Source organism: Alnus glutinosa, chromosome 2, assembly GCF_958979055.1.
Source record: "Alnus glutinosa chromosome 2, dhAlnGlut1.1, whole genome shotgun sequence".
In the NCBI taxonomy this organism is placed as follows: domain Eukaryota; kingdom Viridiplantae; phylum Streptophyta; class Magnoliopsida; order Fagales; family Betulaceae; genus Alnus; species Alnus glutinosa.
In genome coordinates, this window is record NC_084887.1 from 15,614,758 (window position 1) to 15,679,493 (window position 64,736).

Genomic DNA, 64,736 nt, shown 5'->3' on the forward strand with positions numbered 1-64,736 from the left:
TTTGTCAAGGCCTTACTAGAAATAAAGAAAAAGTCACTGGGCTTTATTTCTTTACTTGTTTTTATAAAAAATGAAGAAACAGAGCTTTTATTTCTTTAATATTAATTTTTGTTTAATCATTTTTATATAAAATGTTTTCTAGGCCATGATACAATTAGATGTTGGTCTTGCCTGTCTACTGCACTACTTTTTACCTGTCCATTCAGTACATTCACCCTTTTTTTTTCTTTTTCTTTTTCTTTTTTTTTTTTCTTTTTTTGCGGCGGGGGGTTAAGTAAATATTTCCTTTGCTTTCCTTACTGATGAGCAAAAGAATTAGTCTTGGTTATTTTCTCAATTTTTTTATGGAACTTATACTGTGTATGCAATTTACACTACTGCTTTCACATATTTCTCCTTACAAGTTGCATTAATTTGGTAACTGTATGTATTCTTTTAAGGGTTGAATATGTTTTTAGGACCTGAATTTTGAAAACTTTATTTTTTGGTACTTGATTTTCAATCCGCATCACAGATTCTACTTCCGTTTTGGGAAAAGACCAAATTAGTACCTCAGTCAAGTTTTTCGTTCAAAAATTAATGGTCCGCCACGTCACTACCGCTTAGCACCACTAGGAACACAACACTTGTCCTTGCGACATGTCAGCACCCACATAATTGCCAAATCACCCACATCTTTAAAATAATAATAATAATAATAATAAAATTAAAATATATATATATATATATATATATATATATATATATATATATATATATATATATATATTTGATAAGTAAAATTAAAAAAAAAAAAATTGAAAAAAAGAAAAAAAAAAAGAAAGAAGAAGGGTTGCTCCCTTGTATGGTTTGGGGTGGCCGAACCACCCTCATAGGGTGGCACATGGCAGGAAAAAAAAAATTGAAGGGTTTTGGCCTTTGGGGGTGGCCAAACCACCCCTGTGCCAGACCAGCCGGCCTAAGGATGGCCGAACCACCCCCGTGGTCCATGGGGGTGGTTTGCCCCATGGGCAAACTGGTTTGGCCCTTGGGGAAGGCCAAAACCTTTCAATTTTTTTTTTTTTCTTCTGCCATGGGTGGCTCAGCCACACCCCTCTTCTTTCCTTTTTTTTTTTCAATTTTTTTTTTTTAAAAAAAAATTATTATTTTTAATTAATTTTTAAAGATGTGGTTGATTTGGCAATTTTTTGGGTATTTACATGTCGCAAGGGATAAGTGTCGTGTTTCTAGTGGTGCTAAGCGGCAGTGACATTGCGGGTCATTAGTTTTTGGACGGAAAACTTGATTGAGGTACTAATTTGGTTTTTTCCTGAAACAGAGGCACACCCCTCTTCTTTTTCTTTTTCTTTTTCAATTTTTTTTTTAATTTTAAAAAATTATTATTTTTAATTAATTTTTAAAGATGTGGTTGATTTGGCAATTTTGTGGGTGCTGACATGTCGCAAGGGATAAGTGTCGTGTTTCTAGCGGTGCTAAGCGGCAGTGACATTGCAGGCCATTAGTTTTTGGACGGAAAACTTGACTGAGGTACTAATTTGGTTTTTTCCTGCAACGGAGGTACTATATGTGATGCGAATTGAAACTTAGGTAGCAAGAAATAAAGTTTTCAAAACTCAGGTACTAAAAACGTATTTAACCCTTCTTTTAATCAACCTTACGCATTTTCAATGAAAGAACAATGCACTGTGTCATGACCTCTTGAGGAAAATTAATAATGATTCAAATGTGAGTTGAGTGTTGAATGCACCTGTGTTGTTCATGTAGACACTCTTACAGTAGCATGTTGTTTTATACAAAATAGTCTTTCATCTATCATAGTATTATATTTCCAAGTAAATTATTACTGCAACAAATTTTAGGTTTTTTAAGATTTTCTATTGATGTCGTCAGGTCAAGGGCGAAGCAAATATATCGTATATATGCTCTCGTTACTATCGTGCTCCTGAACTGATATTTGGTGCAACAGAATACACAACATCAATTGATATTTGGTCGGCTGGTTGTGTCCTTGCTGAGCTTCTTCTGGGCCAGGTAGTCACTTCTCTGGAAAATTCTACACTGAAATCACAAATAATTTTCTCAATGGTACTTAAAGCCATATTTTCTATAATATTTTGTTTGCTTCTAATAATTTCAAATGTTATGATAGCCATTGTTTCCTGGAGAAAATGCAGTGGACCAACTTGTAGAAATTATCAAGGTGAAGGCTCTATATCTATATGAATGCTACTTTGGAATATGCAACTATAGTAGGTATGTGATGATGTATCAACTGTCTTGCAGGTTCTAGGTACTCCAACTCGAGAAGAAATTCGTTGCATGAATCCTAATTATACAGACTTCAGGTTCCCTCAAATTAAAGCTCATCCTTGGCACAAGGTGTGCTTTTGACTACCTTCTTTCATTTCGTGGCAGTTGCTAAATGGTTTACTGGAATGGACTAATAATAGAAAGAGTAGATAAGCAAATAAGGGCCCATTTGTTATGCGAAATAGACCCTTACAATGGAATGGTTATTCCATGGGAATAGCTATACTTTTGTTTGGTTGCTCATTATTCCTTGGAATAGTTATTCTGGTTTGGTACGCGGAATAAACCTCTAGAATGGAATGATTATTCCATGGGAGTAGCTATTCTTTTGTTTGGTTGCTCATCATTTCTTGGAATAGCTATTACTTGAGGGATGTAATGGTTTTCCAAAAAACCCTATCATTATTATTATTATTATTTGTTTTTCTGCAAACCTAAAAAACAAAAGACCTGGAAAAGAAATTATTTTTAATTTTTAATACACAGTAAACAAAAATCCTTCGAGAACCAGTTGAATTAATACATTCAAACAAGAACCATTTTAATTATAGGCTAAAACTGGAACTAGGAGACCCCAAATCTATACTAAAACTTATTGCTTTTCAACGTAGAAGAACATCGTCCCTTGTGCCCATTGGCAAAGGCTCCACTAATTAGCCCAATCACATAAGAATACCATGCAATTTTGGTATTCCAAATTAAAGAATAAGAATAGCCATTCCATTTCACATTTTCTCATTCCTAGCAATAGCTATTATTTTTCTTAATGGAATAGTCATTCCGTATATCAAACGAGGCCTAAGGCTGTTGCCTGGATCTTAAATCCTGCATACATTTTACATGCATTAGCAGACAATCACGGGACTTTAGGGAATGATAGGGAGCTATGAAAACTCCTTTTGACATTATGTTCTATTTTGTTGCCAACCAGGGTGGTCTGTTCATATTCTTTCTGCTCTATCAATTATTACCATTAACTATGGGGTTTTCTCTTAAGTAGTTTTGGATTTTTTGCATTTACAAATTGTTCCTTGGTTCAGGTTTTCCACAAACGAATGCCTCCTGAGGGAATTGACCTTGCTTCTCGGCTTCTTCAATATTCACCAAGTCTTCGCTGCACTGCGGTGAGTTGGGACTTACTTTGATCAAATTTTATTGCTGACGTCTCAACGTGAAGCCCATCAAGAGATTATATTATTTCATCTGCTTGTTCTATTAAGATTTAATTAAGCATACCTTGGTATGGTGTATACTGTTGTGGTGTGCGCTGCAACTTTTGCAGTCTACCAAGGTATGCTTAATTAAATCATAATAGAACAAGCAGATGAAATAATATAATGTGCGCTGCAACTTTTGCAGTCTGCCATTGCAATTTGAAGTTCAACTTTGTCCATTCCTTACAAATTTCTTTAGTATAATGTAAGCAAGAAACAGTTACCCTGTATCTCTATATGAGCTTCCAATTTTCCTTGTTTTGTTGGTTTTTGCTATTGCAGTTAGAAGCATGTGCACATCCTTTCTTTGATGCGCTACGGGAGCCCAATGCCCGCCTTCCAAATGGACGCCCGTTGCCCCCTCTTTTCAACTTCAAACAGGAAGTATGTTACCCCCTAAAAAAAAAGTGAATCACACTCTTGGGGTTTGTATGGGAGACATGTCATGAATTTTGGTAACCATGACATGTTGTCATGCTTCTCAGAATAGTGAAATTTCACTGTAACCGACTCTTTTAAAGAAAACCAAGAAAAAAACAGGTTCCATGTAATTAGATTGAAGAAGAGAGTTTTCTAATTTCTACCATAAATTCAGTGATCTGGGGGTTCTCATCTTTCTTTTATCCATCAATATAAGATACTCTTCTCAGTTCCTGCCATTTAAATTATGAATTATCTTGCCTTAGTTGTTTTGCCAAGTAATCAGCATTATAGATTAGTAGAGATCTGAAAACTGTTGTCATATACCGCATTAGCATTGTCTGACAATGTCGTTACTTGTCATTATGCATTATTGTTGACCCTGGATGCTGATCAGCTTTACTATTCTTCTAAGACTGGGGTTCTGTTGCTCTTACTGTATTTATTAAAATATATGACGAGGGCATGCTTTTGGTGTTGCATTTTTTATGCTCAAATGTTCTCATCTGGGTTGCATGACTTGATGGTAAGAGGCATCCAGATTAGTTCGAATGGCTTTGGCAAGTGCATGGGATCCTCCTATAAGGGGCTGTGTCATTGGCATATGAGTCACTTTATTTCTATTTATTTATTTTTAAATCCTGTGGTGTTAGATGAATTAACTCTTCAATTCCAATTTGGTTTCAGTTACAAGGAGCATCGCCAGAGTTGATCAACAGGCTAGTACCGGAGCACGTGAGGCGGCAGACTGGTTTCAGCTGGTACGTAAATGTAAACGTGGAATGAACTGTGTGAAAAAGCAAAGGAGGGCATGTTTTGTGGTCTTATGTAACCGATCTGTCGTCGCCCTGTGAAGAAGATATGTATACTACGTCGTTTTAGCAAAAAAAAGAAAAAAAAGAAAAAGATACTAATGCCCCTATTTTTTTACATTGTTTTGATCGTAAAGATTCCATTCCAGTGGTAGGAGTATAAAAAGTGATGCTATTCATGTCTACCGACAGATAAGAATCATGCTTGGTGTACGTACGTTATCTCTACATATACTTGTTTTCGAACTAATTCTCTCAATTGCCGTTCTTTCACCTTCCCTTTATTCATGGGGATTTGAGATTATACTTTTGGTTAAAAATTTGATGAGATTATTATACATGTTGCCCCAATAATTGGAAATTCTTCCTCTTGAAAGAAATAGTTTACTCGTTTGTTATTTCAGAGAGCTGATGCTGCGATGGATAGTGGTTAGAGCAACGTAACAAATGCGAAAGAGAAAAATCTGTGAATTAATTAATGGAGATAGAATATCATCATATTTACTAGAATTACTTATTAGACGCCCCTTTGCATGTACATCATATTAATTTTTAATTTTAATCCATTGAATACGAAGAGAAAAAATAAATGTTTTGTGGGCCTGACTTATTATTACAACTTGGATTGAATCTTTTTGATCAAAAACCCTCTTCTAATCATATTAAATGAAAATGGAGGAAAAATAAATTAGGAAGAGCACATACATAATGACGTCTCTTTTATTGCATCCTTTCCTTGCTGACCCTCTGCCCATAAAAGCAATTTTTTTTTTTGATGCCTCAGTACACGTCCTGAAGAAGTGGACGTCTCTCTACGCAGACTTTGTGACCTCATGGATGGCATTAGCCAAATATGAAACATTCCCTGTAGTAACACCCGCCATACTGTGTATATATATATATATATATATTAGCAACATTCCATCTCTCAGCAATTATATTAAGAATAATTGCACCGTTGGTCCATGTGGTATACCATAATTATTTTTCACTCCCTATGGTTTAAAAAGTTCATGGGAGGTCCTTCTGATATGCAATAATTACAAATCGATCCCTGGCGTCAAATTCTGTTAAAATTTTTAACATATTCCGTCAAATGTCACGTCAGCGCCACGTGTCGTCATCTTATTGGTGACACGTGGCGCTGACATGTCTAATCTTAATAAAATAATATAAATTTATTAAAAAATAAATAAAAAATACTTATTTTTTTTTTTAAAAAAAAAAAATGAACAAAAAAAAAAGAAAAAAACAAAAATGGGGAAAGGAGGTGGCCTGGCCACCCCCAGCCCATGGGGGTGGCACGCGGCCACCCCAATGCCATTGGGGGTGGCCTTCGGGCCACCCCTAGATCTACTAGGGGTGGCCCGAAGGCCACCCCCTGGGCCTTGGGGGTGGTCGCGCGCCACCCCCTGGGCCTTGGGGGTGGCCGCGCGCCACCCCCTGGGCCTTGGGGGTGGCCGCGCGCCACCCCCAAAGGGGTGGCTGGGCCACCCCTTCAACTTTCTTTTTTTTTTTTGTTTTTTTATTAAATTTTTTTTATAAAAAAAAAAATAAGTATTTTTATTTATTTTTTAATAAATTTATATTTTTTTATTACGGTAGACACGTGTCGCCATCTTATTGGCGACACGTGGTGCTGAAGTGGCATTTGACAAAATCTGTTAAAAATTTTAACAGAATTTGACGCCAGGGATTGATTTGTAATTATTGCATATCACGAGGACCTCTCATGAACTTTTTAAACCATAGGGAGTGAAAAATAATTATGGTATACCACAGAGACCAACGGTGCAATTATCCCATTATATTATGTACAAGAAAATTACCTGATGCGACCATTTCGAGTCATGTAGATATGAAATTCGTTTCTCAAACGATCAACTTGTTCAGGTGTCATCCCACTATAACAGAACATACCAATCTGGACCACAAGAGATTATTAGAAATTAACCAAAAAAAAAAAAACCGTATGGACAGCTTGGTTATATAAATCTGGCAATTTTAAGATACCTGATTAGTTACGTGCTCCCATGATAAGGGTGACCCCAACTTTTCAATATTTTCTCGTAGAGCTGTTCGCATTCCAATAATGCGATCTGCCATGACCTGGACAAATGATGATACTCATAGTCAGTTAGATACATTTAAGGAAGAATACTACTACATGATGCATTTTCTTTTAGGTTTTTTCTTAAATTCAGAAGAAAAAAAAAAATCATTTTATCAGAGGCATTTTTGTCATTTTTTGTGCGTAAAATGGGGAAATTGCAACTCCAATGGTAGTTTGATGGGGACATTGCATAAATTGAAAGTTTGGGAGAAACATTACAAATTGCTTGATAGTAGTTAGAGGGGGTAAATGTACTTTTCTCAATTTATTTCTATGTTTTATTTAATTTTTGAGAGTCAATGATGTTTTTGTAATTCAATAAATTAGATTAAGACTTAGTCTATTTTAGTGCATTTTATAATCCAAAGAAGGCAGACTTTTGATGAAATAAACAATATGTGGAACGGATTCTCATTGTTTCTCTCTGTGTCTACCCCCCCCCCCCCCCCCCCCCCCCCCTTCTTCTTTCTTTTGCCTACTTTCACCCTTTGATTTTTGTGATTATTGTTGATTCTATATCAGTTTGGGAAAAATCAGAATGCCTATATGCCCAATAATGTATAAAGCCTTAAATATTAACCAAACACAAGAGGTTCTTGTAGTATACAGATCTTAATATTTTATTAAATTTTGTTTAAATTGCAATCTGAACCGACCAATTCACTATTAACTTATAAAGGAAATTTGGAGACAAAGGCCCTAAATTCTAAAAAGACATGTTAATTGGGCACTGACTGAAGCATACAATGTCATGCTAGTTGAAAACAAACATTGAACGATTATTCTACAAGGAGATATAAAAATAAGAAATTGTAGTATGGTATTCTACCTTAACTTCTTTGAGCCATATCTTCTTCAGCTCTGGATCACCAAGAATAGTTGAAACTATGAGCGCACCATGAACAGGGGGGTTACTATACATGGGTCTAGCAAGCTGCTGCAACTGACTTTTTACAGCCACGGCTTGTTTTTCATCTTCACAAAGCAGACTGCAAAGCATAGTAAAGGTATGAGCGACTTCTTTCTTTCCCAATTCGCTTGACAAACAAATGATGATCAACTTTGGGAACCAAGATTCACTCATCATAATTAGGCAAGATGTTTCAATTAAAGTTCCCATCTTCATTCAATGTGAACCAAGATTAACTCATTTAGTTTGCATATAACAACTAAAGGAATCAGCAGACTTTTGTGAGAAGTTTCAAAATGGATTTGATCAGTGCACAATAGTTTAATCATAAAATAAAATTTACTGTCCAGCTTACTCCCAAGAAGTCATGCTCAATCACCAATTATCACAATTTAGACACAAAAGACACTATAATCGGCTTAAACATCAATGACTGACCTGCAGGTCATCACACTATATAATTTTATTGATAAATCATGTCCACTCTCAACATTAACCCAGGTAAAAGCAAAGAGATATGCAGTTGATGTTTGCTTATTGAAGACAACTGAAAGAAGAAAAGAAATCTGCATTCAGAAAAATAATGGATGATTACCTAAGGCATCCAACTCTCTGGCCATAGAGTCCCATATTTTTTGCATATGATTGAGCAATTCCAATTAGATGTCCATCATCAAGAAAAATCCTGATGGACTTTGCATCTCTCTCTGGATCACCACTCGCAAAACCTTGATATGCCATGTCAAAGAAGGCAAAATGACCCTTTGCCTAAAACGGTTTGTAATGTTCAGTATATAACAAATGAAGTACTGAAAAAAAAAAATAATTAAAAAAAAAAAAAAAAAAAGAAAAAAGAAAAAAAGAGTAATAATAATATCATGAAATGTGTTTACCTTGAACTGGTATGAGATCTCTCTCCATTGTTCCTCTGAAGGATCAACTCCAGTAGGATTGTGAGCACAAGCATGAAGCAGGAAGAATGACCCATTTGGAGCATTCTATATCCAATTTTAAAGGGCAGGGAAAAGAACTGTCCATCAGTAATGAAGATATGAAAACAACAGTAGTAGGGCTGACAATTTTTAACACAACTTGCGAATCTGACTTGAACTCAATATGAAATTAACAGGTTAGGGTTAAGGAGTTTGACCTATTTAATTAAATAGATCGGTTATGGTTGACCTATATATTGTTTATATCTATGCCTCAATATGACTCGAACCCGACATGCGACACTAATGCTAACAATTTTATAAACGACTCATGAATCCAACCCAACACGAAATTAATGGGTTAGAATTTAGGGTCTAACTCGTTTAATTAAATGGGTCGGTTAAGGTTGACCTATATAGTCTTATACTAATATCTCGTCAGGACCCGAGTGTGACATGCGAATACGAATTGATACTCCTAAGTATCAGCAATGAGGTACAAATAAGTAAATAAAGTAATTGGGAAATAAGATTTGTCTTGCTTACCTTTATGTCATCCATCAGTGCTGCAAAATCTAACCCCCGAGACTCTGGGTGATAGTAATGGAAGGTCCTCTGAGGTACTTCGGCATCTCTCCAGATGTTATGGTGGCTGTGAAATCTCATGTTAGATGCCCAACGGGAAAGCAACCGTAACTTTCTGGCTATATTAACTAGTACTTGGTCATTATCAATGATTCAAAAGAAAAATGGCCGATCATACTCACTTAGCCCAGGTAGGGACTGGTATGTAAATTTGTGAATCAGGACGAAAACGCTTTTGAAAGTCTGCAAAAAGTCGGCATGCACCAGTACCAGAGAGAGATTGTACTGCTGCTATCCGTTTATCATTGATGAACTCAGCATTCTCCCCATATGCCAGTTTTAGTGTCTCTTCCACCATCTTCACGCTCCCTCCCATGGGAAGATACTCCCTGCCCGAAAGAAACAAATGTGCAAAGCATTTACACTGGTTCAAACTTCGAAGGGGAAAAAAATTTATGGGTGCAAATGGATTAAAATATTTTATGCCTCTCCTTTATGCCCATGGATGCAAATGTTTTAAACAATTATAGAACCAGAACAACCTTGCTTCATGGAAACACATCCATGCAAGTATGCATGTACTAGCAGGAGCAATTCCAAGGTAGGTACTGGAAAAAAAATTGGTTTCCATAGACTATAGCAATGTCTCACAAGAAACAGAAAAGTACACGTATATATGTCCCTCTTTCGCAGAGTTGTACTTCTATTTCTTTAATTCATAAATAACGCCATGGTCCTCTACCACTACAGTCAAACACCTGACAGGGTTCATATTATTTACTACAATTTCATAGACTCCAGAAAATTTTCATATTTCAGATTCTGGGCAGAACCCTTTCAGTTATATATAAATTACTAATACATCCAAATGGTACAAACCAAAAGAGCAAATTTCAGGTAGTTTAGATCCCAAACTTTGTAATAACAAGTTTTCCTGATTCCACAAAATTGAAAATTGCACGCATATTAGATGGACTGCACCATGACCAATGCAAGAAACAGAAAAGTAAAATAAAACAAAGGCAGGGAACCCAAACCCACTAGCAAAAAAAGAAAATCAAAGAGAACCAATAGTATCATGATTTCAGAATAGGGACATTGACTTGAACGTGAGAAAAGATGAAAAGAATCAAATTGATTAGTGGAGGATAAAAGGTAAAGCCAATGGGACCACCACAAAAGTTGCAAGTTCTAAGAAGCATATATCTCACAACTCTATCACAAAAATCCACACATATGAACGTAATTAAAAGGTAATGACAATATGGATTATGTAATACAGTGAAAATTTACAGATAAAGCGCTCAATCATGACTGTAATGAACTGTTTTATGTGACAAGAATATAAGAAACTCACATGTTTAAGTTTCCAGCGATCCTCCGCTCTACTTTTCTAACGCACTCAAGAACAACCGGTTTTCCGTTATCATCACGGTAAGCACCCTTTTAATTTGTACGTTAAGAGAGAGAGAGACAGAGAGAGAATTAGAATAGGAATCCACTAAAGGACACAACTTGATCAAATCATCGATGCTCTATTTGGTTGCAGATAAAATATCAGAAATTCAGAGAAACTAAAATTAGTGAATTTGAAATTTATTCTTTGGGGACCATGGAGGCTGTGATCTTCACACAACAGAGAACAATTTTAAAGCTAGTATTGTTAAATTCAGAATTTTATTCCTTGGCTAAGAGTTAAGGTGTTTCCATCATTTAAAAAAATTATGAAAAAGAAGAGCGTTACGAAACATAAGATTTAAATTTATTTTCTTTCTTTGGATTTCCAGCAACCGAACGGAAATAAAAAAATAAAAAAAAAATAAACAAAGAAAAAAGCCCGAAAGAAAAATGGAAAATGTAGGAGCTGATAACAAACAAAAAACTGAAAATTTATTCTTTCTTCTTAATCTTATGCATAGTTTTTCTAGAAAACTCAAAACAGAGGGCATAGAACAACCAACCAACCGCAAGCGAAATTGTATCCCTCAATCTGTTTGCCTGCTAAGAAAAATGAAAGGAAATACAAGAAACAGTCTTTTTCCCAAAGATCTTAGATTCGTCATTATCAAACACCTTGTAACACTTAAACCTGCAATTTCAAGTCACAACTCTTTGGCTTCTGAGCCTAATAAAACAGTTTCGCCTTCCTTTTTAAAAAATAAAAATAAAAATCCGTTTTCCTAGCAACCAAACCGAGAAATAATTTTTTGAAAGTAAAAAAGGAGCTTACAACTCCGACATTGACTTTATTCGGACTAGGATCAGCCAAGAAGGCATCCGTAACGCCGAGAATAGGATCCTTGGGAGCCGGCTCCACGCTCCGCCACCACGTCGACATCCACCTCGCTCCCAAGCCAGAGCTCCGCCTCGCCACCCGCCACGACGCCAATCCCCGAAACGCCATCGTCTCTCTCTCTCTCTCTCTCTCTCTCTCTATCTACGGCGAGAGCTGAAACCTTTTAGTAAACAAGTGTGAAGGAGCGACTCGATATTCTTTGGGTAAGAGCGAAAAATGTCAGATGAGAATTTGTTGCAACAGCCTTGAACTGCGTGACGTTGTTCCAAACTTTAAACCGTTTCTGTGCAATTACCAGGATGCCCCCGTGCCGTGTTTGATTTTGGTTTTGCGACAGCCTTGAAGTGGGTGAAGCTTCAGGTGGCTGACAAATTAAATGCTGCCGCGTCAGCTGAGTCAGTGATGTGATAGATCCAGTTTCCTAACTGAATGTCTGAGATCAGATTTAACCCACCTTCCCTTTCAAATCTTATTATGTTCTTTAAGATGACGTTTATGTTTATTATCTATTGTGTCAAAAGTCTGAAGTTTTGGAAGGTTTAAAGAGTTTCCAGTCGAAGCCGAAAAATAATTTGGTAAATATATTAAAGCCCTTCGATATGATTAAGGTGATGAATATTTCCTCGAGAACTTCATAAACCATTTGTCAGAAGTTGAGATTTTATCCCAGTTAATTACACCAAGAACTCCCTAACAAAATGGTGTAGCATAGAAAATGAATCGAAGCCTGTTAGAAATGGTAAGAGCAATGATGAGTTATGCTACTCTGCCTATGTCTCTTTGGGGATATGCTTTAGATACAGCAACACATACACTGGCTAAATTTTATTCCATCTAAAACTGTTTTTAAGATACCTTCTGAATTGTGGACAGGGCGAAGGCCCAGTATGAGATACATCCACATTTGGAGTTGCCCAGCACATTATCAACAGTAAGAATCTGGTTGTATAATCAGTTTGATATGAAAGACTTGGAAGAATCAAGCTATATTCTAGGGATCAAGCTTTTGCGAGATCGCCGTAATAGAATGATAGGCTTATCTCAAACTGCATACATAAATAAGGTCTTAGCAAGGTTTAGCATGCTAGGCTCCAAGAAACGGTTACTTTCCTTTATACATGGAGTTCCTCTTACTAAGGAGCAGTGTCCAAAGACACCTCAAGAGGAAGAGCAGATGAGGGATGTTCCTTACGCTTCGGTTGTAGGAAGCCTCATGTATACTATGCTATGCACTAGACCTAATATATGTTTTGCAGTTGACATGGTCAGCAGATATCAGTCAAACCCTAGACCAACACATTGGGTAGCTGTAAAGCATATACTTAAGTATCTTCGGAGAATTAGGGATTATATGTGGTCGTTTTCAAACTTCAATAATAATACTACTCGCAATACCACGACTCACTGTATGAATAGTGTCGATATTGAGGGTGTCGATCCTAAGGGATTGGTTGGTTGTATCTATCAAGCCTCAATAAAATCAATTCTAATTTATCCCTAGAAAATGATGTTTTTGTGATTTTTGTTTTTTAAACTAACAACTGAAATTAAGTACTGGAAAATAAATTTAGAGTTGAACTAAATGAAATGGAAAATAGGTAATTGATTGCACCGTTATCCTCGTAACAATGGCTATCATATTAACATGGGACATTCATTCTAGGCATGATATTACTTGTGTGTGGTTGTCAAGCACACAACAAAGTGTTAAGAAAATACCATCATCAACAAATAAATATAATCCATCTTTGTTAAGCATGGACTATCAAATTCTTTAACTTGGTTACACACAAACAATGATTAAGTGTAGTTCATCTTAGGATTAGTACAAATCATCTACCTAAATTACTCTAATCTAAAATGTAACATGACTTGTCTATCCTAGGCATGAACTATCAAAATCACTTGTTGCATGTTCAAATAAGACCATTGCATAACCATTACATTTATCATCTTTTGACCAATAAATATAATTTGAGTACCGATGTGGTCGTTTTGTATACAAAAATATCAATACTAAAATTACTACTCGCAATAGTACAAATCCTTGTAGGATAGGACTATATTGATGGTGTCGAACCTCAAGGATTGCGTAGGTGTTGTTGTCAAGCTTTTTGAGATTAAATATAACTTAATTAAAAGAAATTTGATTTGGTTTTATTTATAACTAAGTTAAATGCATAAACTAAAGACATAAAAATAAAGATTGTAGTGATGAGAAAAAGAATATGGAATTGATTTCACCACTCACCGCATAACAATGGTTAATCATAAACTAACAAGGAAAATTCATACTATGCATGATATATGGTTCATCTCACCTAAGTAATCAAGAAATTACCTCTAAAGAATAAGTATAATCCATCTTCGGTTGGCACGGATCATTGACCTAATCACTAAGATGCGGTACGACCCATATTTCATCGGTATGGATTAGCTACATCTTTAATAGGATACACACAATCAATGGAATAGTATAACTAATCTTCGGATGGTACGAACTGTCTACCTAAATTATACTAAACTAGGGTATAATACAATTTACCTTCCCTAGGCATGGGCTATCTAACCCTATTGATTATATATCAATTAAAACCGTTATATAACAATCATTCACATAATCACAAAAAATATGAAGGATTGAGTTCAATTAATATAAAGACTTTCTAAGACAAGATAAAAAATTCATAATGATTGAATGTATTCTGGTTCATCATTAAGTTGTTTTGAGTGTTAAATGTTTTAGTCGGTTGTGTGTGTGTGTCAGCCATGGGTGGTTTGGCCGAGTGCTTGTGATGTGTTAAAATAGGCTTTTCTGTTGAGCCTCTCTATTGGCTATAGGTTCTGGATTTGGGTTTTTTTTTTTTTTTGATAACCAAATGGGTGGAGATTCGATTGGAGTTGTGAATTTGGGTATTTAGGAATTGATGATTTTTGGTGAAAAATCCCTTGTTTTAATTTGGAGTTCCAGTGTGTGGGTGTTTTGGCTGGTTTATTGTGACGTCTAGATATTGAGTGTTTGGGGTTTTCAATCGGACGATGGTGTAGTGTTTTGATGGGTTGAACTTGGGTAATTTTGAAGTCGATTTCCCTATTTTGGATTCTTGACAGCCGATTGTGTTAACTGTATAAATTTTGGGTTCTACCTGATTGTGTGTGTTTGATTCTAGCCGTGTGACCCTCTGTACCTATGATTGGTGTTGGCCGAATGGTCTCTGTTTCGGGTTGAGGATTACTCTTAATCATTTGTGTATGTAGGGCTGGCTAATTCTGGATATTGTGTATTTTAGGTGTATTTACTATGGTGGGCTGATTTAGGATTGTTATTGATTCTGGGCTGTCTTTCCAGTTCAGTGGTGGTGATCTAGAGTTGGGTTTTCTTGGTGATTATGTGATTTGTTTTATGGTATTCTTCCTTGTTTTAACCAATTGTGGATTTGGGTCTTATATTTGTTGATGATTGTGTGTGTGTTACAGATGCAACTTTTGAAGTTGGTCATAAGGTTGGCCGAATGGATGGTTGAGTGATATGGGTGGTTTTGACTATAGGTATTTGGTTTTGTATAGTGGTTCAACCATTTGAGGGTGTGTGATAGCCGCGCGTGTGTGTGTGTATATATATATATATATATTAAATTATATTGTTGATGGATGTTATATAAACTGATTTTGGGAATCTTAACAATTTATTGAAAATGATTTTTGATCAAGGATTAAAGGATTTTTATTGGTATTTTTAAAGTAATCTTTTGAGAGAAAAAATGTTTGATTAAAATCATGACAAAGGTGTTAAGTCCCTTAAACTTATAATGATAGATATGAACGGTTTTATGATAATTGGATTTATGTGTATATAGTTAGGATTCTTGAGTGATGATATTAATATCCTATACACATAAATGTATTTATTGCAAATGATGAACTGAGACTGAATAAAAGGGCTGTAAGTATAAACTACTTACTGAGGATGCTGTATTTTATAATATCATATTTATAGTTTATTTAATATTGCATAATGTTGAATAATAAACTTATTAATATTGGGATGGACGGATCCCAAAGGTTCAGGGTTAGTGACGGTTGCCTGTGCCGAAAACAAGAATAAATAATATTGAGAGGAACGGCTCTACTAGTACGAAAATATGCTAATAAAAAGTAATGTGGGAGGAACGGCTCCGAGGATAACCGCTAATCGAGTAACAGCTCAAAACAAATGGAGTGAAAGAACCAAACAAAACTAATTAATACTTTACATATAAAACTGTCATCATATCATTGCACTATGTACATTTGAATAAATTAGTAAACATTATATTAATGAGTCAACCAACTCACACAAATTCAGTATGGGATTGTGGGAGCATCCACCATCACATCTTTGTTGTTGCAGGTTCAGAAGATAATGGATGGGATTGTCTGCTAGCTTAAAAGATTTAAAGCTAATGTAGTTAGGTTTTATTATCTTGTAACTATCAATTTTTGTATTCTTTTGTATGTAACATGTTTAGAGAGATGTCTGTATTTGATAGGCTTTCCATGTATGATTTCGTGTCATTTGCGACACAAGTTTCATTGTAATTAGTGAAAAGGAAATTAAGTAACTTATAATGAATGTTTAAAGGTATTTCAGTCAACTCAATGTGTTATGTTATAATTCCCAAGTCTTTAAATTAAAAAGTATATTCTGCTGCTATTTTATAACTCTGATGACGTCATAACGTCATATGCAAAATCGAAATTTTCACTTACACATTTTTGTAAAAAATTGGTCGTTACACTCATTATTATTATTATTTCCTAAAAACCCATTAGTAGTATTTTATTATTCTAATTCCATTATTTTATCTAAAACTCATTTTACTTTGATAACATAAATATTATCACTTAAAATCTAATTATTAGTCCCATCATTTAATTAATATAAGTTATTAATGATAAATTTCCTATTTATTTTTCTTGGTCGTTACACTACTTGTATGATTTGTATTGTCAAATCTCAATGCTTTTAATGAGTTTGCTTTTGGTATCTAGAGAACAAGTACGTGGCACATTTGATCTACCTTAGTCTAGTTGTGGATTGTTAGGCTTGGGTGGGGCTGTAATTGTTGTTAATGTTTCTCCCTGTATTTCTGTTGAGTCTCTATTGTAGTAAGTTTTGTCACTTACCGGACAAATGGGAGATTGGTAGGTTCTAATAATTGGCCTCTTTTGGTGTGCAAAATCTTGTGGGTATTGCTTTTCATTACCTAAGGTTTCGGTATGAAAATGTCAAGGGATTTGAGGTTTTTCAGTTTTACTAGCTTGTCTCGTTCGACCGTTCAAAGCCAGTCATGACGGCCTCAGAGAAGTCTCAACCTTCTCTCTTTCAAAGCCCATGACAAAGGGGTCGTGATGCAGAGCCACAGAGAGGTCTCGGCCTACTTCCGTTCAAAGCTCATCACAATGGGGATGCAACGCATAGTCATAGAGAACTCTTTGTCCAATCACATGAAAAGCCCATTCAAAGCCCGTCGTGATGCGACTTGTGCAAAAGTTGGCAAATGTCAGAGAGTTAGTGATGAAACCCTATCCGGACGTCATGACACGAAAGGACCCTGTCGTGACGCGAAGAAAAATCCTCTGCTAATAAAAATCAGATATTGGCTCATTTTGGCCATCTCCTTCCCATAGCTCCCAAGCAAGCTATAGACATTTTTTGGTGAGGAAGGTAGAGAGATCCTTGCTCTCATAATCCTTATAGATGTGTGCCTTCCTTCACCCTTGTGTACTCAAGTGAAGATTTCTAAAAGTTTGAAGTTGTTTACCATTTAAGAGTTTTTGTTCTTGGGTTGTTCAAATCATACCATACACATCCCTTGTCCATTAAAGAGCCTACTGAAGGAGTCGGTGAGAAAATGCACTTGAAGAAAATTGCTTGTGTTGTGGATGTGTTGTTTATTGTTAAGCATTGCAATTTAATTTCCATATATATTGCATGTCTTTTGTCGTTGGAGGTTGAATCGCTCCTCGGGAGAAATCAATACTTGACCCCTGTTTAGATGTCCTTGTCGTTGTCATTGTATGTTCCTCCTCATTTTCATGGGGAACAACTACACTAACTAAAAAGGTTCACATGAGAGCCTTCTTAACGTCCATAAATGAGGATGTTTGGAAGAATGTTGAGACTGGTTGGAAACGTCCTAAGAAGGACATGACCAAAGAGGAGAAGGTGACATGTAATGCCAACAACAAAGCGTTCAATGTGATCTTTGTTGTTGTCTCTCCTTAAGAGTTTAGGAGGATAGTGAATGTGGATATATCTTATAGGTAACCCATGAAGGTACTAAAGGGGTTAAAACCTCCAATTCAAATGCTCACTACGAGGTTTAAAGAGTTGATGATGGTTGAGGATGAGAGATTCGACAAGGTTGTCAGAAAGATCTTGAGGTCCTTGCCGAAAACGTTTAGGTCTAAGGTTACGGCCATACAGGAGGGCAAGGATATAATAGATACCATGAGAATATAGGATCTTGTTGGGTACACCTATGAGGTGACCTTCCCTCAGCCTAAGAAGAAGAGCTTAGCTGTGAAAGCTTCCAAGGGTAAGGAAAAGAAGGTGGTTGGGTCCTCTGACGAGGATTGCACTGATGTAAAGCCTGTTGTTCTGTTGGTTAGAAGTTTTGGAAGTTTCTAAAAATCAACAAGGTTTCCAAGAACCCTAAGGTTGATGTTACCAAGGGTGATTCCCCAAGTGACACCCAAGGCAACAGAGACAGAAGCCCACAAAGGATAGTAACACTAGTAGCGTTCAATGTTATGAGGATTCGGGCTATAGGCATATTAGAACTGAGTGTCCTCCTAATTTTTTGAATGCAAAGGATAAAGCCCTTAATTCGTGTATGAGTAATGAGTCCGAGTCTGATGACTCAGGACTCAAAAGAGGAGAAGAAGGTTAACTACATGACTTTTCTTGCTTTTATGAGAAGTGCCGTAGGTAGATTTGAGTGATGTTGAACTTCTTGTTTTGGTCGAGACTTGTGATGAAGGATCACTTGGTGATTCTGGTAAGGAGTTTGATCACCAAAAGGCCTACAACCAGTTGTTTAAGCAGTGTAGTAAATTGAGAAAGAGGAATATCTCCTTGCTTAAAACATATGGATGAATTAAAATTTGAAACGAAATATGTGTGAGCAAGTGCATAATTTAACTGACGTTTATGATTCCTTGAGAACTAAACACTCGAAGTTGCCTGTTTTAGGAAAATTCGAATCCTAATTAATAAAGCCAATAAATACCAAAATATTGGCAATGATACCCTATCAATATCTTTTTTTGATAAGTAATGATACCCTATCAGTATCACTATCATATCATACATCCAAATTGTTTTACAAGTGTAGTGGCCCTGCACGCTGTCATGTGCAAATTGATGACCCCAGACACTTCAATCAATGGACAGAAAAGGTTTTTCACATCCTCATCAAAGATCCTTGGTAGCTACCATGCACTGTCATCTTCTATCAGTGGAGGCACGAATCTACAATTTTGAAGAGTCTGCTCAAAGATATGTCCCACTTTCAGCAATTTTTCCTGCAAACATCAAAAGAGTCTTAATATCAGCCATTTATACTGCACTCGGTTATTCCATGTTATGATGATGGAGGGCTACAATAAGCGCAGGTAAGGTATGCAAAGGTTGGCTGTATAATTTGCAAGCAGATGCCTTCAGAATACACCACATTTTCAGAAGTAATCTTCTCACTCTCCTTGTCTTTTGTACGATTGAGTCAAATAAATTACGAACAATTAGCACAAAATATGTACTAATATTTAATTATTTAATTCAAACAAGACAAAATCCCAAAGATAAAAGTATGAATTATTTAACCCTTTGAGATTATTAAATAAAAGCTTTTGGACCAACTTGGTTCCTGTGGATGTGTCAATTAAGCACTCATCAGTTGGATTACTTTTGCATAGTGAGCTCAGTGTAAAAAAAAAAAAGGAAAAAGATAAGTAAAGTTTATTCTTCTCTAACCACTACCCAATTTTCTAAATTTTCATTAAGAGACTAACTCAATAATCAGTTGCTAAATTAATTAGTGAAAACTGAACAGGTTGTGATCCATCTCTCTTACAAAGGACCAGAAGAACAAGGTCTGACTATGCAGTAATTCTAATGCTGCACGATACCTCATCAAATGCTGCACCAATCATCTGAAGACCAACAGGGAGGCCTGCAACTCCCCCTTCAACAAATCCACAGGGCAAAACCAAAGCAGGTAGCCCTGCCAAGTTAACATTGACCTGCATTGGCAATAAAATCACAAACTGAGCAAATCTAAAACATGGAAAAGAGCTTATAGTTGGAGTTTGGTCATGGTCCTCATAGATGTCAAACAATGGGTGTATAGAAATTCAATTACAGACATAAAATAAAGAGTTAGAACAAAATCTGACTAGTGTTTGTCAATAATTCATGATGATACCTCGTGTCCCAGAACCTACAACAGGAAGCTTAATGCAATATTCAAGATCAAGCATTATATATTTCATGCAATTCCTTGTGCACCAGGACAGCTGATTGTCAATCTGACAAAAGATAGAGGTTTGAGATAACCGGTGAAAATGGCCCAAGTATAGCCACTGGCTCCCACTGGCTGCCACTGCCCGGAATGTCCACATACGTGCATAGAGATTCTAGATCTCAGGAGGGAAAAAGGAGACCAGGCATGCATCTCAAACATTTTCATCCTATCCTCATCTTAAATATTAGAATCAGTTTCATGTTCTTATAGTTCCATCCTGCTCCACAGAGTCGGAGGTACCTGACTGTGTTTTCTCCTTTACATTTTAATCCCTGAAAAGCAACTTCAAAAACTTTTTTTTTTTTTTTTTTTTGAGAAGTAGTTGAACTCGCTTTAAAAAGCAAAAGACGCAACTCGTGAACATAGGAATCATAGAAGAGAAACAGTAGGAGAAAAAAAGAGAACAAGGAAATCATGAAAGCTATGCACAAAGGGAGCTAAAAAAAAGTAGTTGTCCAAGAATACAAAGTATTAAAAAATGACATAAGCTCTGCCAACGTCCTCTCGCGGTCCTCGAAACATCTATTATTGCATTTTCTCCAGATACACCACAAAATACAAGGCAATATCTTACACATAGCAGCACTCTAAGAGCTACCGCCCATCCACCAACAAGCATACAAATCAGCTACTCTTCGAGGGATAGCCAAAAAAAGCCCAAAATGATTGAAAAATGCTCTTCATAATGCACAAGCTACCTCATAATGTAGAAGAAGATGGTCCATGGACTTCCCACTCCTCTTGCACATATAACACCAATCAACCACAATGATATGCCTCTTCCTAAGGTTATCTATGGTAAGAATCTTTCCTAAGGCCGCTATCAAGCAAAAAACGCCGCTCTGAAAGGAACCTTAATCCGCCAAATACTGTTTCAAGGAAAAGAAATGCCACCATTACAAACAAAGACCTTATAGAAGGAGCTAACAACAAACAATCCTTTTTTAGAGGGGATCTACCAAAGCTTGTCTCACCTTCATTTTTTGCTCTAACAAAGTACAACAGATTAAAAAAGAGGCGAAGACAACCACCTCCCAATCATGTGCCGCTCTAACAAAGTTTACATCCCACTAATTAAAACCACCAGAAAGCTCCAAGTGAGCCACTATAGAAGCATCCTTAGCATAAGCAATACCAAATAAATCTCAAAAAGCCTCCTCAAGGGCTGTCCCCACATCACAGATCATGCCAAAAACTCACCATGGGGCCATCTCTCACCTCAAATATGGTTTGAGTTGCAAACGACCTCCAACTCCACCCCATACGACCCAAGTGATTCGTTGGAACACCACTCACCACACGAACTGCCAAATTTAGAGTTTACCATAACTCTACACCAGGCCTCTCTCATGCACATAACACCAAAACCATTTCCCTAAGAGGGCACGATTAAACAATAGCAAGTTCCGAACCCCCAACCCGTCCTCAAAGATTCGAAAACAAACCTTGGACCAGTTTACCTAGTGGAATTTGAACTTTTCTCCTATCCCGCCCCATAAGAAATCTCGATAAAACTTCTCGATGTGATTAACAACACCCACAGGGAGAGGAAAGAGGGACAAGAAATATGTTGGTAAATTGGAAAGCGTACTCTTGATGAGGATAACCCTACCACCTTTAGGCAAGTACATCATTTTCCAATTAGCCAATCGACGCTCAATCTTTTCAATAAATCCATCCCAAATAAACTTGGCCTTATAGGAAGGCTCCCAACGGAAGACCAAGATACTTCAATGGCAAAGAAGAAACACTGCAGCCCAGAATGCCCACCAACCCATCCACATTCTCCACATTACCCATTGGAACCAATTTCGACTTGGCCAAAATTATCTTCAAACCGGAGACAGTTTCAAAGCATAAAAATAAAGCGCACATAAAGCAAACATGATCAGGCTTAGCCCCAAAAAAAAACTAAAGTGTCATTCGCAAACAACATATGAGAGATGTCAACCACCCTAGAGTGCCTAGACCCCACAGAAAATTCAGAGAGAAGACACCATTAACAATGGCAGAAAGCATTCTACTCCAAGCCTCCATCATAATAACAAAGAGAAATGACGACAAAGGATCACCCTGTCTCAAACCACGGAAAATAATAAAGAAACCGGATGGACTTCCATTCACAAAAAGGGAAAACACACTGAAGAAATACAATGCACTATCCAAGAGCGTAAATTCTCCCCAAAACCACACCTCCTCAACTAGTAAGAAATCCCAATTGACATGATCATATATGCCTTCTCAATGTCTAGTTTGCAAAGCACCCTTGCTCACCGAATCTAATTCTACTATTTAGACATTCGTTTGCAATGAGAATGGAATCAAGGATTTGCCTACCTTGAACAAAAGCATTATGAGATTTCTAAACAACCTTCTCACAACCTTTCTCAACCTATGGGCAAGCACTTTGGCAATAATCTTCTAGACATCACTCACAAGACTAATAGGCCAAAAGTCTTTCCAATCAATAGCCCTGGATTACTTTGGAATGAGTAATGAATGTGGCATTAAGACTTTTTTCAAACTTACTGCTAGTGTTAAACTCATGAAACACCCCCATAATGTCAACCTTGAGCACATCCCAACAAGCTTGGAATAAAGTCAGAAAAACCATCAAGCTGTGGCGCCATACCACTATTCATTACTTTTTTACCACCTTAAAAACCTCAACCTCTTCAAACAGACTCTCTAACCCCAATGCATCCTCTGTAGATATGGAGTCAAAAACAAGGCCATCTAGCTTAGGCTACCAGCTGAACTATTTTGTAAACAACCTATCATAGTATTGCACAACATGTTCCCTGATAGCAGATTGATCAAAAGAGACTGAGCCATCCACTACCAGTGCTTCAATGGAGTTGTTTCTCATATTTGAATTGGCCACCTGATCAAAAAACTTCGTGCATTTGTCACCCTCTTTTAGCCAAAGAGCCCTTTGACTTTTGCCTCCAACTAATCTCCTCCATTAATAAAGTTTTTTCCAATTCACTAATTACCAAGGTTTTCCTCAACTTCTCTTCATCAACTAAAGCTCGCACTTCCTCCAACCCATCCAGAACGCCCAACTCCTCCATAAGAGAGATCTTTTAAGAAACTCCACATTGCCAAATACCTCTTCATTCCAGACTTTTAAATCAGCTTTCAAGGCCTTCAAATTCCTAACCAAAATGAAGCTAGGAGAGCCTTGAAAGTAATAAGAAGACCACTATTGCCTTACCCTGTCCACAAAACCTTTTGCCTTAAGCCACATATTTTAAAACTTAAAAGAAAAAAATTGCCTCCCAAGGAACCACCGCAATCAAGGAGTGGGAAAGTGGTTTGAGCACATTCTTAGCAGCCCTTTTTGAAAAAGATTGGGAAACCTAGCTTCCCAATCCCGGAGAGACAAGAAACCTATCAATTCTTGACCAAGAGGGAGAGTCATGTAATTAGACCATGTATAAGACCACCCCCCCCACCCAACAAGGGGAAGATCCATAAGGTCCAACTCATAAATACAATCAGAAAACTCCATCATACCAAGACTAAATCGAGCTTCACCCGATCTTTCACTAGGAAAGCGGGTAACGTTGAAGTCACCCCCAATGCACCTCAGCAGATTCCACCAACAAGCAAACCAGACAGCTCCTCCCATAAAAAACCTTCTCTCACGATCGGAATTAGGCCCATAAACCCCCACAAAAACCCAAGAGAAATCATCTTCGACTATCTAAAGGAGCAAGCTACAATATACTCCCCAATACACTCTTCGATCTTCTCCACCACCCTCCTATCCCACATAACCAAAATGCCACCAGAAGCCCCTCTAGAAGGTAAGTAGCACAAATCCAAATGCTGACACCCCCACAACACTGCTGGAAATAAACTCCAATTTGGTCTTCTATTAACAAATAATATTCTCCTTCCACTGTCTAAGAAGATTTCTGACTCTCAGACGCTTGTCACCCTCATTCAACCCTCTTACATTCTAAGATAGCAACTTAGGCTTCATAAAAAATCACTAGCAACCCTCCCCTTCACTCTCTCGGGGCTAGCATTGCCACTATTCGCATCATAATTTATGGAGTAAACTAACCACCTTGATTCTCTGCTACTTTTTTTCCCAAAACTGGAACATGACGTTAACGCCTGCTTCGACTGGCCAGCTTCAATGGCTGAAAACAAGGCCACCAGCTCCTCTTCAAAACCCTCACACGAGAGCCCCACAATATGACGGATTTGTTCCACTATCTGCAGCACCCAGTCTAAAGGCAAAGACCCTGCTACTCTTTTAGAAGACACTACTGGAAAGCATCTCAACAAAGTAGGCTCCACATCAAAGAACAAGTCCATATCCAGAAAAGGACCTTGCTCACTTGCCTTCTCACGCCCAGTAAACAATACCTTCTCATCCCCAGCTAGCTTAGAAAAAGTAGCGCCAATATCAATCCCTACAAATGCATTGCTCCCCAAAACATTCAAGCCTCCAAGTCTACCCAGACTAGACAAACTCACAAAGCAGCAAACCAAATCATCGAACATCGCACCGAAGAGACCAAGGATAATGGGTGTCAGTTGAGCCATATCACTGGCAAAATATGAGTGGAAAGGAGGAGAGCCAGAGTTACATGATCGAAGCAACGATGGATCCTCCATGGTTAGAGAGAACCATACAAAAACCAGTTACGACAACCCGGAGAGATCTACGCACCTCCCTCATTAGCCTTGACGACTACCAATGCGTCCTAGCATTTTGCAAAGACGCACCATTGGCGAGCTCACTATCCACCGTAAGCAGCGAGCTACCAGCTTGCAGAGTCACATCACCAATAGGCAGTCACGCTCCAACAACAAAACCGGTGGTGGCTCACGACAAATCCACCGACGAGCCATTGGCTTGGGCGGAAGACCTGAAACTAAGCTCCAACGATCTGTATCCACAACCGGGTCAAAACCTGTGAGATGGGCTTCCCCAACCCGAGCTTTCCTGACCCATTTACGAGTTGGCTTCAAGCAAAATGCATGTTTCACTAAAGGGTGAAAGCATTAATTTTTAGGAGTAGGGCTTGTAGGAGGAGTTGACAACACCAATTGGGCCTTCCCCTTATTAAATTCCGCATCCTTCAACCCAAAAGAGCCCAAGCCCTCATCCACTAAACCCAACGCCCGATCCACTTCCCCTTGTAAAAATACCAGCTGACTAATCAGGTATTTAAGAATCCCACTAGCACACACCACTGCATAGAGACATGACCGGGCATTGTTAACATCACGATCCACGTAAGAAATCAGAGGGTTTGTCAAAGACTTCCCAGGCCTTGAACCATTCCTCATTAAACAAATCGAGGGCTTCCCCATCCCGCCTAGCACCTCCGCGAAGGAAGGGCTGCCTAACCAAACTCCTTGCACAAAGGAGCCGATGAAGAATTACCCATGTCAATGGCCTGCTTTCCATCGCTGGGCTGCCAAGAGCTCCCATCACTGTGAGTAAAATTGAAGAAAGCCACCGCCTTGCAAAGTTCCGCTGCGAAAAATTCTCCACCCTCTCCCTTCTCATCCCTCGAACACAACGAAGGAGCCTCGACGACCACCACCCCCATATGCCTCCACCACCAAGAACTGGCCAGACTTATTAGATCATAGTTAGGCAATAAGAGCCTTACTCCCCTCCCTAGTCAACTTGAAGAAGTCCTTCGCCTCAGTCTTTCATACCAAATCCTCCACCGTGGCGTACAATCAAGCCACACTCTCCTTCCCCAGCAACTTCAAAAATAAATTACTTTATCCACAACCTCATTCCCATCATTAGGTTGCTCTTGGCAATTAAATTCTGATAAGCATTTAAATCTTTTCTCACTAATCTAGTTTAGGTCCTTTTAATGTTCCTCTCCATTCTCTTTGTCCTATCCATGGAGAAAAGAAAGAAAAAAAAAATGAAAAACAAGTAAAACAAATATAAAAATAAAAAAAATAAAAATATAGCAGAAGATAATGGTCAAATTTCTCTGAATAGTTTAAATAATAAAGAGAATTTTCTTATGGATCTGGTGGAATCAATTGCTTTTTAGCGTTTCTTCTAGTGACATCATGTCATTGTCGAGGAGATGGTCGGTGGAATCCAATGACTTCGAACTGGAGGTAGTTGGAGGAGAAACAGGGGTCCGTTTCCGGGAAAATTGCAAAGGAAAGTTGAGGTCTATTCTTATGGATAGAGACGAGATAGCTTGGTTGGTACGCATCTTTGAGGAGCTGGTGGTAGTGGAAGACTCGGGTTTTTTGGAACCAAGCTCAACTTGGGTTTCCTCAGATCATTGCTCAGCGCTGCTTTAACCGACACGGTGGCTTCTTGACAGTTGAGGAACATGACGGTGGTAGGAAAAGTGGCACGGTCCTAATTCCTGAAGGAAGACGCAGCAAAGGCTGGGATATTTTTGGCTCAGCTTTACGTTTGGTTAATGAGCACTTTAAAGCTGGAATTAGAGTAGTGGCAGCACGGCCGGAGGTTCAGGCAATGAGGGGAAGCAAGAGGAGTTACGCAAACGTTTTGTCGAAGACATTGCCACCGTTGGAGGAGAGTCTTTGTGTTTGTTCAGGGCCGATAGCTAGGGTGCCTAAGTGGGTGAGAGATTTCTCGAAAAAGTCTACCCAGCTTCCGGCGGAAATAATTCCAGTTCCAGTGAAGTTTTCCAATCCTGCGGTGAAGGTCTTCACGTCGAAGTGTGGTCCAACGGTCTCTGATCAACAGGCTATGAAGGGAGGGGTGGCTTCTGACACACTCTTCGATTTTGGTGAAAGCTGAGCTCTCCAATATAAGGGAGACGTTGATGAAGCTGAAAGAGGAAATAGGCATTTGTTTGATGAGGCTGGACTTAGTTGAGGTTGGGCTTCTTGGTAAGAATTCAGCCAAGCCCAATCCTAGAGGAATATTCACCTCAAAGCAACCCACTAGTGCTTTTGTAAACCCATTACTAAGGTTTTTAAGCCCAAGAGGAAAAAATTGCTGGTGGATTCGGGTGTGGGTCAGCAGCTCGACCCAAAAGGGAAGGCCTCTGTCATTGGTTGGTCAAACCACTCGTTGGAAATTCTGGACATGGGTCAGCCCGATGACCCAAGCACGTCATCGTCTACAAGGGGCTTTCACGTTGTGCTGCGTCCACCAGTGGGTTCTCTCCTAGTGAGTGATGTGGTGAGTGGTCCGCTTAGCCTTTCTGACTACCCTTCTGTAGTGGGTCTGTTTTTCGGTGGCTGATAAGCCGCCGGTGCAGGTTGAATCTAAACAGACTAAGACGAAGAGTGTGGTTCAAGCCAACAATCGTGTAGAGATGCCTCATAGAACAATGGTGAGTGAGAGTCTGCATATTCCAATGGTCGAGGTGAGAGATTTAGGGCAGATTGAGCCGATGAGGGTGGTTCAAGCTGACGATCGTGAAGGGATGATTCAGAGGACACCGGTGAGTGACAGTCTGCAGTTTCCGGTGGTCAAGATCAGAGATTTGGGGCTGTGGTCTCTGGGTCTTGACTCTGTGTTTGCTGGAGTTGGGTCTTCTGCGTCTTGGTCGAATGGTTTGAAGTTGCCGATGGCTCTTTCTCAGTTTGCTCGGTCTATGCAAAGGGCTGATTCCAGATTGCCAATCGAGTGTTTAGAAGTGGTTGTGTTTCAGGAGGGTGCTCAGTGTACTAAAGAAGCTGGCAGTAGGGAGGACTTACGCGTTGCGCAAGAGGTGGTAGGAGAAGCTGATATTGGTAGGTTGCCTCCCCTAAATACCTATTCCCTAACCTCGGGGGGTCTTTCGGGGTATTCTGATTGGGTTATTCAGTGTGCTAATGAAATTTATCCCATTGTGGGAATATCGTATGTGGGTCATAAGTTGCAATTGCTGGCCCTTTTAACTTTTCTTGAAGAGGAACGTTGTTTAGAAGAATTGTGTGATCTACTATGAAGGGTAAGAGGGAGGTCAAGAATTTGGAGAGTTCTGTCAATTACGATGCTAGAGGCTCTTGTTCCAGCCGTGGGAAAAGGAAGACAAGGGGGCATTCACATGTGTTTTGAAGCCAAGAATTCTTTCTTGGAACGTGAGGGGGTTGAATAAGAGGAGAAAACGTCCAAGGGTTAGTAATCTGCTCAAAGATTGGAAGGTGGATGTTATTTGCTTTCAAGAAACTAAGCTTCATAGTTTATCGCGTAGTGTTGTGCGCAACTTATGGAGATGCAATCATTTATACTGGTGTACCTTGGATTCCAGTGGAGCCTCAAGGGGCATCCTTACCATGTGGGACACAAGGATGGTGGAGAAGGTCGATGTGTGTGTGGGGGAGTTCACCCTTGCAGTCTCTTTCAAGAACATTGCGGATAATTTTGCCTAGGCCTTTGCAGGTGTTTATGTCCCAAATTCTGGGTGTGATTGAAGATGTCTTTAAGATGAATTGACTGGCATTTGTAGTTGGTGGAACTTGCCGTGGTGTATAGGGGGAGACTTCAATGTAACGCACTTTCCTAGTGAAAGATCTGGGGAGGCTCGTCTTTGTTTTGCTATGACGAACTTCTATGACTTTATAGTTGATCAGGGCCTCATGGATCTCCCTCTTGCTAGTGGCTCCTTTACTTGGTCAATTTCTCATGATCCTCCCGTCTGGTTTAGGATTGATCATTTTCTTGTTTCCCATGATTGGGAAGTCCGGTTTCCCTTGGTTTCTCAAACAAGGCTTTCTCACCTTTTTTCGGGCCACTTCCCAATCCTCCTTGATTGTGGTGATGTTTCTAGAGAGAGAAGGCCTTTCAAATGCAAAAACATGTGGCTTAAGGTAGAAGGGTTCAAGGGTCTTGTGAAACAATGGTGGGATTCTTACTCGTTCCAAGGTTTGCCTAGTTTTGTATTAGCTTGTAAGATTAAGGCTTTAAAGCTGGATTTGAAAAAATGGAATGAAGAGGTGTTTGGCAACGTAGAGAACAACAAGAATAAGCTTATTTAAGATCTTCAGGCCTTTGATGTCATTGAAGAAAGTAGGGCCTTATGGGAGGAGGAGCTTTTGAGGAAGGCTGAGGTTGTCAGAGATTTAGAGAAGTGTTCTCTTATGGAGGAAGTGAGTTGGAAGCAGAAATCTAGGTACAATTCTCTGGACTCCTTATTGATTAACGACACTCGGTCCTCTAATCAAACAGAAATCAACAAGAACAACGTCAAGTTTTACCAAAAGCTTTTTACCGAGCAATGTAGGTGGAGACCTTTGGTGGATGGTATCTCCTTTAATTCTATTTTGGAGTTTGAGGCCAGTTGGTTGGAGAGATCTTTTGAGGAAGAGGTTAGGAAAGTAGTGTCAGCTATGGTTGGAGATAAGGCACCGGGTCCTGATGGCTTTTCTATGGCCTTCTTCAAAGAGTGTTGGGATGTTTTGAGGAGGGACATTATAGAGGTTTTTTTGAAAAGAGTTTCAATGCTTCATGATCATGTAAATTGGAATTCTCTTTTGTATGTGTTGAGGAGGTGTAGCTTTGGGGGAAAATGGTGCACTTAGATAGCTCATTGTATCTCCTCTGTGAGATTCTCAGTGTTGATAAATGGTTCTCCTAATGATTTATTCAGTAGCTCGCGTGGGTTGAGGCAAGGGGATCCTCTCTCACCCTTGTTGTTTGTTTTTGTGATAGAGGCTTTGAGTCGAATGATTTCTGCTGTGGTTAGTGGAGGTCTACTTGAAGGCTTCAAAGTTGACAATGCTACTTTCTCTCATTTGCTATTTGCTGATGATACTTTGATTTTTTGCAATGCTCGCCCTTCTCAGTTGCGCTATCTTAGAATTCTCTTTCTTCTGTTTGAAGCCTGCCTCGGGCTTGAAGGTTAATTTGGCCAAGTCAGAATTAATTCCTGTGGTAGCCAATATCTTAGGGTGTGGGATTGTCATTTTGCAGATAAAGTATCTAGGTCTTCCGTTGAGGGCTTCCTATAAATCTATTCATATTTGGGACGGTGTTATCGAGAAGATTGAATGTCGGTTGGCCAGCTGGAAAAGGGTATACCTTTCCAAGGGAGGTAGAGTCACCATTATCAAGAGTACCCTTGCCAATTTACCCACGAATTTTTCTCTTTTTCCTCTCTCAGCAAGTGTAAGTGCTCGCATTGAGAAGCTACAACAAAACTTTTTATGGAGAGAGATTGGTGATAATAGAACACTCAAACACCCTTGATGTACAGTATTTCAACCGTGCTCATCTCAATGAGCTTGCATTGATATTTATAGCTTTTACACTATTTTTTTTTTTTGATAAGTAATATAATCTCATTAAAAAGCGCATAAGGGCACAACCCTATCATTCATGAAGTATACAAAAGAACCCCTAATCAAAGGAAACAAAAGAACATGAATAAAAAACTCAGCAAACATAAGACGACTCAGGCTATGAGCCGAGACCCATACAAATAGCGTATTAAGCACATTTCGACACAAGTCCAAAACTGGTAATTCCACATCTTCAAATAGCCTTGCATTCCTCTCACACCAAAGACCCCACATAACACACAAGGAAACCTACTTCCAAATTTGCTTAACTTGACCACAACCCAGCGAAGTACCCCAATCACGCAACAAATCCAGCACTCTTCTTGGCATGACTCAATCCACCCCGAACAAATTATAGAAAAAACTCCAAATAGCCCGTGCCACATCACAATGAAGTAAAAGGTGATCAATTGATTCCCCATTCTTCTTGCACATACAGCACCACTCAAGCACCACTATATGACGCCTACGCAAGTTGTCGTGTGTCAAGATCTTTCATAATGCCGTTGTCCACACAAAAAACGACACCCGCTTCGGAGCCTTAACACGCCAAATACTCTTCCAAGGAAAAGAGACGACCTCTTGACTAGATAAGGCTCTATATAAAGTCTTCACTTCAAAGATCCCCCTCTTAGAGAGATTCCTCACCAACCTGTCAACCGCTCCATGCCGAATCCGATTAGAATACAAATGCTCATAAAAGGAAAGAACCATGTCCACCTCCCAATCTTAAGCATAACGCGTAAAGATAACATTCCAATGAGCAACTCCATCTACCACAGACAAATTATCTACCACCCAAGCGTCTTGAAAACGAGCAAGATTGAACAAAACTTGATAACAGAGCCTGAGCGGCCAATCTCCACACCACAGATCATGTCAAAATTGAACATGATACCCATCTCCCACCTCCAATCGCACATACTTAGAAAAAGTATCCCATCCCCTTCGAATATACTTTCATACACTCGCATCATAAGACCCCACCGCCAGTAAAGAACACCAGCCACCCTTCACACTCCCATGCTTGACTTCAATCACCAATCTCTACAAAGCCTTGCGCTCCTGAACAAACCTCCACATCCACTTCCCCAACAAAGCTTGATTAAATTGAATCACATTTCGAACTCCCAAACCACCTTCCTTAATTGGAAGTACAAATTCTATGCCAGTTTACTAAGTGAAATTTTACCTCATCCACCATGCCACTCCACAGAAAGTCCCGTCGAAGTCTCTCCAATCTCTTAGCCACACTCACAAGAATGGGGAACAACGATAAATAATATGTCAGAATGCTAGAAATAGTACTTTTTAATTAGAGTCACCCAACCACCCTTAGATAAATATAGTTTCTTCCAACTAGCTAATCGGCGTTCCACTTTCTCAATAACTCCATTCCAAATACAAATAGATTTAACAGAAGCTCCCAACGGCAAACCCAAATAAGTCAACGGCAACGACGCAGCTCAACACCCAAGAATATGAGCCAAGGAATCAACATTTTCCATCTCACCTATGGGAACAATTTCTACTTTACCTAAATTGATTATCAACCCTGAAACGGCCTCAAAACATAAGAAGTACACCTCAAATTTCGAATATGTTCTACCTGTGCACCACAAAAATTTAAAGTATCATCCGCAAACAGCAAATGATTCACCACTAATTCTTCATTATCCCTAGTTCCCATGGAAAAACCTATCAACAAACCTTGGAGCATAGTCACATTCAACATCCGGCTTAACGATTCTATAACCACCACAAACAACAAAGGAGATAGCGGATCACCTTGCCTAAGCCCACGAGAACTCTGAAAGAAACCAAACGGAGTGCCATTCACCAATATGGAAAATCTTATCGTAGATATACAAAATTCTATCCAATCCCTCCACTTCTCCCCAAACCCACACCGCTGAAGCATGTAGAGCAAAAAATCACAATTGACATGATTATATGCTTTCTCCAAATCCAATTTACACAACAAACCGCCTCCCTCGACTGCATTCGGCTATCTAAGCATTCATTAGCTATGAGTACTGAATCCAAAATTTGTTGTCCTCCAATGAAAGCATTCTGAGAGCTAGAAATAATTTTATCCAACACTGATTTAAACCTGTTAGCAAGGACCTTAGAAATGAGTTTATAGACCCCTCCCACCAAACTAATCGGCCTAAAATCCTATACATCCACAGCGTCTACCTTCTTAGGAATTAGGGAAACAAATGTTGCATTAAAGCTCTTCTCAAACTAGCTTCTATTATGGAATTCTGAAAACACAGCCATAATATCTTATTTCAATACAATCCAACACTTATGAAAGAAAGCCATAGTGAACCCATCCGGACCCGGCACCTTATCACCATTCAAATCCCACACCACCACCCACACCTCTTGCTCCTCAAATTCTCGTTCTAACCAAATACTATCCTCCGCATCAATGGATGAGAAAGATAGCCCATCCACCCTAGGCCGCCACGTACTCTACTCGGTATACAATTTATCGTAGTAGAGTACAATATGCTCCTTGATTGCCACATGATCACTAGACATAGCCCCATTTATCCTCAATGCTCCTACTTGATTGTATCTACGATGCGAATTGGCCACCCTATGGAAAAAAAAAAAAAAAATTGTTGTCCCCTTCCTTCAACTACAAAGTTCGAGATTTCTGTCTCCAATTAACCTCCTCGAAGAGGAGCTTTTTTTCCAGCTCCTTAATTATATCTGTCTTCCGCACCTGTTACTCCTCCACTGACCCCTGACCTTCATCAATACACTCCAATTCTCGAATACCCTCCAATAACTCCTTCCCCACATCACCAAACACCTCCACATTCCATTTCTTCAAATCCACCTTTAAAGCTTTCAACTTGTTTGCCAAAACATAACTCGGCAGGCCACGAAACTCGTACGTCTCCCACCAACGTTGTACTTGTTCCACAAATCCGTCAGATTTCAACCACATATTTTCAAATTTAAAATATCCGTTCCCTTCTCTTTGCGTCCCACAATCCAATAGTAAAGGAAAATGATCCGATAAGATTCTAAGCAATCTTCGTTATGACACCTTCGGGTAATGTTCTTCCCACTCCGAAGATAATAGAAATTCATCAATTTTAGACCATTATTGATTAATGGACCAAGTAAACTGACCTCGTTGGAGAGGTATATCCACCAATCTCTGCACAAAAATGAACTCCGAAAACTCCTCCATAGTAGCAAAAAATCCAGTTGCACCCGATCTCTCACTAGGAAACCTCACCACATTGAAATCTCCCCCAAAACACCATGGCATATCCCACCAACTCATCAAATCAGCCATCTCATCCCACAAAACACTCCTCTCCCCATCATCATTAGGCCCATACACCCCCCCCCCCCCCCAAACGCCCACATAAAATTGTCATCGGCATTGCACAAAGAAGTACATCTTCCCACACACTCATCAATCTTCTCCACGACCCTCCTATCCCACATAATCAAAATCCCACCCGAGGACCCACGTGCCCCCATATAACACCAATCCACATGTTGACGTCCCCATAAACTTCAGACCACCGCCCTAGTAATGACTTCCTTTTTTGTCTCCAACAAACACACAAAATTTGCATTCCATTCTCTGACGAGCCCTTTAATTCGTAATATTTTATTCAGCTCATTGAGCCTCTTACATTCCACGTTACTATTTTAGGCCTCATTAAAACAAGAATAGCCCCTACCCTTTCCTCTCCTTCTATTTGAGTGATCCCCTTGGAACAATCCAAGCACTTTCTCTCTCGTTGGCCTTTCATCCCTGATGCTACGGTAGCCATAGCCATAGTTTCAGCTATTGTTTGATCCCACGTAGCTTCAATTTCTTCAAACAGTGACATCAATTCATCCTCAAACCGATCACATGACAAACCTACTACTTTGTAAAAACCCTTCACCCGCTCAACCACCCATCTAGGAGACACATTAGAATTGGGCTCCTTGCCCACACTCACTGCCAAAGGTACAACAAATAATGGGCTACTGTCCTCCAATTCTTCCTACCCCAGCTCTCTCTCCCTCTCTGCCATAACTCTTGGTCTCTTCTTTGTTATCTAGTGAGGAGGAGAGGAGCCTCTCCTCCCTCCATCCTCTCCTGGTTCTCTGCCAAGTTTAGATCTAGGGGTTTTTCTTTTTTCTTTCTGCTCCTTTTGTTTTGGGCATCTTGCTTTTGGGAGGAGATCTATGGTGGTTGGTCTTCCGCCAGTTGCCTCGCCAGCCTGCTCCGGTCTTTTTCGTCGACATCGTTTCTGTGGATGGCCATCGCGTTGGTGTGCGTGGCTGTTTGGTTCTTTTTCTTGGGTTGTAGATCTACAGTGTTTGGGTCACTCTCTCCATGCACGTGCCTCACCAGGAGACTCCCCGTCGTGGTCCGATTCTTCCCCACCCACCGATGGTGGGGTGGCCACCACGTGTCGTCCCAGTGCACATGGCCGAGGGAGTCTTCGAAGCTTGGGTGTTAGATCTACGGTGTTTGAGAAATTTTCTCCAAGCACGCACGCGCCTCACCGGTGGCTTCTCCCGCAGATTCCGCTCTCCGGTGTCCTCTCCGACAGATTTTGCGCCGTGTCATGGCCTCCACGCACCGGCACCACTACAGATTTTTTTTTTCCATGTATTTCTCTTTCCTTTGTATGTTGGGTTTGTTCTTTTTCTGCTTGCATCGGTTCGGGTGGTTTAGGTTTGGGTGTTTACTGGGAGCTTTTTGATGTACTTGGGTTTTGGGTTTCTATTGTGGGTTTTGGAGGGGTTGTTTGGGTTGGTATGCGGGCAAACTTGGGTGTTTATTGGGGATTTCAGCAATATTTGGGTTTTGGGTTTCTTGTGGGATTTGGGTGATGATGGGGGGTTTTAGATGCTTGTGGATTTTTTGGGTTTTGTTTTGTGAGCTGGCTGGGTTGTTCATTTGTATACTCCATGTGTACTTAGAGGCACCTTACGCTTTTTAATAAAAAATTTCTTACTTATCAAAAACAAAAAAAAGGGCTTCATCTTCAACATCATTCAATTTCACCCCCAGGACAGCCATAGAAAATATCTCTCCCATCTGGCCAGACAGTTGATGGTCTTCAATTTCACCCCCAGGACAGCCATCTCCCTTCCAACACGTCTTATTTCAGAATGAGATGCGTTTGTCAAGCCGACGCTTTCTGGCACCAGCGTCAAAACTCCTCCACCATGAACATCAACATTCTCTGAATATCCCTTAAATTTCCCTATCACCCCTACGGCATGTTCTGAGAGGACCACAAACTGTCCCGCCTCAATTACAAAGCTGTCTAGTACTGACCCACATCCTCCGACCTCCATACCCCATGTCAGACCCCCATCACGTGTTAACACTTCCTTCTCTATCTCCTCGGCTAGGAATTCCCCCTCAATCAACTCCTCGGCAACCTCTGTCCACTTCTTGGTGTATTTTGTTGGAGCCCCAGTGGAACTCGAACCCACCAACACCCCCATTTGTCTCGTTGCCAAGAGTTAGGTCGGCCCTCTAAGACTGCACCGCCTCAATACCCAGCTAACGGAATGGAGCCAATGACGTTCGCGTCACTTCCGGTTTAGCTTTCCACTGTGTCATCACCCTGCGAGGAGACCGCTAAGTGTATACTTACCACTTTGTCATGGGCTCTGCTACAAAAGTGCCAGTAGTCATTGGGGCTTTAAGTTTCAACCGAGCTTCGCATTGGGCTTTGACCCCACCTACTGCCCAAACATGCAACCCACCTTACTTCTCAACTTCATTCTCGCGGCCCATCTCCAACAAGCCCAACCAACATTCAACTTCCTCCTTTAAACACCTAAGGAAACTCTTCAATTCTTCCAGATTATGCTACATAACGTCTCCAATTTTGAACGAGGCTACACCCGCTCTTGTAGCATGATCGCTGGCCTGCAATTGTGGGATTACCATATTTGGTGCAGTCCCTGTATTATCCAAACTACCGCTGCCATCAACTGGACGAACGTTGCCGATCAATTTGCCTCCCAACGCCGTTAAGTACGAATGCCCATCCCTTCGTAGTCCAGTCGCTGCTAGTTCATCAGCCATCTTCTTCCTGTCAAAGGTTCTTCCTAGACTTATTTTCTCGTGGTAGGCTCTCAACCTCTGCAACTGAACCCAACAATCCATCCAGCCCTTCCCATCCCTACCTTCTGAAATAACAACAAAACTACATCTTCCTCCCCCTCCATACTCAGACAACTCAATATAACGATCATGCTTTTTCTCCTTCTCAGCACCACATAGTACTTCCTTGACGAAAGGTTCGCCAATTCTCATTGGACTCATCACCCTTAGTGAATCCCTCCATTGCTTTCATCAACCATACTATGCTTGGCCACCCAAGGATGACCGCCCAGGAAATGCGTCTACTCCTCTCGGCCAGTCGCACTCTACTGCTAACATCAAACCAAAATTCAAAGGATCTAGAGTTCACATAACAAAAACCTAAGTAACCCATCTCTCCACCAAGATATTACCAGTGCCAGAAACTAACATGACGAACAGAATTTTGATGCTTGACCTCCACACCGATCCTTGAGCTTCAGTTGGCACACAAACTTAAGTCATTGAAAGTTGATTTAAGAGTTTGGAACGAGCCGATATTTGGCAATGTGGAGAACCAAAAAAAGAATCTCTTGGAGGAGTTAAGTGTTCTTTTTTACACTATATTAGGTTAACTACAACTCTACCTCTTTACATTGAAGTATATCTCTATCTTATACATTTGAAATTTCTATCTTTATCTCTCTATCTCTGCATGCTGTTTACATTGAAGTCTATCTTATCTCTCTATCACTAGAGTTCCGTATAAGATGATTATCCCTAGACTCACATATAGGATATAAGTCTTTAGGAAATAAGTCATGTGCGTTAATACCCTCCCGCAAGGTCAACGGGGGAGAACGGACGTTGAGCTTGAAACACAGCCTTTGAAACCGAGTGGAGACAAGAGGTTTAGTGAGAACATCGGCTAATTGGTCCGAGCTTGGAATGAAGAAAATTTCCAATGATTTATCAACAACGCGATCTCAAACAAAGCGGAAGTCGATTTCCACATGCTTTGTGCGTGCATGAAATACTGGATTTACGGACATGTATGTAGCCCCAATGTTGTCACACCATAGTTTAGGTGTAGAAGAGAAAGAGATACCGAGTTCATGAAGAAGAGCCTTAATCCAAAGGAGTTCAGCAGTGATGTTGGCAACCAATTTATATTCTGCTTCCATAGAGGAGTGTGACGGTTGGTTGTTTCTTAGAGCTCCATGAGATTAAGTTCGAGCCAAGGAAGACGCAATAAGCTCCTGTGGATAGTCTATCATCTAGGCAGCCTACCCAATCAAGATCCGAGTAGGCTTGCAGGCTGTTGGATTGTGTTCGATGAAAAAGGCCATGAGATATTGTGTGGTTTAGGTATCGGAGAATTCGTTTTACAACTTGCCAGTGTAGTTTAGTTGGTCTATGCATGAATTGGCACACACGGTTAACAGCAAAACCCAAATCAGGACGTGTTAGTGATAGATATTGTAGGGAGCCAATAGTGCTACGATATAGAGAAGGATCGTCCACTAGATCACCAGTGAAGGCTGATAGAATCGAGGAGGATGCCATGGGGGACGTGACAGGTTTGGCCTCCAACATGTTGGTTTTCTTCAATAGGTCCAAAATATACCTGCTTTGGGAGAGAAGAAGACTCGTCTTGACTTTGAGGACTTCAACCCCAAGAAAATAGTGAAAATCACCTCCTTAACAGCAAAGTCAACACTAAGGAATTGTAGTAGTTCTGTAATTGCAACAAGTACAGAGGTAGTGATGATTATGTCAACTACATAGATGAAAAGGTACATGGTGTCAGATTTGTTGCTGCAAATGAACAGTGATAATCTGCCTTGGATCCCATGAAGGCAAGTTGAAGTAGGTTTTCACTTAACCTAGAAAACTAGGCGCGGGGAGCCTGTTTTAAACCATAAAGAGCCTTATGAAGCTTGCAGGCATGCTGTGGATAGCTTAGGTGGATGAATCCGGATGGTTGAACCGTGTATACATCTTCGAAGAGGAAGCCATGAAGGAAGGCATTCTAAATATCAATTTGTTTGTGAGACCAACCTGCAAAGTAAGCAATAGATAGAACAGTTCTTATGGTTGTAGGTTTAACAACAGGACTATAGGTCTCACCATAGTCAAGTCCAGCTTGTTGGTGAAAGCCTTTAGCAACCAGCCTTGCCTTGTGTTGTTCAATAGACCCATTAGCCTTTCTTTTAAGCTTGAAAACTCATTTGCAGCCCACTACATTCTTGGTGGCCATTGGAGGAACAAGAGACCAAGTCTAGTTTTGAAGCAAGGTGTTAAATTCCACTTGCATTGTACTGCGCCATTCAGTGATTGTGACTGCATTTCAGAAGCATGTAGGCTCTACAAAGGGCTAAGTGTGTTTCGAACAGTAGTGCCCGAGGTACAAGGTACCTAATTATGCCATCCGTGAGTTACCTCTGCTGTACAATATTATTCAGGGCCCTTGTGCGCATAGGGTGAATGCGGGCAGGATGTGCTGCAATGTTGGAATCCAAACTAGTCACACTTGGTTCTACAAAAGAAGACTATGACGAAATAGATGATGGAGTGATATTAGATGCTGCAGATGGATGTGTAGGCCGAGTAGGAGCAATTGCTGGAATATGTAGAGGAGGAATAAAAGGAGCAGGTGGAGCAGCAGAGGACTCAGTGGGTGATGATGCAATAGCAAAGGGAAACTGATTTTCATGAAATATCACATCTCTTGAGATGTGCATGGGGCCAGATTCTATATGAAAGCATTTGTAACCTTTGTGGTTTCGATTGTAGCCGAGGAATACACATTCTTTGGAATGGAGAGAGAGTTTCTGAGAGTTATATGGACAAATGTTAGGGAAGTATGCACACCCAAAGACTTTGAGGAAAGTGTAATCAGGAGAACGTTTAAAGAGTTTTTGAAATGGAGACTGGTTTTTCAGCAATGGAGTGGGCAACCTATTTTGATTAAATAGCAAGAGGTGAGGCACGCCTCATGGTTTTGGGAAGGTGACTATCGACTAAGAGGGCCAATGTGGTGTCAATAAGATGACGGTGTTTTCTTTCAGCGCATCTTTGTTGTTGATGCATGTGAGTGCATGAAATGCAATGGATGATGCCAATAGATTGAAAATAAGTATGGAGGTTACGATATTCGCCACCCCAATTTGTTTGAACACTTTTAATCTTTGAGTTAAGTAAGCGTTCTACCATAGCTTGAAATTTAAAAAAAATAGGCATAACATCATATTTAGATTGGATGGGAAAAACCCATGTAAAATGACTGAAAGCATCAATGAATAACACATAATAATGATTACCATTGATTGAAAGAGTTGGTTAAGGACCCCATATATCTGAATAAATTAAATCTAAAGGGTTACATATGATGGAAGTAGAAACTGAAAATGGCAATTGATGTCCTTTGGCGTGAGGGCAGGCAATGCAAGGAGTTGATGCCTTGTTGGGGATGACTGGAAGATGAAACTAAGATAGGACTCTATGGACTGTGCAAAGAGCAAGATGACTTAAGCGCTTGTACCAGTGAGCAGTGGAGGTTCACTCACTTGCAAGGGATTGTTTTATTGAGGAAGAGCTAGACAAAGGAAAGAGTTGGTAGAGCCCATCCTTAATTTGGCCTTGATGGAGTGTGATCCCGATTTGACAGTCCTTAATCACAAAATAAGAGGAATGAAATTCAAAAAATACTGAATTATCAAGAGCAAACTTAAGAGCTGAGAGGAGATTTTTACAAATTAAAGGAGCACAAAGGAGTTGTTTAAGGAGACATTGACGAAGAGTAAGAATTAGAGATGCAGAACCAATGTGAGTTATAGGCAAACCTGTTCCATCTCCTATACAGATCTGGTCCTCACCATAACAGTCCTCAGTTGATAGGTTAAGATGTTAGAGCTCACTAGTAACGTGGTGAGTTGCCCTAGTATCAGGGTACCAATACTGGCAGCACAGGAGAAGAGTAATAGGCCTGTGGATTGTGCTGAGATTCAACTATAGAAGAGGATTCCTGCCTTTGGGCAGGGGCAGTGTGGCCTAACTTGCCACAAAACTGACATGTGGGCCGTGAGGAGGAAGCAGCATCATTGGAGAAATAAGAGCCACGCCCTCGGTTGATGGAGGAAGAGCCACGACCATGATAATAATGCCCGTCCACCATAGGAGGAAGATGATCCACGGCCATGATAGCCTCGGCCTCAAGGTATTGGAGACTAAGAAGAAATATTTGCAATAGGTTGAGCAAGTTCAATGGCCAGAAGTTGCTGCTCAATACGCATCTCATGCGCAAGAAGATGTCCATACAGCTCATCAAAGGATAGCGGATCGACACACACGTTGTTACAGATATAACAAATGGATCAAATTCAGATCCAATGCCTTTGAGAAGGAAGGAGACACTCTCAAAGTCGTTGAGAGGCTGGCCAGCAGCTAGAGTGTCACTCAAGGTTTTAATGGTCTGGAAATACTCAGTGATAGAGTTATTTCCCTTCTTGACCGTGGCTAGTTGGAAGTAGATCTGCATGACATGAGCCCGGGCTTGAGAAGCAAACATAGTGACCAAAGTGGTCCACAAAGCAATGGTTGTAGCACATCCTACAGCATCAACAACATACGGTTTAGTGTGCGTGGAAATGAGGACGCTAAGAATCGTTTGATCCCTATGACACCACGCGAGGTACTCTGGATTGACCATGGTGGCAAGAGCACCAGTATCTATGCTGTTATTTCGAACAATCTGGGCAGGGGGCTAAGATGAACCATCTAGGAACCCAAATGCATCTTGACCTCTGATGTAGGCAAGGATCTGCATTCTCCAAGCCATAAAATTCCCTTTGGAGAGCTTTATATTCAAGTTGTGGTTCATGTTTGGGATGGTAAATACAACAGACTGGGAAGCATTTGGGTGGGGTAGGGAAGCCATGGAAGCCACTGAGGCTACGGAAGAGATAGATTCAGATTTATAGTCAGACATAGATCAAGACATTGGTCTATATGCTAGCTCTGATACCATAATAGAACACTCAAACACCCTTGTTGTACAGTATTTCAACCGTGCTCATCTTATTAAGCTTGTATTGATATTTATAGCTTTTACAATTTACACTATATTAGGTTAACTATAACTCTACCTCTTTACATTGAAGTATATCTCTATCTTATACGTTTGAATTTCTATCTTTATCTCTCTATCTCTGCATGCTGTTTACATTGAAGTCTATCTCATCTCTCTATCACTAGAGTTCCGTATAGGATGATTATCCCTAGACTCACGTATAGGATGTAAGTCTTTACAAGATAAGTCATGAGCGTTAATAGGTGATGAGTTCAAATATCACTTGGTGAGTTGGTCTAAAATTTGTAGCCCAATTTCAAGAGACGGGCTGGGTATTAGAAATTTGGTGTTATTCAATCGGGCTCTGTTAGGCAAATAGTTGTAGCGTTATGGGATTGAAAGGGAAGCTTGGTGGAGAATTGCGGTGGATTTCAAGTTTGGTAGTTTATGGGGAGGTTGGTGCTCCTTAAAGCCTGTAGGTGCCTTCGGGGTAGGATTATGGAAGAACATCAGGAAAGGGTGGGAGATTTTCTTAGGCCTTTCTAGATTTGAGGTGGGGGATGGGGCTAGGACCAAATTTTGGCATGATATGTGGTTTGGGGTTACAGCTCTTAAGGAAGCTTTTCCTGTTTTATTTGGAATTGCTCGAGCGAAGGATGCTTTTGTTGCGGATAATTTAGAGCTCTTGGGTGGTTCTAATCAGTGGAGTGCGAGCTTTTCTAGAAAAGCGCGTGACTGGGAAGTGGATGTCTTTACTTCTTTTTTCCAGGTATTGCACTCAGTCATTGTTAGAAGAGGCAGTGAAAATAAGCTATAGTGGGTCTCCTCCAAAAACGGCTTGTTCAAGGTTAGGTCATTCTTTAGCTCTCTGGCTTGCTCTATGGGGAGTCACTTTCCTTGGAAGAGTGTGTGGCGGACTTGAGGTGGGAGATGGGGCTAGGACCAAATTTTGGCATGATGTGTGGTGTGGGGTTACAGCTCTTAAGGAAGCTTTTCCTATTTTATTTGGAATTGCTCGAGCGAATGATGCTTTTGTTGCGGATAATTTAGAGCTCTTGGGTGGTTCTAATCAATGGAGAGCGAGCTTTTCTAGAGAAGCGCATGACTAAGAAGTAGATGTCTTTACTTCTTTTTTCCAAGTATTGCACTCAGTCATTGTTAGAAGAGACAGTGAAGATAGGCTATGGTGGGTCTCCTCCAAAAACGGCTTGTTCAAGGCTGGGTCTTTCTTTAGCTCTCTGGCTTGCTCTACGGGGAGTCACTTTCCTTGAAAGAGTGTGTGGCAGACTCCGGCTCCTACGCGGGCAGCTTTTTTTGCGTGGTCGGTAACACTAGTAAGATCCTTACAATGGATAACCTCAGGAAGAAGCATGTTATTTTGGTGGATAAATGTTGCATGTGCAAGCGTAACAGGGAATTGGTGGATCATCTTCTTCTTCACTGCAATGTGGCTTACACTCTGTGGAGTGCTCTCTTTACGCATTTTGGTTTGTCTTATATTATGCTTAGAAGAGTCATTGACTTGTTTGCTTGTTGATGGACGTCTGGGAGGCGAAGAGTGCTGTGATTTAGAAGATGGTGCCGACATGCCTTCTTTGGTGTGTTTGGAAGGAAAGAAATAATAGGTGTTTCAAGGATTTGGAGAGGTCCTTGGAGGATATTTTAGCTTGTTTTCTTCATACGTTATATCTTTGGATGGTGGCCTTTGTGTCCTCTTTTTCGCTTAATTTTAACGATTTTCTTGTTGGTTTTTTACTTTCTAGTTAGGTGATTTCTCTTGTATACTTCCGATGTACTTAGGAGCGTCTTACGCTTTTAATTAGACAAGTTTATTACTTATCAAAAAAAGATAAAGCAGAGTTGAAATGCTCACAGTCATGATGTCACCCGCATACATTGCCAATGGGTCATCTTTTTTCTCACCTGTAAACATAAAAAGTGGTTATCCACTGTGAAAGAAGCACACCACTAACACAAAAACAAAAGATGGAAGCAGCGTACCGATCTTATAAGCAGCAGATGGAGCAGCAGGTGAAATTAGGATGTCATTTTCATCCAATGATGCCTTGAAACTTTTCCGTATTATGGTCCTGACCTAAAACACTATTACAATCATAAATTTCTTCTTGAACACCATAATTTCGGAGGATCATGAAGAAAACACAACAATAAAGAAGAACCACCAAAGAACTACGAGAAATGTTTTTATGATTGGGAGATCAACAAAAATCATTGTAGTAAAAATAAGATTACAGTCATCAGAAATAAAAGAGTCGCAAGGTTGACTTCAGTTAAGCCTATGATTTCCATGGTACCAAGTCAGTCCATGGTTCATAGTTGGTCTTTTTCTTCTCTATAATGCCATTGGAAGACATAGAAATTCTACATATGGGGTGCTCCTCATTACCAAATCATCTTAATCAGGTTAAAAAACAAATTACACCTATTAAATGAAAACACATAGCACTATGATAGTCGTACCTGCTGGGCACGCTTGTAATATGCATCATAATAACCAGCTGAAAGGGCATATGTTCCTGTTAAAATTCTCCTTTTGACCTGAAAATATGTAACCACAAGTTTATTCAAAGCCACTGACTGGTGAAACTTTAATTCATGATTTCCTTTGAGGCTAAGCAACAACTAGCTCAATGAAATCTAGTAATTCTGTGCCTGTTTATGAGATCTTCAAAACCCAAGCAAAAGTATGACTAGCCACCTAAAGTTCATGTACCTCGGGACCAAATCCTTTAGCTCGAGAATCCCCATAAAGAGAGGTTAGCTCACCAGTAGCGGCTTGGTCTCCATACCTGGATATTGATATAGATAACAAAAATGTAACTCACTGGCTTATTTTTTTTTTTTTATATATATATATAAGTAATTCAATCTTATTAGAAAGCGCAAAGTGGCGCAACCCAAGTACAAATTGGAGTATACATGAAGGACATTCAATTAGAGTGAAGAGGAAAAAGACAAATCTATAAATATTAGAAAAGTAGAAAAATGAGAACTGTTGAGAGCAACCATCCACTCATTGAGTTTTGAACACCATAACTTTTAATTCTATCACTGCTCTCTCACAATCTTCAAAATTTCTAACATTGCGTTCTCTCCAAATACCACATCAAACATAGAGGAACCATCCTCCAGACATTTATACAACGGTAGCAACCAAACCGACCTCTCCAACTAGCCAACAACTCCGCCACCGTTGAGGCATGATCCACTCTATCCCGAAAAGATTGAAAACCAATACACACAAATCTCTAGCTAGTTTGTAGTGTATATATAATTGATTGAGAACTGTTATATGTACATCTTTTTTGTACATCTCCCATATATCTCTTTTTCTAATTAACCATTTATAATGTCATGGACTTTTTGTTAAATCCTAAGAGCACTAGTAGCAGTTACCCTATAATGCTTCCCTTCCCTATATTTAAGGAAAATTTTAGAAAAAATCACAAAATAACTCCCACAATAGATGCCCTAAATATACATAAAGGTATTGGGTAGCTACAGTAATTTCCTATGTATTGGGTAGCACTGTAGCTACCCAATACATTATTTTACTAAAAAAAACAAACGTCTCTCTCCTCTCTCCTTCGCATACAAACCTCTCTCACCCTCTCAGCCCCGCCGAACTCGTTCTCCCACCATTCTCCGTCGAGTAAATGCCAGCGCCCGGCCGATTCAAGAATAACTCGTTCTCCCACCATTTGCATAGTAGCTTCAAGAAGAAGAGCTGCAGCTCTGGCAAGAATTTGTAGGGCATTTGGGCTTCTGTAGGGGCTTTTAGCTGGAGACGAAAAATCGAAGAGTGGGGACTTTCTAAGGTCCGGGGAGTCTTGGAAAGAGAAAAAGCAAGCGTTTTTACATAAGTTTCCAGGAAAGCTTGGGGTTTCAGAGATGAGTTTTCGCTTCTTGACTTGTAAATGGGTCTTGAGTGAAGGCCTGTTGAGAGAGACGGAGAAGACGCAGATGAGAGAGAGAGAGAGAGAGAGAGAGAGAGAGAGACGAGAGAGAAAGAAAGAATACGGAGAAGAGAGAGGTTGAGAGAGAGAGAGAGAGAGAGAGAGGACGGTTGAGAGGAGAAGACGGCAAGACGCAGAGATGGGTTGAGAGAGAAGAAAGACGGGGAAGAGAGAGTTGAGAGACGATCATTATTTTGGAATTAAAAAAAAATATTATTAAAAGTAAAAAATATTATTTTAATGATATAAGGAAAATTAAGGGAATCTATTGTGGAGTGTATTTAGATATGGAACCAAAAAGTAGTTTTGTTCCCTAAATTTAGGGAAAATGGTTGGGCGTCTGCTGCTAGTGCTCTAACGGAGGCCTTAGAAATTCTCAAAATATCGCCTTTTTTTAATAAAAAATATTATTTAATTAAAGTACTTTTGTAATTTTATAAATTTTACAGGATTATAAAGGTCATTTTACCATTTTTGCCGTTTGATTTAACCCAAACACTAATGGGAGGGGTGACATTGCAAACTTTTAAAAATTTGATACACTAAATTGAGAGTTTTTGAACTCTATGGAGGTGATTGCAAAAGCGATAAAAGTTCACGGGTTAAGTGTAGTTTCCCCAATATTTTATAATCTTCAATTTATATGAAAACAAAACCCTAGAAACAATCGATTATGATCCTTGCTTTAAACTGATCCTAACTATACCCAAAAAAGTGAATAAAAAAGACTCAAATACCCTTCAATAACCTAAAATAAAAACTAGGCTGCTAGTGTTTCATGAACAGTATCTTCCCCCAGATCCTGTGCTGCATCTCTCTCTAACCTATGAAGTAACATAACATTATAGATGCATGTGAATGCAAATTGATTAATACATAAAAGTACACATTATGTGTGTATGGAGAGAGAGAGAGAGAGAGAGAGAGAGAGAGAGAGAGAGTATATCTGTATACCATATGAAACAAAATATGTCATCATTCTAGGATAAGAATCTCTCAGCATATTACCTGACACCATCATAACGTGATAAGTTGGAAGATGATTCAGATGCCGCAAGAATATAATAGGCAGGCAAACCAAGGGAGAAAGATGGTAAGGAGATCTACAATTTTAAGATTCACAGAAGGTTCTCAAAGACGTTAAAAGACTATGCATAAACATCTGGAATGAACTAGAGAAGTTAGAGCAGGAAGAGGTTCGTTCAAGGAATATAAACTATAAAAGGTCGACCTCAGACACAGAGCATCCTAGGTCCTCAAGATGCGAAGCAGCACCCCGTATTGCAGATATCACTCCACTATCAACACCATCATCAAGAGTTTCAAGTATCAGGCCAACCCTTAGTCCCTTCAATGGTTTAGATTCCAACAAATCCATGGAGGCAAATTGAGATGCAAAGTCAGGAACCCCCTGAAAAGTTAAACATCTTACAAAATTAAAACCGAAGACAATGCAATGACATCACATTAGACACAGGACACTAAAAAAAATGCATGTCATCCAATAATCTAATATCGTAGTCTTCAACAGGACTATATTCAGATCAACAAGTCTTATTTAAAACACAATGCAGCATGCACGCCAACAAGATAGGTGGCTTCTTGTTTAAAACAAACACCGTATATATTCAGGTGGCAGAAACCAACCCACTGTCAGCTACACCAAAGATAAAACATATACACAAACTCAATCCCTCACTCACTACATATAAAACTTGGTCATAATTTGGTCACTTGCAAGTAAGCAAAAGACCATATTTGTACATACAAAACAAGGTATAAGAGCTCCTTACTCGCTTACTACTGGTGGCATCAAGTCGATCGTGACCAGAAATTGCATGAAGAAGAATCCCAGTATCGGCAACCGACGATCCAAAGCAGCCAATGACATCAAGTGACGATGCATACGCCATAAGCCCATACCTTGAGACACGTCCATACGTGGGCTTCAATCCAACAACGCCACAAAATGATGCTGGCTGCCGGACACTTCCACCGGTATCACTTCCCAGTGACACCACACACTGCCTGGCGGAAACAGCCGCAGCTGAGCCTCCTGATGATCCTCCTGGCACCCGAGACACGTCCCATGGGTTTGCAGTCACCTAACGAATGAACACATGCACCACCTGAGTAAACCAACTCCTGTTACCAATTGGGCAACACATCCCAAACTACTTGAAAAGCCTAATTCAATACCAAATCTCATAAAACTCAGAAAGGCAATGATTAAATTTTAGGACCTGAAAAGCAGAGGCTTCGGTGGTGCTCCCCATGCCAAACTCGTCGAGATTGGTCTTTCCAACCACAATTCCCCCGAGCTCCTTTATCTTCCTGACGGCCGTGGCATCGAACGGCGGGCGGTAGCCCTCGAGCACACGGGACCCACCGGTGGAGGGCATATCCGCCGTACAGATGTTGTCCTTAACGGCCACGAGGACTCCGGCGAGGGGGCCCACCTGCTCGTTCCCGGCGATCTGTTCGTCAATGCGGGATGCCTGCTGAGAAACGGCGTCGGATAGGTGGAGGAATGACCGGAGGTGGGGCTCCGTGAGGCGGAGGCGGGTGAGGTAGGACTCGGCTAGTTGGGTGGCGGTGACGTGGCGGGAGAGGAGGGCGTGGCGGATGGAGAGGACTTGGGAGGGAGGAGATTGGGCAGTGAGGGTGCAGAGGGTAACGGGGAGTGAGGATATGTATCGAGGGAAGCGAGAGGAGAGGGAGCGAGGAGGATGAAGAGTAGATAGCATTTTCCTGGACTTCGAAATTGGGCGGGTGGGGTGAGGGAGGGGAATATGTGCGGCCCTGTGGGGATGAGAATCTGCGTTCGGGTGGGGTATAGGACCAAGTCTGTTGTGAATATAGTATGATAATTTTTAAATAAATTTGCTTATATTTCCATAACGTAATGTCACAATGAAATGAACTAAAAGCGCATTTATACCAAACTCGGTATTTCAAACCTTTTACCAAATAATAGAGAAATTTCTCAAAATCTCTCGTACATCAAACTCTTCATACTCTCCTCAAAACAACTCATGTCAGACAGTTTCTCTAAATTTAACGCCCAATTACTCTCATGCCTTTCATTTTATATCATTTTATTTCATTTCTCCCGCTTCTTTCACTTTTCTCCGCTCCTTCCGCTTTCTGTCCAGCCGCAGCAGAGGTCGAAATGACCCAAGAATTGTTTTTGTGAGTAAATTGCTAAATCCCTAGGTCACAAGTTACAATCTTCAATCTTCCCTTTTCTCTCTACATCGGAAGCAACCCTTCTCGATTGCACATCTTCATAAGTCAATTTACATTGAATACAAAGAAGCGCATCACAAGTAGAAGGTTGCAAACACACTCGCAATTGAGAAATACGGGAAATGTCATGAATGTCCTCTAAGACTAGAAGACATCACTACCGATTACACAACGGACTCACGTTTAGCGCTAATATATATATATATATTATTAAGTGCTTCTTTGTTGCAAAAACGTACATGCTCCGTATTGGCGACACCTTGAGATATACAAGGTTATCAACTACGAACCCGAATTCGCGACAATGCTTATCCGTATAGCTTTTGTCAACACTAAGCAGTGAACATCCACTTCGAATGAGTGCAATTTCCTCTTGAATCATGCACCAATTCAAAGCTTGCTAATCGCTCCACACCAACTTCATATCAATCAAGTGTCATTCCACATTCGCGCCTGTACGATTTTACGTACAGTGCCATGCCAGTAGTTGTAAACTATCATTGCAAGTAGACACAACCAATGGCAGGTATCTTACCCAACTCCATGAAAGAGAGGCACTTTATTGATTTGCATCTTTGCAATTTGTTGTGCCATTGTTCCAAATACACTTACAATCAATCCTGCCAACACGAGATTTCCTTCTTAGTACATTAGTCGTGACAGTGGCTTAAGTTGCATGACGAGACATCTTGCCATCAAGATCTCCTTAACACAATAAGCCATCATAGCTGCCTCATACTTTAGTCTCTCGATACAGGAGTGCATTGAGACTTGGGTAGCAAGTGTGAATTCCACACACTTCACCATAGAGACGTTGCCTACCAAATAGTAGGGCATAAACAACTACTACCATCTTCAAATCATGAGTGGGATAGTGCTACTCATGATCCACAATTGACAAGTAGCATAGACTACATCCTTACCTTGCTGCAGAAGGACGTATCCTGACCCTATTGTGATATATCTACGCAAACCACATACCCATAATTTTCATGGATAGTCTAAGCACAAGTGTAATTGTGTGTTCTTGTTCTAATGTGCGGGTTACAAGCCCATTCTTGTTCATTACATGAGCCAAGAAGGACCCTTCCTCAACCAAAACTCACCTCTCATGAGTTTGGCAAGGAATCCCTTTCTTAATTACTACTAACACGATCATTAAGTGTCGCTCACGCTCGACACGATTAGTCGAATGGACTATTATGTCATCGGTACACTTTACTACTTAGAAGTCTAAGCATTCATGGAATATTTGATTCATCAAGTCCATAAATACGAGTGGTGTATTTGCCAATCCAAATGGCATCACCAAATCGTAATGGTCAGACCATATACATGTCGCTGAGTTTGGCACACATTCTTACGCACCAAGAGTCAATGGCATCTTAGAAGAAAGTCAATCCCCAAGAATACCGAAGGTCCTTAGGGTTGACTGACCAAGTCATCAGTTCTCAATAAGGAACACTCGTCCTAGATTGCCGCTTGGTTTAGCACTCAATAGTCTATGCACAATCACATAGACCGTGACTATAGCAAACACATTCGGATAGTGAAGTACCACCAAAATGTTCCTAACTCGGACTTAACTTTGATCTCGGCTTAGGTATAAGCCAAACACGCTAGCGAACACTCTCAGGCATTCATCATTGTGGAACCCCGAAGAGGATTAGCAAAGTAGCTCGCATCCAAGACCCGCAAAACTTTAACCCTATCATTTGTCGTGAAGTCGAAAGATAACTTCCAACTTGCGACAATCTACGTTCGTTCTACGCTTTGATCATCAATCTATTCCAGAATGACATCAAAGCCCTAACAAGTTAATATCGTAGCTCGACATGCTAAACAATGAAGCTCATCATGCTGAACACCAAATTCCTACTTGCACAACACAGGAGCTTAACACTCAAGCGCTGAAGCTCTCCGCGCTAACACTGAAGCCCTACACATATAACACTGCTAGCATTGCTGGTAGAGTCTTCTCTTCACAATTATTGGACAACAGTCCTGACCTTTCCTACAGGTTTTAGCGCCACCAATACAAGTGGTCACGCATTTGATAGGCTCAATGCTCATCATGCATAGCTACATGGATGCATATGAGACAAGAATGGATAACACTCAATAAAGCCAAATGCACATCATGCTACAACATAGAGGTATAATACTTGTGGTAGCATCGGCAACATTTGCGGTGGTTGGACGGACTTCAGCATTGACTAGTGAGAGTGGGCACCCTCTTACTGGCACCATTTGTCCCGGTTGAAGGTTGCACGCTTGAGACCCTTGAAGTCTAGCGGTGACTATTGGACATTCTCTAGATAAATGGCCTTCTCAGTCACATGTAAAGCATGCACTAGATCTCTTACAGCGTACCCCAGAGTATAGCTTCCCACGCATGTTGCACTGTCTCACAACTGTTGGCATGGGGCATTGCCTTTCGAAGTGGCCAGGTCTACCACACTGAAATCAAAACCCCAATTCGGGGATACAGAACCCAGTGTGTACACTTGACGCACAGCGAAACACTGATGTTGTTGTGGCCTACGAGGGAATCCTCTTTCCCAAGGAGCCTAGAGCCACAACCAGAAGATTTTTTGTTTGGTAGAAAGGAAGCTAGAGCTCTCAATGGTAGTGACCATTTCTCACTCAAATGGTCCGTGGTCGAAGGTCCAGTACCTCTGTCAAGTACATACAGATCATGCCCGCAAGTGCTGGGCAATGTATGGCCGATGGTTTCGTGGCGCTCGCCCTGTCTAGGCCTAGCAGCCATCCAACTCGTCATGGTGCCCATCATAAATTGCACGAGATAGGCTTGAAACTGAGCCATATCGGGCATAGGTGGAGGAGGAGGATGAGAAGCAGAAGGAGGTGGAGGAGGAGGTGAAGAAGGTGAAGGTGGAGGCGCTTCACCACAGCTATTCCTTGACCCTTCTACCTTATTGCAGAGTGAAACTCTGCGTTGTCTAGGCGGCATGGTTGTGTTTTCATAAAACTATGCCACATAAACCACAAGCCATAATGGATGCATTATGGGAATTAATCATGCAACACACAAGAGTTCCTATTTAACCCTTACCCGTTTAGGCGGCATACACTACACAATCACATTGAAGTTAACCTACAATGTGAAAATTGAGGGATGCCACATAAACATACGCAAATCAAATGATATGCATTACAAAATCCATGTAATGCATATGAGGTATTACATTTTTAACTTCCTATCTTCATTGAAGTTTTTAAAGTCTCCTACAGCTCCTTCGTTGCACTTAGACTCTGACATAACTCTAGGTTTCCGCTTTTCCTAACAACCCCTTAAAGCTAACCGCTTTTCCTAACAACCCCTTAAAGCTAACTGCTCTGATACCATCTGCTGTAACGACCAATTTTATTTTATTTTTTTACACAAATCATTTGCATAGTCATTAATTGTTAGTATTTTATATTGGCTACATTCTGGATAAACAAAAACACTTTTATGTAATGGTTGCAATTTAACAAGATGGTCGGTTTTCAATTCAGAATCTTCATGTATTCAGACAATGTTCAAATCAAAGAAAGTATCTGATCACAAGCTTCTATAAGATATCCATGAAGAGTCATTGCAAAATCCAAGACAAAAACAGCCGGTTCCTGTGCAACCGTCCGGACGGGCCTTTGAAGGCGTCAAGATGCCCCTCAGTGTCCAGCAGATAACAATGAAGATGTCCGGACGTCAGAGCAACACTATCCGAATGCTAGGTCAATCAGTATTCAACAAGGAATTGGATTTCAGAAGTCGACACTGTTTGGGAAGTCTCTGCAAGCCGTCCGGATGACGTGGCAACACGTCCAGATGATGTCTAGTATTTCAAAATATTGCAGAGTTTCGTTCGAACGCGGAAAGGATTTTAGCGAAGACCGTCTGGACTTTCAGTCAAGCCGTCCTGACTTGAACCTGATAAAGATAGAATTATGTTATTTCTAAAAGGATATCGCTGAAAACCGTCTAGATGTGGCTAACTTCTGTCCGAACGCTCGCCAGCCAGAGCCCGAATCTCAACAGTTTTAGGTTTCTTGTAAGCCTATAAATAGAGGGTCCTAGGCTTATGTTTTGTACAGAATTCAACAGTGAATTCCATAGTGCTTTGAGAGGGTGTTTAGGGAGAATCGAAGATTCACTAGCTCTAAAGGCATTGCCAGTGTGTGCTCAACTATTCGTGTGAAGTCTATCTTAGGGGTTGGCCCTAAGATAAAGGAATCCATAAAAAACCCCTTCAGATGGAAGATCTGGTTAGGATGCGTTCACGATGGGCTTCGTGTCAGAGTTAGAGGTATGACTACTGCATAAGGGTATGTAAGTACGAGTGTCTTGTAACTAGCTTTGTTTTTGGATAGTGAATTTCCTGGGTTTGGCTGCTCCAGAGTGGTTTTTCTCTTCACAGAGTTTTCACTTCGTAACAAATATCTTGTCTTATTTAAATTCCGCATTTAAGATATTTGTTTGCACACAAACACACACACTTGGTTAAAATTAGAAGTCAATAATTATTTTCAATTGGTATCCGAGCTTGGTACACTCTGTTTTAGATTTATTTCTTGAGTGTATCATTTTGACTTTTGTTTCTGATTATTATGCCTCAAAATCTTAATTCTGTTCTGCCATTTGATGGGACGAACTATGGCTATTGGAAAGCCCGAATGTACTTCTTTTTAAAATCTATTGACGTCTGGAAAATTGTTGAAACTGGTTGGATTAAACCAGAAGAAACAGACAAAATTACTGTTTTTCAAACAAGCTCAAGACTTTCCAATGATAAAGCCCTCCATGCACTGTGTCAAGCACTTTCACCATCTGAATTCGCAAGAATTTCAAATTGTGAAATTGCTAAAGATGCATGGCAAATTCTAGAAACAACATATGAAGGCACAAAACTGGTGAAATCTGCCAAGCTTCAAATGTTGATTTTTAAATTTGAAGAAATTAAGATGCTAGAAGAAGAGACCTTCGGAGAGTTCTACACTAAGATTAGCAGCCTAAGAAACTCAATGGTGAGTCTTGGAAAGCAAATCTTGGATGTAAAACTCATCCGAAAGATACTAAGATCTTTGCCTGAGCGTTTCAGGATTAAGGTGACAACTATAGAAGAAAGCAAAGATTTAAAGGAGATTAAGATTGAAGAGCTGGTAGGATCTCTTCAGACATATGAATACTCCTTACCCCCAGTCAGAAAAACAAAGACAATTGCCCTTAAGGCATCTAAGGCATCTAAGGCATCCCAGAAGAAATCCAGAGTCTCATCTGACGAAGACTCCGATATTGATGAAGATGCAGTGGCAATGTTAGCCAAGAACTTCGAGCGATTCATAAAAAGTAATAAATTCAAGAAGTTCTCTGAAAGACTAAGAAAGGCTCCCTACACAACTGATACAGAAGAAGCAGAGAAGAAAGATCCGAGGGGTCCCCAGTGCTTCGAATGTTCAGGATTTGGGACATCAGGACTGAATGTGCAAATTTGAAGAAACAAAGAGGGAAATCCTTTAATGCAACTCTCAGCAATGAGTCTGAGAAGGAAGAAGAAACTCTTGAGGAAGAAAAATTCCTAGCCTTCGTGGCCCCACATGAAGATAAGGAAGATTCTTAGTCCTACTACTTTGAGAATAGTGAAGAGGAAGATATGCAGTCAGCCTATCAACTTCAATATATTGAATTCCTAAAGTTGAGGGAGAAATACAAACAACAGGTACTAGAGCTTAACAGCCTCTGGACAGAGAAGACCTCTATGCTCATAAAGATCAATGATTTAGAAGAGAGGCTACTGGAGAAACAGTTGCAACTAGAGAGAATTTCATACGAGAAGCTCACTCACATGCTCTCCATTCAGAAGTGCCCAACTGACAAGATCGGACTCGGGTATGTTCCTCCTTCCATTTCTGATACTCCTTCTATCTCCAAGACCATTTTTATGAAGCCAGTTATTCCTGAATCTCCACCCCCAAGAGTGGATAAGGGAAAAGCTGTTATGGAAGGGGAAGTTCCTATCATCCCTCAGCCTCCGGCCAAGCTTCCTATCAGAAGAAAGCCTCTCACATGCCATCATTGTGGCAAGGCAGGGCACATCAGACCTAACTGCCCACATTGGCATGTTCAAAGGAAGAAAAAGTGGTAGGCTCCTAAAACTCCCATGTGTCACCAATGTGGAGTTAGCAATCATATACGACCTAAGTGTCCTCCACCTAAGTCTCTCAGGCAGCATAGATCTCCGCCTAGAAATCATGTTCCACAGCATCAGCAGCTGCAAAAGCCTACTCAAGCAAAAAAGACTTGGGTCCCCAAGAAGCTGTATATGGAAGAACATAAGACTGCAGGAAGGGAAATCTCCTATGAAGGAACATCTTCCGTCAGTTCCTTCATGCAAGATCTGGTCAGATTTCAGGTACTACAGCTTAAGAAGGAAGGACAGGATAAGGACGAGGACACCCACTCCCCGAGGGGGAGCAGACCTACCTAGTAGGTAAGGTCACACATGCCTAGGATTTTGGTTCCTAAATCCTAGAGCATGACAAGTACACTTGCATAGTTTATTTTATTTTAGCATCTTATAAAAACTTTGCATATTGTTTTGGAACCATCATTTATATCCCTATATTCCCTTTTGGGTTGTCTTGAGGAAATTCTGCAGGTATTAAATAGGGATGATAGTAAAAGCACGTCGAGCGGTTGCTTTTCTATCTTGTTACTCTCAAACCTCTCTCCCTGAGGTCAGGTTGGTTTCTACCTTACATGCTTGGTCAATACTATCCTTTTCATTGTGAAGCATGTTTTTTTTTTTATCTTTTAAAATAATAATTAAAAAAAAGGGGGGGATTGGATAAAGGATGCAGAGCTTTGTTGTTCCATTATATAAGTTTCTAGATATCTTATGTATGTTTAATTGATGTCTCAGTTTCTGATGCATTTATTCATTTGCCTTTATATAACTAAGAGTTTTTCCTTGATATCTGCGAAGTTTCCCAGTGGCATCCATACTAGATAGTTGTTTTTCTCTTGCGATGAAAAATGTGCACTATCCAAGGCTCCCCTATGGTATTTTTGTCTCTCCTCTGACTTTTAACTTCTGGATTTTTTTTTTTTTAAAGATATATTTTTTGCTAAGATGGTCAAATTGACCAACTCGCTAGTTGAACTTAAAACTCATAAATTATGGCTTTCTTTCTAGGTTGCAGCACCAAGTGATAAAAAGCATTCAATCGAATAAAAACGGATATAGAAAAAGATCCACTTCTTGCTAAATCTGTTCTTGATATTGTCCCTATAGAAACAGTCAGTGACCAAATCATTGCGGAAATAGACTGTCACTAAAGGACTTTGTAAAAGAAAAAATGTTGCAGTTTAGGGGGAGTGTATCAGATGAGGGTGGTTAAGCCCTAGTAAAAGAAAGTTTGACTTTTGACTGATCTAACATTTATTTTCTCTTTTCTCTAGAAAATTCAGGTGATTTAGGTCAATTCAGTGAAATTCATACCTTTTTGAGAAAGCCTTCACACACACACGCATTGCTTGAGTTAAGTCTTCTATTGAAAAATGTCTTTTTGCAGGGAAATGTTTGTGCTTATTGAATTTTAACTCTCAATTATATATTGGGATATTGTTGATATGCTAATTGAACTGAGATATCAATGTTATATACATGCGTGCTCTGGAAATTCTTGGGAAATATTTTTCTACTCATTTTCCTTTCTTTTTTTTTAGATTTTTTTGTGTGAAGCGTCTAGACGGTGTATTTCGGAATGTCTGGATGGTGCTCCTGGTTGTCTAGACGATACGGTGGATTCATCCGGACGTCTATTCTTCTTGTCTAAGACGGACGTGTTTTTGCGATCTCTTACGTGGCATTCCGCCCGAACGTTACTTAAGTTCCGTCTGGACGGTGAACCCTGTAGGGTTAAATCGCATTCTCCTTGGCGCCGCACGTCACTTTCTCCTCTCTTTTGGTTCTTTTTGTCGTCTTATGCATTTTTCCTATACTTTTTATGCGTACTTCTCAAGTGCACGTGTCATCTTTGCAATTTATCTCCACCCCAGGTATGTTTTTATACTCTTTTACTAAATTATTTTAAGTTTTTATGCTTAAAATAGTTTGTTTTTGGGTTTCTATTATTTTTAGTTTAATATGTAGTATTGCTCAAAATTCTTTATTATTTGAGTTGAGATTTTGCATATTTGGTTCTTGAAATTATTTGGGTTGTGTTTCTTGTTGTTGTAATTTTTGGGATAGTCCATTTTATAACCGTTATAATGCCCAAATTTTTTAGACTAACAGATATTAATACTTTCATAGATCTGTTTTTGTGATTGTTTTTAGTCCAGGAATTATGTCTTCAGACGACTCTCCTCCCCGAGTCAGGCAGAGAACTAAAGAGTCAGTTGCAAACAGGTTGCACCGCATGCACTCACGAGAGGTCCTATCAGAGCGGAATCTTCTCCGCGCCGATCTAAGAGATCTTTAGTGTTGCTTCCCATCGCTCAGATGCTTCTGGAGAACAACTGGGAGTATCTGTACAACTATGCCTACCCGGCTTTTCCCAAATTGGTACAGGAATTTTATGGCCACATGATCGTCATTCAGGACGATGACCAATGACTGATCATGCAGACTATGTTCAAAGGCTAGACAATTCTGATTGACCCCTAGCTTATCAGTTCAGTGATTGGGGTCCCTGTTCTCCCAGTCTCAGGCGTTCCTTTCCCTGCTGGTGATGAGACACCCATCATTGACTTTCTTCATGATTTCTTTGGGACGAGACCACAAAGAGAAGACAAGTCCCACTCCCAGATCAACATCAGTGCTTTTGCTCCTATGCACCGATTTTTAGTAAAGGTGGTTATGACAAACATTTGGCCTCAAGCTCGTCGGAGTGAGCGTACTCTTAAGAAGGCTACCCTTCTTTATGCCATAGTGATGCAGACTCCTTTTTGCCTGTGCAAGCACATATTGTACACTATGCTCGAGGTTCGCGATGAGAAGAACACGAGTCTGTCTTTTGGGTGTTTGATCACTCAAATCTGTCTTCAGGTCGTGACAGATATTTCAGACTCTGAGCCCCACTCACAGATTCCAGATCCCTTTGGCATACAGACTCTCATGAAGTCTAATGCTCAGTTGTAGCACGAGGCTCAAGGTGGTGTTCCTCAGCCTCCACCAGTTCCTCCACCAGCAGCTGCATCATCATCCCAGGCTGTGCCCCCTACTTTTGATATAGAGGCTGCATTTACTCAGCTGATGTCATCCATGGGACCTCTCCAGCGTGAAGTTAATCTTATTGGAGAGCGTGTTGAACAATGTCAGATTGACAACAGGGAGTGCCTGCAGTACCATCACCCCAAGCCTGATGATGATGACTGATTTTTTATTTTATTGTTCTTTTTGTTGTTTGATTGTATGTAAACAATTTTAAATTTGTGCTGACATTTTAATGTAATTATCAAAACACTTACGGTTTTAATTAATTCTCTGTTTACCCTTTGTCATTGTGTGACAAAAAGGGGGAGTATTTTTTGGTTTTTAGATCGGGAATGTATTTCCAAACCGGTCAAATGTTTTTGTCCCAGAATGGCCAAATGGGGAGTTTGTTAGAATTTTATATTGGCTACATTCTGGATAAACAAAAACACTTTATGTAATGGTTGCAATTTAACAGGATGGTCGGTTTTCAATTCAGAATCTTCATGCATTCAGACAATGTTCAAATCAAAGAAAGTATCTGATCACAAGCTTCTAAAAGATGTCCATGAAGAGTCATTGCAAAATCCAAGACAAAAACAGCCAATTCCTGTGCAACCGTTCGGACGGGCCTTTGAAGGCGTCCGGACGCCCCTCGGTGTCCAGCAGATAACAATGAAGACGTCTGGACGTCAGAGCAACACTGTCCGAACACTAGGTCAATTAGTATTCAACAAGGAGTTGGATTTCAAAAGTCGACACTGTTTGGGAAGTCTCTGCAAGCAATCCGGACGATGTGGCAACACGTCCAGACGATGTCTAGTATTTCAGAATATTCCAGAGTTCTGTACGAATGTGGAAAGGATTTTAGCGAAAACCGTCCGGACGCTTAGTCAAGCCGTCTAGACATGAACCTGATAAAGATAGAATTACGCTGTTTCTGAAAGGATATCGCAGAAAATCGCCCAGATGTGGCTAACTTCCGTCCAGACGCTCACCAGCCAGAGCCCGAATCTCAGCAGTTTTAGGTTCTTGTAAGCCTATAAATAGAGGGCTCTAGGCTTGTGTTTTGTACATAATTCAACAGTGAATTCCATAGTGCTTTAAGAGGGTGTTTACGGAAAATCGAAGATTCGCTAGCTCTCAAGCCGTTGCCGATATGTGCTCAACTGTTCGTGTGAAGTCTATCTTAGGGGTCGACCCTAAGGTAAAGGAATCCATTGAAAATTCCTTCAGGTGGAAGATCTAGTTAGGAAGCGTTCACAATGGGCTTCGTGTCAGAGTTAGAGGTATGACTACTGCATAAGGGTATGTGAGTACGAGTGTCTTGAAACTAGCTTTGTTTTTGGACAGTTGATTTCCTGGGTTTGGCTGTCCCGGAGTGGTTTTTCTCTTCACAGAGTTTCCACTTCGTAACAAATATCTTGTCTTATTTAAATTCCGCATTTAAGATATCTGTTTGCACACAAACACACACATTTGGTTAAAATTAGAAGTCAATAATTATTTTCATTAATCTTTTAAAAATACAAATGGATCCTCATAGTGGCATGACTACTTGTCGCTCAGCCAACATACGGTACACATCCTATAGCATGTACCTGATTATCAGAGTTACATCTATGTAGTGGAAATCATAATCAATGTGTAGCGAAACACATATCATAAGCAGAATATATATATATATATATATATATATATATATATATATATATAAACACATCTGTTATACAACAAGAAGAGCTATTTACATGTCTATCTGTTTAAGACTCATAAAACATATTACTATAATTACATACTAAAATACAGGCTCAACAAATACATGTACCACGTAGGATACGAGTCATAAACAAAATACCCAAAATACGGACTACCCATGAGTCCGAGACTTGTGACTGTCGCGATATACTCCAATCATAGCATCCCATATACTAGGTGGACGAGTCACTATCTTATCCGCAAAACTTGCAACCAAAGCATTAATGTTTGCACGGTTGTGAGTTTAAATTATGAGTTCACCGTCTCAGTATAAAACATACCGAGACCTCAGTGATATTAAACTGACTGAGTTTTTGTAAAGAACCAACTTTTTCCTTTTAGTCTTATGTACACTATAAAAGCTACCCATTTTTATAAACTTTTGTCTTTTAAGAACACCTGTAGCTGATACAGTAAACACCGACTATTAAGAAAATGTTTAAAGCATACTACGCAGCTAGGAACATATATAGAGAGGTTCCAATCCTTTGGATGCCCCTACATACAGACCCACCTACAATAATACTTTTATGTTTGGTAACTCAATTGTTCAAAGACCCAGCGTTGCGAAATATAGATAACACCGTGCCTTAGGGCATTACGGATTCATGCCTATGCGAGCACTAGAGTGAAACTCTAATATGCAAGTACGTCTTGCTGAAGAACCAACAACATTCTGTCTACCTACTCCCATGACACTGCATTACCCAATCCAGTAGCATAAACATCTAAGTACATCAAGCTTAGAACAATGACACTTTGCTCTTCAATACAAAGATACCATCATTCTCCGAATACAGGTAATATCGAATTCCAGGGCATTACGGCTTGTGCCCTTGAACGTTAGTTGATCATGCGAGCACTATAGTGAAACTCTAATATGCAAGCACGTCTTGCTCATAAACAAATAGCATTCTGCCTACCTACTCCCAAGACACTGCATTACTTATATCCGAACATTAAGAATACCCATGTACATCCAAGTACATATGTTCTTTGCCATTAAGACTCATATGCATACTAATCCGCCTAGCGAAACTACAATATACATATCATGAAAATAGCACACCCAAACACACCACAATATATGTATGCATATGTAAGTCCCCAGAGTCCCCGGCTCAAGAAGCCGAGTCCCTGACTCAAGAAGCCGAGTCATTGACTCAAATAAAGAGCCCTTGGTTTGAGTAACCCCCAAGATTGTGTAACCACGCCCCATTACAATTTGCTCCAAAACAATTTGTAATACACTCCCCAAAATCCACAAACACGTCACAACACCAATTTCTCAAACACCAAATACAATATTTAAAATTGTTAGTATTTTGGCCTCATTCTGTGTTTGGACAAAATCACTTATGTGTAAAGATGCTATAAACAAGGATTCCACTTGTCAGAGCATTTTCAGAAGACTCTGCACTGCGAAAAAGAGAGAAGATTTCAGAATCTCTGTCAGCCGTCCGGACGACGTGTCATCCCGTCCGGACGTCAGACAGACCAGCATCATTCGTCCGGACGACGTATCTTTTCGATCGGACCCTCTACTGTATCGAGAAGCTTCTGTTTCAGCTTGCATCCGTCTGGACCTCTCAACATCCCGTCTGGACGTCCATCAGTGATCGATTAGCTTCAGATTCTTTCCAAGTTCAGATATGGGAAGATTGATACACCGTCCGGACGCACTCATACATAAGGCAAGAATTGCAATTCAAATATCACCGTCCGGACGTCAGTCAGCATTAGTCCGAACGCGCGCTCATTAGTTAAGGAAATTGCCGATTCGACTTCAACCGTCAGGACGTCTGCATCTCATGGTCTGGACGCACGCATAGCAGATATGGAAATTGCGTGTTGAAGAATTGCCGTCCAGACGTTCATCCCCCTTGGTCCGGATGCGCGAAGCCTTATATGAAAATTACTTGCAGCAGACGTGCAACCGTTCGGACGTCAGTGTCTCACCGTCCGGACGCAGCTCTTAAACAGGAAAGATTTTCAGTGCAATTTTCAGAAAATCCTATTGCCAGTTGTCCGTCCGGACGACTCAGGTTCACCGTCCGGACGACGTCTGTACAAATTATTGCAGTCGCCCATTCTACACCTCAGCCTATAAATAGAGGCCCCTGGGCATTGAGAATTGCAAGAATTCGGTATTGAATTCCACAAGAGCTCAGAGAAGTTCAAGATCCCTCTGAAGCCGTTACAAGTGTGCTACGCTACATCTGAAGTCTATCTTAGAGGTCGGCTCTAAGGTAAAGGATTCCATTGAAGACCCCTTCAGGTAGGAGACCTGGTTGGGAAGCATTCGTGTTGGGTTACACGTCAGAGAGCAAGGTACGACCACTGCATCGGGTTAATATGAGTGTTACTATCTTGTATCTAGTTTTGTCTTCTGAATAGTGAAATTCTTGGGTTTGGCTGCCCCAGAGTGGTTTTTCTCCTGATTGAGTTTCTACTTTGTCAACAAAAATCTTTGTGTCTTTTATTTTCCGCTGTTCTTAATTTTTGTTGACACTTGTAACGACCCGCTTTTTACAAAAAAGCGTAAGTAATTATATCTGGATAATTACGTGTCATTAACCATTCAGAGATGATAAATCTAGCAGCGGAAAATACGAATATCTTTTTTTTCTTTACAAACGCCAGGGACAATTCCCTTACAATACATTCAGAGCTTTAACCGAACTCCTCTAGAAATACATTAAAAGTTCTTTACACTAATTACAAAGAAACATGTGTCACACATGACACTAAAGCATACATGAAAAGTTTACTGAATACAAGTAAATCCCTAGCATGTTACATACAAACCAATACAAACATTTACAAGTACAAAGTACTAAAATCCTAACTACATGGCCTTAAATCTCTTAAGCTAGCAGTTAATCCAATCCATGATCTTCAGAACCTGCGCAAACATCTATGAGACAGTGGTTATAACCACAACCCCATAGTTCCATAAGTGAGCTAACTGTCAATCAACAATATCATGATTTATGCGTTATTTAAGGGACAGAGATATGACATAATGATGTAGTGATAGTTTTCTATGCAAAGTTTAACAGTTCAATATAGTCATTGCACTCCTCTCGTTTGAAGCCGTTAACTCGGTAAGCGTCTTTCTCGAGGCCATTCCCTCTACATTACATTTTGATTAGCTTATTTTCGCACTAGCAGAGTATGTCACACGTCACTCTACTAGCACTTTGAGAGACGTTGACTCCAATATTAATAGATTGATTATTAACAGTATGCAACAATCAGTCACACGCATCCAATTAAAATAAAACATAAACACAACACTATTGAAATCCAGTATTACCCTCAGTAAGTAATTTATACTTACTGCCCTTTTGTGCAGTCTCAGTTCATCATCTGCATCAAATACATATACATATGCGTTGAAGATTAATATCATTACTTTTTATAAATCCATGCCTAAACATGAATTTTATTTCCATACAGAGAAGCAATCATCTATTAATTGGAAAATCATTTACATTTATTAACATTTAATATGGTTAAGTCTTAATATTTGCTTAATTAATTAGCAAATCAATACCTTAGAATCATATCTAATCTAGGTCTCAAGTAGCACTTGAGTATAATCTAACATTCTTAATATCATCTTCTAAAGCATAGATAAATCAGCTAACAAGAAACCTATGCATATTTCTAGCAAGACATTAACATCACATTGTTAACTTCAAAAGCTTTCAACCATAATACAGAACCAAACAGAAAAGATGTTTGAACATAATTATAATTAAAGAGAACTCAACATATGAACATGTTTTCATATTTAAACCATATCACAACTCAATAACAACATTCATACATTTCCTTAGATTATATGACTCATTTACATAATATTCAATCTTTTTCATTTTAAAAGAATTCCCTTTAAAACATCAATGTCAATTTATTAACATATTTAGGATGAAGACGCCACATAGTAAACGTTTGATAATTGAACTAACACCAATATTCCTCCTACACTCAAAATATCACCATACTCATAATTGGTCAACAAGAAAGGCCACCTAGGGACTTAAATTCAGTTACCAATCCATTAGGACTACATTTAACCCATTCCAGTTTAACTAAATATATCACACATAAATATCTAGCCAACACCTCCAAATAACATTCCAATATCTATTCAATTGAAACAACCTAAAACAAATATCCAAAACACCATATGGCCAACATAGGAAATCTATCCTTTAAAATTCATCACTGATCCGGTTACTAAAATACAAATACACTCAAATATTCATTCAGCTATTCTAACCTCAAAATCAGGTATTTGTTTATTTTGAAAATCCCTAAATCTTTTGGTTAAAACAGGGACATCAACAACACATACACAACCGGTCAGCAAGACCTAAATTCCCGAATATAAACCAATCAAACCAGCACAAATATCAACTCAAATCAGTCCATCACAGTCACAACAGAGACAGTTTTAACCTCAAACCACCAAATCAGAACACTCATCATCAAATCTCCACAGCACAACACACACACAAGCACTCACTGGAATTCATAGCCAACAATAAGTGAATCGGTCACAGACAATTACAAATCAATTATAAAGCCCCAAAATTATCAAACCCTAATTCCATAATAATCAAATCAATCCCAGAATAATTCATCATAGGTTATAAGAAATTACCCAAAGGATTTTCATAACAAATCCACTAGAATTCGCCACTGATTCTACCGGAAAAGTTGCCGGAAAATGCACATGGAGAACTGGGTTTCCTCTCCGGTTCAGCGAGTCACGGGCTCACACGGTTTCTCCCAGATTCGTCGGGTTTGGCTCACGGGTCGCGGGTCCAAGCTCCTGGGTTCGTCGGGTCTCTCTCTCCCGATCTTTGACTCTCCCTCTCTCTTTGTCTCATCTCATCTCTGATCTCTCTCCCTCATCCGTGAATCTCTCTCTCTCTCACCCTCAATCTCTCTAATCTCTCTCGTCTCTCCCTACCT

General features: G+C 40.0%; 3 protein-coding genes across 3 annotated transcripts in view; 1 reads left to right on the top strand and 2 right to left on the bottom strand.

The window, feature by feature from the left end:
• The window catches only part of LOC133861296 (shaggy-related protein kinase eta), an 8,340-nt gene extending 3,334 nt beyond the window's left edge, over window positions 1-5,006 (top strand). Inside the window, exons 7-12 of the mRNA XM_062297049.1 lie at window positions 1,891-2,031; window positions 2,150-2,200; window positions 2,284-2,379; window positions 3,351-3,434; window positions 3,807-3,908; window positions 4,632-5,006. Of these exons, the coding sequence (XP_062153033.1) occupies window positions 1,891-2,031; window positions 2,150-2,200; window positions 2,284-2,379; window positions 3,351-3,434; window positions 3,807-3,908; window positions 4,632-4,730 (573 nt within the window). The 3' untranslated portion in view covers window positions 4,731-5,006. The remainder of the gene's footprint in view (window positions 1-1,890; window positions 2,032-2,149; window positions 2,201-2,283; window positions 2,380-3,350; window positions 3,435-3,806; window positions 3,909-4,631) is intronic.
• Window positions 5,007-5,337: 331 nt separating this feature from the next.
• Window positions 5,338-11,843, bottom strand: LOC133861295 (aspartate aminotransferase, mitochondrial). Its single transcript, XM_062297048.1, has 10 exons — window positions 11,527-11,843; window positions 10,654-10,739; window positions 9,479-9,685; window positions 9,258-9,363; window positions 8,673-8,777; window positions 8,375-8,547; window positions 7,699-7,858; window positions 6,770-6,865; window positions 6,586-6,680; window positions 5,338-5,641 (listed from the first exon to the last, which is right to left on the bottom strand). Exons 1-10 carry the CDS (start codon window positions 11,698-11,700, stop codon window positions 5,569-5,571), a joined length of 1,275 nt encoding a protein of 424 aa, XP_062153032.1. The 5' UTR covers window positions 11,701-11,843; the 3' UTR covers window positions 5,338-5,568.
• A 6,927-nt stretch (window positions 11,844-18,770) lies between these two features.
• Window positions 18,771-48,329, bottom strand: LOC133861299 (glutamyl-tRNA(Gln) amidotransferase subunit A, chloroplastic/mitochondrial). The gene is made up of 10 exons (XM_062297052.1): window positions 47,781-48,329; window positions 47,331-47,642; window positions 46,769-46,948; window positions 46,546-46,640; window positions 44,295-44,370; window positions 44,042-44,119; window positions 43,562-43,655; window positions 43,434-43,483; window positions 19,765-19,878; window positions 18,771-19,161 (listed from the first exon to the last, which is right to left on the bottom strand). The coding sequence occupies exons 1-10, from the start codon at window positions 48,282-48,284 to the stop codon at window positions 19,069-19,071; spliced, it is 1,596 nt and encodes a 531-aa protein (XP_062153036.1). The 5' UTR covers window positions 48,285-48,329; the 3' UTR covers window positions 18,771-19,068.
• Window positions 48,330-64,736: the final 16,407 nt, after the last annotated feature.

What these genes read in the sequence shown, in the direction of transcription:
- LOC133861295 (XM_062297048.1), bottom strand. Translation starts at nt 11,700, where the DNA reads ATGGCGTTTCGGGGATTGGCGTCGTGGCGGGTGGCGAGGCGGAGCTCT. An exon ending in CCAGTCCCTACCTGGGCTAA is followed by an intron (nt 9,364 to 9,478) that starts GTGAGTATGATC and finishes GAGATTTCACAG; the next exon opens with CCACCATAACATCTGGAGAG. An exon ending in AGATCTCATACCAGTTCAAG is followed by an intron (nt 8,548 to 8,672) that starts GTAAACACATTT and finishes AAACCGTTTTAG; the next exon opens with GCAAAGGGTCATTTTGCCTT.
- LOC133861299 (XM_062297052.1), bottom strand. Translation starts at nt 48,284, where the DNA reads ATGCTATCTACTCTTCATCCTCCTCGCTCCCTCTCCTCTCGCTTCCCT. An exon ending in TCACGTTATGATGGTGTCAG is followed by an intron (nt 44,371 to 46,545) that starts GTAATATGCTGA and finishes ATCAATATCCAG; the next exon opens with GTATGGAGACCAAGCCGCTA. An exon ending in ATTACAAGCGTGCCCAGCAG is followed by an intron (nt 43,656 to 44,041) that starts GTACGACTATCA and finishes ATAGTGTTTTAG; the next exon opens with GTCAGGACCATAATACGGAA.